This window comes from Cryptomeria japonica, chromosome 5 (assembly GCF_030272615.1).
Source record: "Cryptomeria japonica chromosome 5, Sugi_1.0, whole genome shotgun sequence".
Taxonomy (NCBI): Eukaryota; Viridiplantae; Streptophyta; class Pinopsida; order Cupressales; family Cupressaceae; genus Cryptomeria; species Cryptomeria japonica.
In genome coordinates this window covers 650637210-650709298 of record NC_081409.1, presented here as the reverse complement: position 1 = coordinate 650709298, position 72089 = coordinate 650637210, and positions in this window count along the sequence as shown.

Here is a 72089-nt window from a genome sequence, read left to right as displayed (position 1 = left end):
TCAATCTTTGCATTATTTGTGACCATGTCATAAGCACTCTTGATGCACAGACTTGACACTGAATTGAGTCTGTTTGCATGAGTTGCCTTATATCCTAATATCATGCTGATAAATCTTACATTGGTATCTTTACATCATTTAATCTTAAGGAACTTTTATCAGATGTGGCACCAGTTAGGTTCATAACTAGGTCATTGGAAACCTTCTTGGTTTTGTCTAGCCTTTTACCGGTGGTCGGTAACCCTGTGATAGCTTTCACAGCTTTCTTGGTGATTTTGTGAATTGCATCTAACCAGAAAAATTCACCATGTACCCTGCTTAGGACTATCCTAATCACATCCTTGGGGAATTCAGGAATGCTAAGGATCTCTGTAAATCCTAGGGTTTCAATGATCTTATGTTCATCTTTTACATTGTTGGATTCATCACATATGATAGATTTAAACATGGTTTTAATCTCTTCATCTCCTAGTTCCTCAATGTTGCAATGAATGTAAATTCTGGGGTCTTCAGCATAAACAACTCCTTTAGGAATTTGAGAAAAAGCACCTAAAGTATCATCTTTCTTTGCTACCTCGAGAACTAATTGAAATACGGGCCTAGGTCTTTTTACAAATTCAACAATAGTAGGGTTTGCTATATATTCAAGTGCAGAGGTGGATGCCATGATAAAATACCTTTTACTACCTTTGGGATGGATGATTGCTTGAAGTGTTCTTGCCTCTTGCTCGAAATGCCTTAGCTTGGAATCTTCGTGCTCTTCATAGGTTTGAAATCTCAGTGAAATGAAATGGAGCCAAAACCTCAAATTTATAGTGTCTTTTTGCCATCTACCACATTAAATGCATGCCAGTTAAGTATTCACTTAGCATTATCTGCCGATAATAAAGTAATTTCCAACTTCTTATCTCTAACCGAGGGAATAATAGCACATGTGTCATTAGATCGCCAAACCCTCAAGGAAACTTTCTTCAATTCAATGAAGAACCTCCTACCGGTGGGGCATCACTCTGTCTTGCCGGTGAAGTATTGACTAGTTCTACTGGTGGAGGAGTATTCCCAATATTTAGATCAGCTTTTCTAATCCATTGTTTTGAGAATTCTTGCTTAACCTCTTCAACTTTTTCTTTACCTTTCAAGCTAGAACTTTTGTTGTCTACTAGTGATCCTTTACTTCTACAAAATTTTGCAATATGCCAAATCTTGTTACATGCATAACAAGTTACATTATTCTTCTGAATAGCTTTCCCATAACCTATGCCAGTTTGTGTTCCGCATTGATTAGATAAATGTCCAAATCTTTCACAAACATAACATCTCACATTCATTCTGCAATTCTCAGAATTGTGACCAACTTTGTTGCATTTAGAACATTGATTGGTGGGTGTGTTGATATTCTAATAATTTCTAGATCTACATTCATTTGCTCTATGACCATACTTATTACAGTTAAAGCATTTTCCATTGAATTTATAAGCATTAAGTTGCCTTACCGGTTTGTTGTGATCTTGTGTGTTAGCAGTACCGGAGCTTTCACCAACTTCAAAGCCAATTCCAGAAGTGTCACCTTTAGGGTTTTGATTCTTCAGCAAGGTGCCAAGTTCCTTTGAGCTTTTCTTGAATTTTTCTTTATGTTGATTTGCAGTTTCTAGTTCTCTTTCTGTCTCATCGTTTCATTTGAGTCATTCTGAGTGTGCATCAGATTTGTTTTTAATAGATCATTTTCATAGCTAAGTCTTATGTTCTCATTTGCTGCATCACTTAGTCTTCTGGTCAATTCTTCTTCATTCTTCTTCCTATCTTCAATCTCTTTACAAAATCTCATAGTCATATCCTGCATCTCATTCTTTGTAGTTATGTTCTCTAGTTTCAGCTTACTTAACATATCATTAAGTGATTCCTTCTCATCATTCTCATTTTGCATCTTTTCACAAAGTTCTCTTCTTTTATTTCTTACAATAGAAAGATTCTCTTGAAGTGTCTGAATGATATCCTGAGCTGCTTTTAGATCATCTTCTAGTTTGATATTTTTCAATTTTTCTGCATCATAGTCTGAGAGAGCTGCTTCAAGTTGCTTCATCAGATTTTCCATCTTTACCGGTGTCAAGATCTTCCTCAAGCTATTAGGCTTCTGAAAATAGAGGACCAAGCTCCGATACCAATTGTTAGGAAACTCACAGATACTAAGAGGGGGGGGTGAATCAGTATCTAACCAGTAATTAGAATTTCTCAACTTAAAACATGCAGAACATATTGTAACGGTGTACCGATATTCAAGAAATAATGCAATAAATAGAAATGAAAGAGACCACATGAAAATCACACCATAACACAATGATTTAATGAGGAAACCCGGTGTGGGAAAAACCTCGATGGGATTTCTGACCCACAATATTCACTTACTGGCTAATAAGAGAATATTACTTACAATAGGGGCCTGCACATGCAGGAAGGCCAACTTCCTAGAGCTCACTGCTCAAATGGGAAGTCTCACTGACTTACAATGTGGATTATACAAATCCAATAACTTGTACTATTTTACAATAGCATCTTCAATGCCAGATTCAATACCAGTTCCTGCTCTGTTCTTTACATATACCCCTTAACCTATATTTCACATAATAGGTCTGCTTAATCTTTTCTCCTTACTTTTTCACTTACATCACTTCCTTACAAAATGTCTACAATGATCTCTTTTATATATAAGAGTCATTTTACAATGATATCAAGTCAGCTTACAATGTTTTTCAAATAATAAACAAAATATGATATATCAAAAATCCTATCGGCCTCTGTGCCGATATGCTTCCCTTCTCTATGTCGGTGTCTTGAGTGCCAGTGTAGAGTGTGTTATGCTGATGCTGGTGTAATGCCTTGTTGGTGCCATAGGATTGTAAGGTTGCCATCAATGACAAAACCTTCAATCACATGCAATGTCTCATTGGAGTGTGCATATGCCAACAATCATATGCTTCTAAGGGGTCATATGTTATGCAGGGGTCATGTGGGGTCCTAATGGGACATGTGATACAATACCATATGACCCCTTATGACACCAAACAACCCCTTAGAACACCATATGACTCATTAGGACACCATACAACCCCTAGACATCATATGGTCCTAAGGGGTCATGTGGTGTGCTAAGTGGTCATATGGTGTCGTGATCGGTCATGTGGGGTCCTAATGGTGTCACACGCATGTTAAAACACCATATTACCCCTTAAGACAACATATGACCTGAGCTTAGGACATCATATGGTCCTAAGGGTTCATGTGGTGTCGTTAAGGGTTATGTAGGGTCCTAACACATGTGTGGCCCCAATAGGACCCCACATGACCCCTTAGGACATCATATGGTTCTAAGGGGTCATATGTTGTGCTAAGGGGTCATATGGGGTCCTAATGGGACGTGATATGATACCATATTACCCCTTATGACACCATATGACTCCTTAGAACACCATATGACCCATTAGGACACCATACGACCCCTTAGACATCATATGATCCTAAGGGGTCATGTGGTGTGCTAAGGGGTCATATGGTGTCGTTAGGGGTCATGTGGGGTCCTAATGGTGTCACACATATTTTACAACACCATATGACCCCTTAAGACACCATATGACTCAAGATTAGGACATCATATGGTCCTAAGGGGTCATGTGGTGACGTTAAGGGTTATGTGGGGTCCTAACACATGCGTAGCCCCATTAGGACCACTAATGACATCATATGACTCCTTGGGACATCATATTCTCCTAAGGGGTCATATAGTGTCATTACAACACCATATGACCCCTTAGGACACCATATGACCTGGAAGGACATCATATGCTCCTAAGGGGTCATATGGTGTGCTAAGGGGTCATATGGTGTTGTTAGGGGTCATGTGGGGTCCTAATGGTGCCACACATGTGTTACAACACCACATGACCCCTTAGGACACCATATTACCACTTAGGACATTATATGCTCCTAAGGGGTCACATGATGTCGTTAGGGGTCATGTGGGGTCCTAATTGGGCCACACATGTGTTACAACACCATATGACCCCTTAGGACATAATATGCTCCTAAGGGGTCATATAGTGTGCTAAGGAGTCATATGGTGTTGTTAGGGGTCATGTGGGGTCCTAAGGAGGACACATGTACTAGAACACCATATGACCCCTTGGGACACCATTTGAACACTTACGATATCCTATGGGCCTAAGGGGTCATATGGTGTCGTCGGGGGTCATGTGGGGTCCTAATGGGGCCACGTGTTAGAACATCATATGACCCCTTAGGACATCATATGGTCTTAAGGGGTCATATGATGTTCAAATGGACCTTATATGGTGTCGTTAAGGGTCATGTGGGGTCCTAAGGGAAAGAGAGATTTAGAGAGCATGGGAATATATGCATGTATTTTACATACATATATGTATATACATACACATATTATATGCATATACATACACACACATATACACATAATATATACATATAGACATAGACATGTTATATAGATATGTATACACATATTATATATATACATATATATTTGTATATATAGGAATGTTTTTATGTCAAAATAACTCGTACAAGTTTTTTGTTGTAAGAAACGCGAATGGGCTTTTGTTTTTAAAAACCCATTTGCGCTTTTATTTTAAAAAACATTTTTGTGTTTTACCCCGTTTAGGCTCGTTAATAGCCTTGGATGACAAGGCTCAGGGTTGGGATTTTGATTTCCCTCCATTTCCCTCCTTTTTTACATGTTTTGTTTTATCAAATATATTTCTCAAATTTTTCATCATTAGGTTTACACCTCATCAACTAGGTATTTCTAAAATTGCCACCCATCTTCTAAGCTTTCTAACCATATAACTGTTTTAAAATTTGAACAACATTAATATATTATTCTTGATTTTCTTTTACCGCTGTCTCCATAGTTTTGAGAGACATATGTGTACCATTTTTTTAATATCTTTTGATCTACTTATCCAAAAAAATTAAAATATATATTATTGTAGTGCACTTGATTCTTTACACTTTAAAAAATAAAATTACATTTTCAATTATTTTGGTGCAAGTATTACTTCTCACACGAACAGGTACCTAATTTTCAGGATGTGCCAATTTTGAAAAATTATTAAAATAATACTCAATAGAAAATTACAAAAAAATTCATAACTTCTAGTGCTCACTCTTAAGTATCTTTCTACCAAAGGATTTATCAAAATACTAAATCTAACTATCTTTTTTTATGTGCATGCCAGACACTATGTTATGTTTTTTTTTTTAAATTAGGATTTTTTTTTCGTGTGTGAAGTATTTGACCCCCTTAATCTTATCCAATTTTGAAAAAAATTAGTAGTTTGGAAACTAGATTCACAGTACTACAATCTTTGTTCTTTGAGTATCTTCATATTTTGAGTGGATGAATCTCAAATTGCTCCTGCAAGTTTAGATTTAGCTGATTTTAGAAAAAAAGGTGTCCACTTGTACCCCCTTGTTGCACACCATCTTGGTGCACATACCCATGAGAGAGTACAGTGTGTGATGTGCGAAATATGGATAGGAGAGTAGTTGGAGCAGAGTTAGAGAGTAGAACAGTGTTGCAATAATCCTTTATCGGATCTGCTACAGTACTGTGACCAGTGTTAGCACAAAGATTCTTTACCGGATCTTCTATGAGTTATTATTTTGAGATTTGAGCTTACATTGGAAGTGATTCTATTCATTTAGAGATGTAACTTTCTTCAGTTCATCCTTTTCTATTGCAGTGAGCATTCTGGTTGTAAGCCATTTTTATAATCTTGCAGTGAGCAGTTAATTCAACATATATAGCTTGTATCAACTATATTTTACCTGGTATATCCCCCTTCGTGATTTAGACATAACTTGGATCCTTTACCTCACCAATTTGGCAAGATTCCTGATCATCAAAGGGGACCATCATTTTTAGAATGCATTTCAGCCAAAAAGCAAAGACACGAGGTAATCAATAATTTAATTGTAGATAAATTATAGTTTAATATAGTTATTTTGATGTTAATTTGATAATTATAAACTATTATTGACATAAGGAATCTAACTTATTGTTTGAATTGTTGTTGTGCAACCATCTACATAGCCACATAGTTTTTCATAGAGGCTCGATTTTGATGATCCACAACTATAGGATTTGGTAGAGTCATATAGTGTTCATTTTGATTATTGAATGACTTCAATACATGTAGCTATTCAACATTTTTATTATATATCGATCTTTAGATGGCATATGCCACTTTTTTTTGTAAAACTTGTATTGTGTTGGCACATATACAATTTTTTTGCATTTTATCAAGTTGGCATGTATACCACATTTTTGTGAAAAATTTATTCTACATTTAGATATAAATAAAAGGTGATATTCAATCTAATTTGTTTGTTGTGTGCATATCTACCTATTTTAAAACTTAAAATTTGAATGTTTATTCAGTTAAGAATGGTTGAGTTATGAATAATTTATCATATTATGGATTAATGATATTGCTTCAATAGAACTTATGAATTACAATTGGTATTCATCTAAATTTTAAGTGTTAAATTTATTTTCCTTGGGCAACTTCACCAAATTTTATGAACATTTTTTATTGTTATTGATCATAACATGGATGTTTAGAAATGATGGATGACAAGTAATCAACATTAAACTTAATTTCATGTTCTACCTCCTTTTTGTTTGGACATATTTAAACATATAAATACACCATCGTTAAGATCTTCTAAGATTCACTTTATGTAGATGTAAAATGTATGGTTAATTATGACTAAACAAATTACTTACTAAGCCTATGATCATAGTCAAGTTTGTAGAAGTAATAAGACACCTAAGAGAGAGATAACATAGCTATGATTACATCAAGGCTTAATATAGACTTGTTAGTCTTTGTCTCTCCATTTATCCCCATTTTCATTTCAATTCATTAGGACTAACTTAGTCTTTGTGTATTTGTTCATCATCATTTTCATTTGGATTCATTAATAAATTCATTAGGACTGGCTTAGGTTTACTACGAATGACCTTGGCTCACTAAGGTTGTCCTAATTTCATTATAGAGTTGTTAGGTACAATAGATTTATCAGAAAGTGTCAAAAAGTTGAAAAAGTTACAAACGTTCAGAGAGAGATATCGAGAGATAGAGAGGGAGAGATGGGGAGAGGGAGATAGGGAGATAGGGAGATAAAGAGATAGAGATTAAATGAGATTTTTTATTTTGCTTGCTCATTATGGTTGGTGAACCCAACTTCTTGCAAACTTAATTCTTATTTATTGTCTTAGATCTAATTTTGTATGCATTTTAAAATTCAAAATTTTCTCTCATAGTTGTTATTTTTAATTGAATTACATAAATTTAGAGGTTAAATTCATAAAAACTCTAATTTATTATTCTAAAATTAACTTGTAGGTTGCATAATTTTCATGTGTATTTTTAGATCTGATTATTATGACATGTTATGTTATGATTTAAAGGCATTTATTGATCAAAATCACAAATCAAATTTCTTAATTAATTGGTTAATCAATCATTATTACAACAAATTGCATTGCTTAATCATAATTTTCAGTTTTTGCATTAAAATTTCCCTCCTTTGCGAATGAATTTTGTTACCATTAGTCCTACATACAATATTCCCATTGGAAGAAGTTGTAGAATCAAGTTTTCCCAAGGTTTAAACACTAAAGATATGGAGCCTCAATTAGATCACTTGTTCCATGAGAATGTTGGTGCTTTCTTTAATCCAACAAATCTCATCATTTATCTCCATTCTCCTCATAAATCACATGATGTGGATGAATCACTAACTAGAGTTACTATTGACCAATTAGAGAAGATTGACAATGAAATTGAAAATATTCAACAATGGATGAATCAACAATATCTAAAAAAGTGAGGCAATTCATTTTCTTGAAGGATTGAAAAGAATGGTGCAAAGTGGTAAAATTGGTGTTGATTTGTTGCATGGCCTTTCTCATATTGTTGACACTAATATCATGCCAATCAAAAGTTATGCCAAATCCCTTGGTTACTCTCAACCCACTAGTCAAGGCAATCATTCCATCTCAATTAAAAGTTGTGCCAAAGTCCTTGGTTACTCTCAACCCACTAGTCAAGTCAATCATTCTATTCCTATCCCTACATCCTTTCCTAGTGTGCCTACATTTACATATTCTATCATGGCTACTTGCACACAAAATGTTAATCCTACACATGTTAGTCATGGGGGAAATCTCATTACTCAATATTCTTGCATACCTCCTTTTGTAACCCAATCATCTCACATACCTACATACCACAACGTTCCACCTCCTTATTCTCAACCTCCACCTACATATACAAATATTAATCCTCCATCACAATCCACCGTGTCCAATTTTAATCCATCCACCAAAGTAGCCATTTATAACTTTGCCCAAATTGCTACATCCCTACAACAACAATTGGCTTCCATTACTCAATCCAAGTTCAATGTTCCCACATTTGATGTAGCGAGCCTATTGTCTAATGACATTGTCTATGCAGTTCTCTCTAAATAGATGGAAGTTCCTTAATTGGAATCATATAATGGAAAAGGTGACCCTTGACTCATGTGAAGACATTTCAAACCTTGTATAGTGATTTTGCTCATGAATAAAGACTTATGGCTAAATTGTTTACTAAAATTACTTTTTGCAGTGATTGTGCTAAAATTATTTTGACTGATTTGATTCATTATAAGCAAGGATTTAAAGAAAAATTGACTAATTTTATTGGTAGATATAAAAAATTGCATTCTCAAATTGCTTATCAAGTGCCTGATCATGATGTTCAAATAATTTTTATTGTTAATTTACATAGACATTGTTGATAAGCTTTTATTTTGAGTTTACTTCTTTTACGCAATTGTGTGCAGTGCTTCATAATTATCATCTTCAAGTGATACTATTTGAATCATCTCCTTCAATGACTTCATTTGATAAGAATGAGGGTGATCAACAATTGTTTGTGAAGTTTAAACTGAACAAAGGTTACATCAAGATAAGTGACAATATCAACACTCAAGGGGAAACCATGACATTAGGTGTAGCCCCTTTATCCAAATACTTTAGAAAAGAATTAACTCCTCTTTTTGTTAGATAGCTCAGATAACCAGAGAACAACTGAGAGGGTGGGGGGGGGGGGGGGGGGGTTTAAATCAGTTGTCACCAGATTATAGAACTTTAAGCATTTAAATCCTTATTACTGGAACACATAAACTTAATACCAAAATAGATAAACCAAATACCGGAATGACTAATAAATCATTTAAACATAAACATACATCACATAACAGTTACCATCCATCCATAACACATGACACCAATATTTATACGTGGAAAACCTGGTAAAGAGAAAAACCACGATGGGAAGCCTACCCACAGTCAGATAATACTTTTGTAGTAAGTATGTGATTACAATATGAGGGCCTATATATGCAGGAAGGCCAACATCCTAGAGCACACTTTTCATCACAAAAATGACCCTCATTGACTACATAAACACCAAACTGCAATCTAGAAAGAAGAGTGAACTACAAGTATAGCATCTCCTATGCTTGAGTATAGTTTTGGTTAAGCTCAATACTAGAGGCCTTAAATCTCTCTTACAAACCCAATTGAATCACCTATGATTGAGAAAACCTTCTCCATATGATTACAACATTATTCTCACACAGATCATCCCATAACCTTGACCTATCAACCCATGATCTACAAAGAGATCTTACATCATATTTATACCAACCCTGGACCTAAACAATTAGGTTGGCCACCTAAAGGATAATAAAATAAATTCATAACATAAACCCATAATCCAATGATCAATAAAGTCATCTTAGGCCAAAAAAATTGTAAACCAATCATTAAATTGATTTGGTAACACATCAGAAACATCCTCCAACACGTTACAAAAATCCGTCCATAACCTAGATAATACCAAACCCAAAATAGGTTGCCATAAACCAAATCCAACACCACCGATGAACTGGAACATGAACAAGATAACCAACAACATCCTGAAAGCCATATAGAAGCCACACCAAGACCACTTATCATGTGTATCAAAAGATCTTCAACAAAGCAACCCTTACCGGTGACCAAAAGGCTTACTAGAACAAATGATAGCTCCTAAGTCATCAAATCCCAAACCAACTGATCGTGAGACACATCTAAATAGCATGAATGACAAATCCAAACCAATTCCATAAACCAAAGCATATAGGATCCTATCGGATCAATATCATAATCAACAACTCTACCAGAACCAATCAGAAACTAGTAAACAACCAAAACAACCGATGTTGCCATCAATGACAAAACATCAATGCAACACATAATAAATTCCAAATTGCCAACAATCTCCCCCTTTGGCATTTTTGACAACACTAGATGTGAAAAACATCCAAATGCCAAGAAATGCCAAACAAGTCCCTCCCAATGGAAGAAAACCAACAATCTCCCACAAAATGATATAGCAATGAAGTTCTGAATCAAACTCACTTTTGACTGATATTTTGTTAAGCTCTATTTTTCATTTTTCACATATATATCTCTCCTTTTGACATCAATGCCAAAGATCTAACATAAAACATCAAAGAAAAATCATAAATCCTTTGAATCATATAGCTGACTACTCCCCCTGAGTAGTAGCACCACCACATCAATCCAAAATGAGTAATAACTCTGATAATGCATACTAGACTAATGCCAATTAGCATCACTCAGTTTTCTACCAGAGGGACAAAAACCCCCAATTTGTCTCTGAAGTACTCAAATGATTCTTTAGGCAAAGGTTTAGTGAAAATGTCCATAATCTATTCTTTAGTGTTCACATAAACCAGTCTGACTTCGTTTGCTTCCACCTTCTCCTTCAAAAGTTATACTTGATAGATATGTGCTTTGTCTTAGAATGAAATATCAGATTCTTTGATATATCAATAGCACAAGAGTTATCACAGTGAATAACTACCGGTTCATTACAATTCACCTTTATATCCTTCAATATTTTATGTATCCATAGAACTTGTGTACAGTTAGTAGTAGCAGCAACATACTCAGCTTCAGCAGTAGATAAATAAGTGCATGACTCCTTCTTGCTGATCCATGAAACAAGTTTCTTTCTAAGAAAGAAAGCTCCACCAGATGTACTCTTCCAGTCATCAACATCTCCAGCACAATCTACATTTGTATATGCACATAATGTAAAGTCATCATTTTAAGGATACTGCAAACCATATTCAGTTGTTCCCTACAAATACTTGAAAAATCCTTTTCACCACACTTTCATGATTTTCTCTAGGATCACTCTGATATCTTGATACAGTACAATCTGCATTCATTATATCTGGTCTAGTCTGAGTCAAATATAACAAACCACCAATCATAGATTTGTACCTAGTAGGATTTACGGATGTAGATGCATGTTTCTTTGTCAATTTCTCACTTTTAACCATAGGAGTAGTAACTCGTTTATAATTTGGCTAAATGTTTGTTCATGCAGGAGGAGATCATATAGTTGGGCTTTGTAATCTCACAAGGTGAGTTGAAAATGGACCAGGAGAAGGTGAGTGCAATATTGTCTTGGCCTACACCTAAAACTATGAATGATGTCTGGAGTTTCCATGGTTTAGCAACTTTTTATAGGAATTTTATAAGGGGATTTAGTCATGTTTGTGCACCAATGCTTGACACCATAAAGGGAGGACAAAATTGTAGGTTCAGTTGGACTAAGAAGGTAGATGACTCATTTGAGAACTTGAAGAAGAAGGTTACAGAACAACCAGTCCTTGCCCTACTAGGCTTCAATAAGATATTCCAGGTAGAATGTGATGCAAGCCACATGGCTATTGGAGTAATACTCAGTAGGGAAGCAAGGCCAATTATTTTTTATAGTGAAAAGATAAATGATGCCAAGAGGAGATACTCATCCTATGACTTGGAGATGTATGCTTTGGTTCAGTCATTAAAGAAGTGGAGGCATTATTTATTGTCTAAGGAGTTCATAGTTTTTACTGATAATCAGGCTCTAAGCTTCATAAACAATCAAGAGAAGTTAAACTACTAGCACATGAAGTGGGTAGAAACCCTACAAGATTTCACCTTCAACCTCAAGCATAAAAAATGGGTCAAGAACAAAGTTGCAGATGCTTTGAGCAGGGGGTTTTTAACTATCAATCAAATCAAGATGGAAAGTGTTGGCATTGACTCCTTGAAGAGCATGTATGATACTGATGAATACTTTGGAGAGATCTACAAGGTATGTGAATCTTTTGGTGACTGGTATCATGTGGAATTTTTTGAGTTTTTGATCCAAGAGGGATTGCTATTTAAAGGTGGACAGTTATGCATTCCTAAGTGTTCAATGAGATTGAATATCATTATGGAGAAGCATTGTGGAGAAATGGTAGGTCATTTTGGTCTTGACAAGACCCTTGATCTTGTGAAAAGACATTACTACTAGCCTAAGTTGTAACTTTTGAGTGCAAAAATGCAACTTTTGAGTGCAAAAGTGCAACTTTTCAAAATGCAGTTCATGTAAGCCTCTCAACGGCTCCAAACTATTCCAAATTCAGTTGGAAACCATTGGAGAGGTCTATAAGTATTGTGGACATGATTCCCAAGGGGGGTGATGTTGTGATTTTAATTTTAAAGCAATAAGACACCAACAAGTTTGGGTTTTTCCCAATAAATTTGAGTTTGCTAAAGTTGTATGATCTTGTACGGAGTGAATTTAGTCACACAATTAATGTATTATATGGAGAAATGAACTATTTTTTATTTGGTGGTTGTCTGAGGCTTTGATTAATTTTGTGTAGTGAGAACCCTCCATTTTTCTGACTGTAACCTAGAAAGTAAGGGTTTGGCAAGGGTTTTAGCCAAAAATGGCCATATCTTGCATTCTAGTCAACTAGGAGTTTCTTCCTTTGGTGGAGTGTAGGATTAGCTTATGTATTTTATGATTTTCATGGGTTTATGTAGGGGAGACTTTGTTGTGAGGAGAAAGAAGCAAAACTAGGTAGGCATCTCTATGTGACTACCTTAAGCAAATTTAGGACAGTCATCATAAAATTGGATAGCGGTGGGTTCCAGGAATGAAACCCTAGAATTAGAGGTTATTCACCATTCCCCACATTCTCATAAAGTTTTTTTGTAGTTGGGATACCAGTAATGGGGGTTGCTTTGTAAATTAGGCCTAATCACCCTAATTAGGTCTTTAGGCTTCTAAGGGGCTCAAACCCTTAGATTGCAGATATTGCCAACCCATTTTGGGAATGAGTGTAACTCCCAAAAGGGTATCTGGAATGGTGAGTAGTTTTTTAGAGTGTGTGGAATATTTTGGAGTTGAAGTCAATTCTCTCGCTAAATTGGGCTACTAGCCTAGGGGGTAGGTTTCCAAAGGAGGTATAAGGATTTGAAGATAAAACCCTAAACCAATGCTTGGAACAATCCTTAATAGTCATGAATGGACCAATTCCAAATCCCCAACAGGAGTCACAGGTGAGGCATGTTAGAGAAGTTGAAGCCATTTACTCATCTTGAGTAGGTGTTAGGCTTGAGTAGTGGAGAGTAGTTCAAAACCTTAAGGTGTGGAGTCCTTCCTTGTAGGGTCATTTTTTTGTCATTTGAAGGGTCATACCCTAACCTTTTGGACTTATCCTTAGGTGTAAGAAGGCCTCTGCATCAAGCGGTATCAGAGCATAGGAGTATACTTTGGACTGGAGAAGAAGACAAGATGTCAGAAGAAGAGGGATCCCAAGATGTCCCATCAAGGATGACCAATGCTGAGTTGAATGTCCTGGTGAAGAAGTAGATGGTAGAGAGCAGAGCAGTCAAGGCTGAGAATCAGGTCTTGAGAAATGAGATGGACCAGTTGAAGGACAAAGTGGAGAGGGGAGAAAGAGTCTTTAGAAGTGTTGAAGAAGGGGATGAAGAGGAAATCCCTAGGTAGGAAGAACTGGAGGTTCCTACAAACCAGAGACCCCTGATGAGAGTCCTCAAGTCCATTGAAAGAAGAACAATGGATGTGAAATTGGATCTGCCAATGTTTGTCGGTAAGATGGAACTGGATATAGTGATGGAGTGGATAGACTCCTTAGACAATTTATTTGAGAGTGAAGACATACCAGAGCACCAAAGGTTTGCACTAACTTGGTGGACTTTCATCCAAGATGAGAGGGTGAAAGAGGGAAAGAGAAAAGTGGCTACTTGGATGAAGATGATGGAAAAAACCAAAGAGGGGGAAGAAACTAAAGAGAAGACAAGAACAAAATAGCAGAGGCAAAGGGAGACACCAAAGAGGGGGAAGAAGTTCTTTAAGAGGCAAAGGAAATTGTTTTGGATACCAAGGTGAGTCTAATCAAGAGGGTACTAGAGGAGAGAGCAGTTACAACCAACGAAGAGGCTACAATCGAAGAGGGAACTTTAGGGGTAGAAGACCATTCTCTAGAGGAAGATCCCAAGGTAGAGGACCTCCTAGATTCTACCACTATAACCAAGAAGGGCACATGGCCAATAGATGTTTGGAGAAGGCTGCAAGCTCCATGGGAGAAAGGAGGAGCAATTTGGTGCAGGAATCAGATTGCCAAAGTGTGGCAAGTGCAAACACCTATCAAAGTGTTAATGCTCCTGATAGTTATGACTACCCTGAAAGAGGAGAGGATCTGATGATGAGGAGAGAAGTAACCACCATGAAGGTACATAACAAGGTGCCCCCACAAAGAAAGTCTCTTTTCAAGACTACCTGCAAGGCAGGAGGAAAGGTATGCAAGGTCTTGATAGATTTTGGGTCTACTGAAAATTTTGTGTCCCTTGAAATGGTAGAGAAGCTTAAGTTGAGAAGGTTGCCACATCCTTACCCCTATAAGGTCTCATGTCTCACCAAAGGTCAGAAAGTAGTGGTAGAAGAGCAGGCATGAGTGGAGTTTCAGATTGGATCATACAAGGATAGATTCCTATTTGATATAGCCAAGATGGATGCATGTCACCTCCTATTTGGGAGACCATGGCAGTTTGATTTGAAGGCTTACCGTGATGGGTTTAGAAACACCTATTCAATTACTAAGGATGGTAAGTTGATAGAGATTTTACCCCTAATGGAGAGTGAGATAGAACATAAGGGAAAGGTGTTGGCATATGATGAACCGGTATGATGATATGATCATGGATGTTGTCATTGATGTCAATAAGTGCAAGTGAACTGGTATGAGGATTGGAAGAAGTTGGAGAACCGATATGAAGAGATGAAGTGAACTGGTGTCAAGGATTCACTAAGTGTGACTACCGGTTGGTAGTCTCAGCTCTAGGGTTTCTAGTTTGGCAATCTAGTTTGTGTGATGCAATCAGTGACATTGTGTGATGAGTTAGCAAAGAGATAAGGATGAGATCGAGATGCCACATTAGTTTTGTGCACATGAAGGATTTCCTTGAGGATCTTGCATGTGAATTAAATGTCTACCTTGGGAAGGAAGATTTTTCTTAGCAATATGTGAAGAAAGCGTGATGGGTTACCGATTGCCATATGCGGTAGAGAATGGACGATGCAGAATGACTTGTGATTTGTTTGAGATTGTTACTGACCTAATTGTTGTCTATAAGGTCAATGATGTTTATTAATGTAAGTTGTTAGCAAATGTTGTATTTGTATCCCAGTGATGAGATACTTTCCAGACCATTGAGTAGAAAACTGCCAAGTGTGATTGCAGAGTAGAGGAGTTGAAAAGGATCTGGATTAGCATGTAGTGTTGTTATCAGATCAGAGCTTTACCTATTGTCTTCTAACCATTTCAATAGTAGGAAATTCCCTTTTTCAGGTAGCTTTAACAGGCTTATTGTAAAACCTCTAACCAGGTGACTCAAGTTCATTGAGTTCTTCAAATCCTCTAGCAAGGTAACCTTTAATAGGGTTTCAACCTTTAACAGGGTATATAACCATCCCTTAATTGGGTGATCTTTAATAGGATCTGTTCCTAGCATAACCTTATTGTAAAGTGTTTAACCAGACTAGGCTCCTAACAGAGCGAGCTTCAAAAGAGTTCAAAAACAAGCTTGTGGGTATCCATCCCCACCGTGGTTTTTCCCATTTGGGTTTCCATGTGAAAAATCAGTGTGTTATGAGTTGTGCAGTTTTCATGTGATGATTGTGCAGTCCCTATTCAAGTGATTATGCATGCAAAGCTAATGGTTATGGTATTACTGATACAACACATGCATATGTGTATTGGTGAAGTAGTTATCAAGTGTTGAATGATATTTGAAGTATTCATTTTTACTGGTTTTAGCTGTCTGAAGTCTTATTGTGTTTAACTGGTATTGCCATGGTTAAGTTCAGTGATGAAGACAACCGGTTAGCAATGTTTTAACTTGATAAGTTGTGGAGAAGTTTTTGTATGTACTGATTCATCCCCTCTTAGTACCAGTTAGGGTATTTTTTTTCATCATTATTCATCAAAAGGATGCCAAAGTGTTGTTGATAGAAGGGAAGCAGTTCATGAAGGAGATGGCAAAGAAGGATGCAGTTTGTTAAGCCCTCATTCCCAAGTCCAAGGTGACAAATAAGGAGTAGTTTGCATATAGGAAAGAAGAAGGACAAAGGCATATAGACCCTACAGTTAGATAGTTACTTGACAAGTACAAAGGCATCATCTCAAATGGAATGCCAAGATCCCTACCACTGGTAAGAGACATAAGTCATTGCATAGATATGATCCCTGGATCTGCCTTACCAAATAAAGCAACATACAAAATTATTCCAGATAAGAATGCAGAGATGGCAAGACAAATTGAAGAGTTGTTTGAATTAGGGCTAATTGGAAAAAGCTTAAGCCCATGTGCATTACCGATTGTCCTTGCACCCAAGAAAGAAGGCACTTGGAGGCTATGCATAGACTCAAGGGCCATCAACAAGATAACTATAAGGTATAGGTTCCCAATCCCTAGGATAGAGGATTTACTTAATTGCTTGGGGAGTGCTAAATATTTCACCAAAATGGATCTAAAAAGTGGATACCATCAGAATAGAATAAGGCCAGGGGATGAATAGAAAATAGCTTTTAAAACCAATGAGGAATTGTGTGAGTGGAAGGTCATGTCATTTGGGTTGTCCAATGCCCCTAGTACCTTTATGAGGTTGATGAATGAGGTCTTGGTGGAGTTCATAGGTAGGTTTGTGATAGTATACCTTAATGATATCTTGATCTTTAGCCACTCAAAGGAAGAGCACCTCAAACATATAGATATGGTCCTCAAAAGATTACATGAAGAGAAGCTAATGATAAATTTGGATAAGTGCTTGTTCATGGAGGAGGAGATCATCTACTTGGGCTTTGTAATCTCACAAGGTGATTTGAAATGGACCAGGAGAAGGTGAGTGCCATATTGTCTTGGCCTACACCTAAAACTATGAATGATGTCTGAAGTTTCCATGGTTTAGCAACTTTTTATAGGAAGTTTATAAGGGGATTTAGTCATGTTTGTGCACCAATGCTTGACACCATAAAGGGACGAAAAAAGTGTAGGTTCAGTTGGACCAAGGAGGCAAATGACTCATTTGAGACCTTAAAGAAGAAGGTTGCAGAACAACCAGTCCTCGCCCTACCACACTTCAACAAGATATTCTTGGTAAAATATGATGCAAGCCACATGGCTATTGGAGCAGTGCTCAGTCAGGAAGGAAGGCCAATTGCCTTTTTTAGTGAAAAGCTAAATGATGCAAAGAGGAGATACTCATCCTATGACTTGGAGATGTATGCTTTGGTTCAGTCATTGAAGAAGTGGAGGCACTATTTATTGCCTAAGGATTTCATAGTTTTTACTAATAATCAAGCTCTAAGCTTCATAAACAGTCAAGAGAAGTTAAATCATCGGCACATGAAGTGGGTAGAAACCCTACAAGATTTCACTTTCAACCTTAAGCACAAAAAAGGGGTCAAGAATAAAGTTGCAAATGCTTTGAGAAGGAGTGTTTTAACTATCAATCAAATCAAGATGGAAAGTGTTGGCATTGACTCCTTGAAGAACATGTATGATGCTGATGAAGAGATATCTACAAGGCATTTGAATCTTTTGGTGACTAGTATCATGTGGAATTTTCTGAGTTTTTGATCCAAGAGGGATTGCTATTTAAAGGTGGACAGTTATGCATTCCTAAGTGTTCAATGAGACTGAATATCATTAGGAAGAAACATTGTGGAGCAATGGTAGGTTATTTTGGTCTTGACAAGACCCTTGACCTTGTGAAAAGACATTACTACTAGCCTAAGTTGTAGGCAGATGTAAGGAAGTTTGTGGAGACATGTGTAATCTGTCAAAAAGCTAAGGGAAAATCCACCAATGCAGGCTCGTACCAACCCTTACCCATTCCTTCTAGGCCATGGGAGAGCATAAGCATGGACTTTGTGCTAGGTTAGCCTAGGACAAGGAGGGGATTTGATAGTGTCTTTGTAGTGGTGGACAGATTTAGTAAAATGACTCATTTCTTGCCATGTAAAACCTCTTGTGATGCCTCATATGTTGTAGACTTGTTTTTCAAAGAAATAATCTGGATACATGGGTTGCCACTAAATATAGTTTCAGACCGGGATGTGAATTTCATAGGTCATTTTTGAAGGACCCTTTGGAACAAGTTGGGAACTAACCCATCTTTCTCATTATCCTACCATCCTCAAACGGATGGGCAAACTAAAGTTGTTAATAAGTCCTTGGGGAACCCATTAAGATGTTTAACAAGACAACATGGAGAGAAATGGGACAATATACTATCATAGGAAGAATTCTCATACAATGACACCATAAATAAAAGCATTGGGAAGTCTCCTTTCCAAATTGTGTATGGCATCCACCCAAGGGGTGTATTGGAGTTGAGGGATTTTCTCAAGGAAGAGCCTATTAGTGTAGATGGTGAAGCTTTTGCATCAGCCATCAAGGAGGTCCATGACCAAGTGAAGTCTCATCTCCAACAATCTACAGTGAAGTACAAGGCTTATGCTGATAAGAAAATGAAGGATGTGCAATTTAGTGTTGGAGACTTGGTATGGGTACATTTGAAGAAATAGAGACTCCCAAAAGGTAAGCACACCAAGCTCATGCAGAGGAAGATTGGACCATGTCAAATTTTGAAGAAATGTGGATAGAATGCCTATGAAGTCCAACTTCCTCTTGATCTTGGATTGTCACCCATTTTCAATGTGTGTTATCTTACACTTTTCAAAGGTGATAGCAATGAAGTGGAGGAACCAATGCTGGTTGCAACAGACAATGATATTCCAAGGCATGAATCACTAAAGTTGAGCAAGATTCTAGACACTAGAATCATAAAGAGGACAAGGAACAAGGAGTACATCGAGTATTTAGTGGTTTGGCAAGACAAACCAGACTCTGAGGAAGTTTGGATGATAGATAAACAAATTTCCAACCATGGTGCAGACCTCCAAACTCTGATCTCAAGTGGGCTTGAGATCTCTTCTCATGGGGAGTATGGTGTAGAAGAACCTCTTCAACAAGAAAATCATGGGTCTGAGGATGAAGACTAGGATCATAGTGTTTGTCTTAGTGTCTTTTGTTTATGCAAGTTTCATATATTCAATAAAGACCCCACCATGTAAACCCATGTCACTAATTAGGCAATTTGATAAGCCAATCGAGATAATGTGGTCAATAGGGGTAGTAGAATGTTTGGTTTTGTGTTTGATAGGTATTTAGGATTTTTTAGGGGTGTTTGGTTGATCGAAGTGTGTGGATCCCAACCTTAGAGAGTTTGACAACTTTTTATGCAAAAATGCAACTTTTGAAAGTGCAACTTTTCAAAATGCGGTTGATGTAAGCCTCTCAATGGCTCCAACCTCTCCCAAATTAGGTTGGAAACCATTGGAGAGGTCTATAAGACTTATGGACATGATTCCCAAGGGGGGTGATGTTGTGATTTGAAGTTGAAAGCAATAAGACACATACAAGCTTAGGTTTTTACCAGAAATTCTGAGTTTGCTGAAGTTGTATGATCTTGTATGGTGTGAATTGAGTCACACCATTCATGGAGTAGATGGATAAATAAACTAGTTTTTATTTGGTGGTGGTTTGAGGCTTTGATTGTTTATATGTAGTGAGTACCCTCCATTTTTCTGACTTTAACCCAGAAAGTAAGGGTTTGGCTAGGAATTTAGCCAAAAATGGCCATATCTTGCATTCTAGTCAACTACGAGTTTCTTCCTTTGATGGAGTGTAGGATTGGCCTATGAATTTTAGGATTTTCATGGTTTTTTGTAGGGAAGCCTTGGTTGTGAGGAGAAAGAAGCAAAACTAGGTAGGCATCTCTATGTGACTACCTTAAGCAAATTTAGGATAGTCATCATAAAATATGATAGCGGTGGGTTCCAGGTGTGAAAACTTGGAATTAGAGGTTATTCAACATTACCTAAATTCTCATAAAATTGGTTTTGCAGTTGGGATACCAGTAATGGGCATTGCTTTGTAAATTAGGCCTAATTGCTCTAATTAGGTCTCTAGGCTTCTAAGGGTTTCAAACCCTTAGGTTGCAAATCTTTCCAACCCATTTTGGGGATGAGTGTAGCTCCTAAAAGGGTTTTTTTAATGTTGAGTAGTTTGTTAGAGTCTGTGGAATATTTTGGAGTTGAGGTCAATTCTCTCGCTAAATTGGGGTACTAGCCTAGGGGGTATGTTTCCAAAGGAGGTATAAGGATTTGAAGATAAAACCCTAAACCAATGCTTGGAATAGTCCTTAGTGGTCATAAATGGACCAATTCAAAAGCCCCTAAGAGCAGGAGTCACGAGTGAGGTATGTTAGAGAAGTTGAAGCCATTTACCTATCTTGAGTAGGTGTTAGGCTTGAGTAGTGGAGAGTATTTCAAAACCTTAAGGTGTAGAGTCCTTCCTTGTAGGGTCATTTTTTTGTCATTTGAAGGGTCAGATCCTAACCTTTTGGACTTGTCCTTAGGTGTAAGAAGGCCTCTGCATCATTCCATCAAGCCTAGGAATTTTTCTCCAGAATATAGCAGCAGATGAACTAGATGAACTTGAACTGCTAGATGTCATAGGATCTTCCTCAAGCAGTTAAGCTTTTGTAGAGAGGACCAAGCTCTAATACCAATTTTTAGATAGCTCAGATAACTAGAGGACAACTGAGAGGGGGGGTGAATCAATTGTCACCGGATTATAGAACTTTAAGCATTTAAATCCTTATTAATGAAACACATAAACTTAATATCAAAATACATAAACCAAATACTGAAATGACAGATAAATAATTTAAACATAAACATAAATCAAAAAATACTTACCATCCATCCATAACACATGACACCAAGATTTGTACGTGGAAAACCCAGTAAAGGGAAAAACCATGGTGGGAAGCCTACCCACAGTCAGATAAAACTTATGCAGTAAGTATGCGATTACAATATGAGGGGCCTACACATGTAGGAAGGCGAAAAACCTAGAGTGCACTGCTCATCACACAAAGGAGCCTCACTGACTACATAAATATCAGACTACAATCTGAAAAGAAGAGTAAACTGCAATTATAACATCTCCTATGCCTGAGTACAATTTTGGTTAAGCTCAATACCGAAGGCCTTAAAACTCTCTTACAAACCCAATTTGATCACCTATGATCGACCAAACCTTTTGCATATGATTACAACATTATTTACACAGAGATCATCCCATAAACTTGAGCTATCAACCCATGATCTACAAAGAGATCTTACATCATATTTATACCAACCCGGGACCTAAACAATTAAGTCGGCCACCTAAAAAATAATACAATAAATTCATAGCATAAACCCATAATCGAATGATCAACCAAGTCAGCTTAGGATGAACTCAATGTAAAACAATGATTAAATCCAATCGATAATGCATCGGTAACATCCTCCATCACGTTACAGAAACCAGTCCATAACCTAGATAACACTGAACCCAAAATAGGTCACCATAAACCAAATCCAACACCACTGATGGACTGGAACATGAACAAGATAACCAACATCATCATGAAAGCCATCTAGAAGCCGCATGAACACTACTTATCACATGCATCAAAAGATCTTCAATAAAGCTCTATCGGTAAAACCCTTACCGGTGACCAAAAGGCTTACTAGAACAAATGATAGCTCCCAAGTCATAAAATCCTGAAACAACTGATCATGAGACACATCTAAATAGAATGAATGACATATCCAAACCAATTCCACAAACCAGAACATATTGGATCCTACTAGATCAATATCATAATCAACCATACTGGAACCAATCAGAAACCGATAAACAACCAAAACAACCGGTGTTGCCATCAATGACAAAACATCAATGCAACACATAATCAATTCCAAACTGCCAACACTTTTTGGGTCTTTTTATAGTATAATGTCGAGGTTGATAAATGCTAATGTGTTGAAAATTCCTCCCATCAAGCCAATTGAAACTTCTAAACCATTTCCACTCTATCATGATCCGAAAGCCTTTTGTCAATATCACCATCAACCTAGCCATGATACCAAGAAGCTATATATTGAGGAACAAAATTCAAGGTTTCATTGCTAATAATACTCAATTCGTAGCTTGTGTGAATGACAAAGGAAACAAATCCATAGCTCCTCGTAATCAAAACCTCCAAATATTTACCAATTCTTTGCCTTCTCACTCTACTAATGTTGTTGTGTTTGAGTCTCTTGCCTTTTCTCCCAATGACCTTGGTATGTAATCTAACAATATTGTGAATCTTGTTGATAAACCTACACGTCCTAAAGACCTATGCATTACTTTTGATCCTAGTTAGATTATTGTTGCACCTGTTGGCCCATTATATATCACTACAAAGATCAAAGATAAATTCTAACGAGGGGTGCTCATTGATCAAGTGTGTATGGTGAATGTGATTACTGAAGAATATCTTTATATTTTACAATTGCATCAAGTTACTTATGATAAATCTAATGTGCTCAAGGTGTATGATGTTTTCTCTTGCCCTACTATTAGTTCTATTACACTCCTTTAATGTGGGGGCATACACTCCACTGAATGCTACACTTTATGTACACACTATGACATGTATTTGATACTCAGGCTACTTTATAAACCGAGTCTTTTTTCTTTGTAATTTGGTATTTTTCTTTTTCATGACTTAGGGTAAGAAAATCTTACTAGGCTAGTGTAGTCATGTTCTCTCTATTTCCCCTTCCTTATATTGACCCTTTTATCTCAATATTAGAGTAGTGAGACCCTAAAGCCCCTGGAGGCTTAGTGTATCTTGTCTCTTTAATATCTTGGTGAAAGTTTTTTAATGCAACTTTATCTTTTATGATGAGTATGCTTAGTCTCATATCCCCACTAAAGTGGTGTCTAAATGTAGTGTCCTAAATTATACTCACTTATGATTGTCCTCACCTAGGCCTCAATTTGGCATTCCATCTTTTGATACATGATTTTTAGGACCAAGGTGTGGTACACCTTGGTTGTAAATTAAGACCAGGGTGACCCATGCCCTAGTCCTAAATTACAACTAAGGCAACCCATGCCTTGGTCCTAAATCAAGACCAGGGCATACCATGCCTTGGTACTCTTAATCAAGTCCTAATATGGGGCCTCACAATGGTCATCACAAAGAGGGAATTTGGATCCCATGTCAGCTTGTTTCCAAAATTCAATATAATTTTCGGGTAGAAAAATATAAAAGGAGGTCTACCCCTCCTATTTGAATCCTAACAATTTCTATGATCTTAATTCCACTCTAGGAAATTCAAGTGAGAAAGCAATCAATCATTCATCAAGCATTGGAGCAAAAGTGAAGTCAAGTTCAAGTATTGAAGATGGCATCCATGATCAATGTTTTATGAAGACATTCTACATGAAACCCTAAAACCTTTGTTAAGGTCAAACAAAACTTCATTAAGGTATACATTATTGTTTCAAGCATTTTCAACCTTTTCCTCAAAAGAAAATTATTTCATTACAGTCTTTCATTACATTTGTCAATTCAATTTCATGGTTAATTCTAAAACTAAGGTTTGACCTAAGGAAAATCCTTATTCCCAACATCTTTCTCTATCTTTCTGTGTGCAATAAATAGGTGCAAGAGTTGTACTCAATGAATCTGGCGGTGTCGATAGTGATAGACAGGTTCATCTTTCCACGAAGGAAAATTTGAAGGACAAGGGTAGATTTGTGCTACTTGGTCCAAAAAAATCAGGCCGCACTTTTGAGAACAGGTTCTAAACATTTTCTCTTAACCAAATCTCAATTGGTGGCTCCGCAAAACGTTTGTAGCTTACTGTTTTTGTTAGATTACTTCAATTATTCATGGTTTTGTCCTAATTTCACAATTACATTAAAAATTCAGCTAAAAAAGAGGATAATCAACCCTAAGTAGTTGAATTAAATCAAAATCTTAAACCTTTCCCCATTGGGATTGAGCCTAGATCTATTGGGTTCAACACTCTTTCAATGTAATGGTGTTAATTGGGTTATTTAGTGAATTTACTTAGTGGAAACCCTGATCCTTTATTTTCCCTGCATTACAAATCTTAAGCCAATAATTCTCATTATGTCTCTAAATTTTATTTTTTTTATCATTTCAACAATTAATTGGCATCTTCCACTTTGATTTAAACTCTCAAAATAGTTTGTTGTGCCCAAAAATTTTGGGCAAAAATGGAGCAAATTTTTTTTGTTTTTTAAACAACCTAATCAAACTAATTAGGCTAAAATAAAAATGAAATAATAAGTCTTGTCTTCACTATGTTTGAACTCCAAAAATTTTAAAAGAGCTTTTCTACTAAATTTAATCTAATTAACTTAATCAAGTATGCGAAAATAAATTAGATGCGGAAAATAACTCTCCAAAGGAATCATTAATATATCTTTAATTAATAAATTAATTTGAACAATAATCTACAACTAAATTGACATGAGATATTAATACCCTACAATAATCCTTTAAATGCTCCAAGAATTAATTAAATTAATTATAGCATTTAGACTATTCAAATTTATTAACCAATTGAACAATAAATATAATGTCTCGAATTTGACTAAAGGGTTAAGAAAATTTATAATAAAATTTGCCCTATAAACTTTAATTAATGTTGGCCAAATAAATAGACCCCTAAGGTCTAATTATTAATTAAGCATTTATTAATATTTATTAATAAAAAAATAAAACCAAATAGATTTCAACCTAAACCTCTTATATATATATTTTTATATACCTATATGTTTAAATATAGCATATGTATAATATATATACATATAATTAGAAAAACTAAACTTAATTTATACTTGTACATTCGTATATATATATATATATATATATATATATATGAAGTCATATACTTAATGATTTAAAATTTAATTAATGATTAAATATAATCATATAGATACCAATTAAGCATGGGGATACCCTATTCAAATTTCGAATAGGGTTTCCCCCCACCTTTTTTTTTAACTTAACCCATTTAAAATTATCACATGAAAACCTAAACCTAAAATCAATAAAACTAAATCTAAAGAGCCATATCTCTTTTAAAACTACTCATGAATACCCTAACCCAAAATCTGGGTTAGGGTTTCGTGTTATGCGACTGGGGAAGAGCAAAAATGGCAGAGGGCGTTAGAGGAAGGTCACGAGAGGGTTCTACTTACAATGACGACGTTTTTTATTGGCAATGGCAGCATTTTTTGGAGGGGTCGTAGAAGGTAGCAGGGCCACTCGCAGCAGCGTCGCTGCGCCTCTGTGGGTTGCAGCCCACAGAGGGCCTACGCCGCCCGGGGCCCGCGGGAGCCTCGACTCCAGGGTACCCTCGGGTAGGGGGTTGGGGTTTCAAAAAAAAAATTGTGTTATTTTATTTATAAAAAAAAAATGTCTCCTTTCTTTTATGTAGTTCAAAAATGGAAAAAAAAAGCATATGAGTGAGATAAATAACTTAAGAAGTACATTTCTCCATTTAAAATAGACATAAATCTATTAGTCATGTATTAGATTTATTTTTGTTGTATTCCCCCCCCTTTTTTTTATACAGTAATAAAATAAATTAATGAATGATAGAAAGCAAAATAGAACAGAAATACAATAGTTATCTTTTTCTTTCATTTCTTTAATAGGTTTAAAGCAAAAAAGAATACAATAGGTTTTCCCTTTGATGCATTTTTGATACAAGGTGTTTAAAACTAAATAGTTTTGTTTTCTTTTATCTATCTAAATCTCTAGATTTCTCTTCTATGTCTAAATCTATATTTTTTCTAATCACATAAAAGCAGATTATAGTGAGTTAGATTAAAAGTATATCTTTCTCTTCTTCTTTTTTAATGCCATATAGTTAACTATAGGAAAAGATTAATTTATCTACCTTAACTTTCTGCATTTTTTTTTGAATAAATAAATGACAGAAATAAATAAATTACAGCAGCAAAAGTATTATTCTTCTAATATCTATTTAAGCATATTCTGCATTAGGACCTAAATAACTAGGACTAAATGTTATTTCTAGCTTACTAACATTTATGCTTTATTTGAAATAAATTTACTTATCTAAATTTCCTGCATTATTTAAAAGGAAAAAAAGACAGATTCAAATAAATGATAGTATCATTAACATAGTTTCATTTAAAACTATATCACCTAGTTAAATACAACATAAAGAGATAGAATGCCTTTCTTTATTTAAAAAAAAAAAAGCAATAGATTTTAACTCAAACTAAAGAAAGCTTAACCCATAAATATATATTTCATTTTGCAATAACAACTTAACAAAAGAATGCATTTCTTAAAAGAATACTTGGATACAATATGTCAACTTTACAAATGGGTGAAATACCCAACTAGCCTCTCATTCCTAATAAATGAGGACTTAAATAAATAAATACATTTCCCTTTTTAAAAAGTAATAATAATACAACAGAAAACTCTTCTCTTTCATTTCTACAACTAAGATACCACAATAGGAATAATTCCAAAGCTTTTCCTTCAATCCCTTCCGAAAGCAACCTGCAATACAAACTCTTAAGGTTGTGACCATGGAGAGCTCGCCTCCCAACCTAGGCTTACTAGAAGCAACCCCCGAGCTTGGAGAACCAAGACCTAGATGGATTGCACTCAAACAATACACAAACAAGCAAGGAAAACTCAAAACAAACACATTCCATCCCAAGGCTAAACATCATCACATATTGTGATTTTTTTATATGGGTGGAAGTGGACTAAGTACTTTGAGGAGAACTGCAAGATAGTAGATCACAAGCCATCTCATGGCAACCAAGAACACATCACAAGTCCATCTTGACCCAACATCCTTATGACCCCCAAGGCATACATGTCATAATATCTCCCCTTATGACCCCCAAATGCATAAACAAAACTATGCAAGAAGGGTCACATAAACAAACCCTTGAGATCACTCTCTTAAAGAGAGCCTCTCACTCTAAGGTTGTCAAACAATCTTCCACCCCCAAGACCATTCTACCCTCCCAAGGGTAAGATGGCCTTGGATACTCCCAAAACACAAGTAAATGCATACCAAAATAAGAGAAAGATCACATATATATATTTTCACAAATAAAACAAAAGGGAAGAAAACAACTACATTCAAGCAATCTTTCAAAAACAAAGTTTCAACATACAAGTAAGAGATTGAACCAACCTTGAATCTGCCAAGGGTTTACAAGGGATAGTTTGGAGAAGAGCAACCCAAATCCACACTTCTTTTCTTCAACACTTAGCCAAAAATTCTATCCTAAACTTGTTTTCAAAACTGCAAGATCTAGTCTCCAAAGATGGAGAGTGGGTGATTAACTTCCTAAGTCTCAATCCCTTGCCTAAGAAGGTTTCTCTCTCTTTCCAAACCTCTTGGGTAGAGTGAGAGCTCAAATTGGTTGGTCTTCCCAAAGTCTTACACACTCCCTAACCAAGACACCTCAAAAAGGGGAATGGAATGGGGAAAAGGAATGACACATACCAAAAAGGTTATCTAACCAAGGATGGCTCTCCTAAAGATGAAATTCGGCCATCTTGGGAAATTCACTTTTTGGGGAGGTTAAACAAGTCCTAAGGAGTGGACACATGGCCAAATTTGGCCTTCATCCATAGGTACACCATATGGCCCACTAAAAATGCTCCAAAACTGACTCTAGGAGGTGGTTTAACCCTTTGAAAGTCCACCCAAAGTTTACCTACGGGTCAACTCTGAGTTGACCCTCCTAATGGCTCACTATCCTAGGTTTACTTGGGATCTTCAAAGAAAATTTGGAAATATAAAATTGGTAAAATGAATTCCTCAAAAAGAGGCATGACAATACCAACTCAACATACAATACATGTGTCAAGTGACACTACAAAAAGAATTCCACATCGCAAATACACACATGGCAATTGTCCCTATTGAAATTTATAAATTAAACAAATTAATAAATACAATTTAACACACATGCAAACATTTATGTTTACGAATAAAATATGATACATATGGGGTGTTGTCTCTCCAAATAGACAACCTCTGGTTTTATGAACGTACATAGGTCTAGGCTTGATTCTCCATAATGTTTTCATGGTCACATGGATGATTTTCCTACGCATCTTAATTACACATTAGTAATTTCCAAATAGCCTCATATAATATTAAACACATAAATAAGAATACAAATCAATCATCTGCATACAATTGACATCATACAAATCAATTTACCATATAACAAAGCAATCCACATAAGCAATTTATCATAATCCTCATAAATTTAATCCATTCATAAAATATGCATCATAATAAAGTCCTAGAAATCAAATAAATGGCATACACCATCTCAATGTTATCCTATCCTAGAATCATATAAAATTCTATATCCATAATGCATTGAAATGAAGCATCAATATATCAATGTTATCCCATCCTAGGGTCATATAAAGTTCTATATCCATAATGCATAAAAATAAAGCATCCATAATAGTTCCAACATGAAAATCACTAAAATGCTAGGATGGGTTGGGGTAGGGCCTCACATAGTTTTTCCATATTCTATTAGCCATTCTTCTACAAGTGTGTTTAGGACTTTTATTGGACATTGGCTTCAAAATATTTTCATCAACATCAATTATATACTTTAGTTTTATACTATAATTCTAGGATGTGTTAGTATTGACGTTTGTTCTCAGTTTGCATTAAGTACATTTGGTTGATCATTGATTTGCATTTGTTTGTTTACATTAGGTTTATTTGGTTCATGTAATTGATTTGGTGTAGATGGTGTACCTTCTCCCATTTTTCTCGCTTCACATAGTCTTCTCATGCACTCCCTCTATCTTTCCTTTGCTACCTTTTGTGATTCGCTTGTTCCTCACTTATTCATTCCCATCTTTAATATCAATCATCACAAATAACATCATATGTGTTAGTAATTATTGTACAGATTAAAAAAACAAATCATATCACAAAAAATATGAAATTCATTGAATTTAACAATCAAAGGTATTAAATAAAGTAAAGAACATTGAAAAATCAAATTAGTTATACATTTGAATTATTTGATGTCATATAAAACAAAATAAACTCTTACATTGAGAATGTGATAGCTAAATAGAAATAGTTGAGTGGGACCTTCACAAATGTTTTTTGTGCTTTTTTGGCCATTGTCAATTTACTTTAACTCAACATCATGTGCACTGGTTACTTTTCCCTAACCCGTTCATATTTATGGCCCCTAAAATGTCTGGGTGTCTGAATGGAATTGCAACATCTATAATATTGAAAATTGTATAGGTTTTTTGACACTATAGACCCAAACAAGATACTAGCACCTTTTTAGGGATAACAAGGTGAATGGGTTAAGGAAACTTAACTTTTTCATGTTTTTGGTCCTAAACATTTTCCTCCACCAAAGTGTTATTAAACAATGAGGGTAGGAGGGGTGGTGGAGAGAGAAAGAGAGGATGGAAGTGGGAGAGAGGGGAAGAGAGATAGGGAAAGGGAGAGGAGAGGGAGAGAGGTTGAGAGAGATAGAGAGAGAGGAGGAGAGTGAGAGAGACTGGGGAAGAGAGGTGGGGGAAGGTAGAGAACAAGATAAGAGGAGGAGAGAGAGGAGGGGAAGGGAGAGGAGGTAGAGTAAAGTTGAGATAGAGAGGGGGGAAGGGAGAGGAGGGAGGGAGAGAGAGAGAGGGGGGGAGAGGTGGGGAGAAAGAGAAAGAGGAGGGCAGTGGTAGAGAGAGGGGTTGAGAAATAGAGAGAGAGAGAGAGAGAAAGGGGGGAGAGGAGGGGAGAGAGGTTGAGAGAGAGGAAGGGAAGGGAGAGGAGGAAGAGAGAGAGAGAGAGAGAGAGAGAGGGGGGGGTGAGAGGGGGTGAGGGAAAGGAGGGGAGAGAGGTAAGAGAGGCAGACAAAGAGATATATATGGAGATGGAGAGACAAGTAAATATAAAGATAGAGACATAGATAGAGATAAAGACAAAGAGACATACAAAGATAGAGACAAAACGGGGAAAGGAGAGGAGGGGGAGAGAGGGGGAAGGGAGGTGGAGAGAGAGGGTGGGGAATAGAGGTGGGGGAAGGGTGAGGAGGGGGATAAAGGTTGAGAGAGAGAGGTTGAGAAAGAGAAAGATATGGGGGGATTGGAGAGGCAGGGGAGAGAGGTTGGAGAGAGATAGAGAGACATAGATAGAGACTGAGAGAGAGGGGGGTTGGAAAATAAAAAGAGAGAGAGGGGAAGGGAGAAGATGGGAGAGAGGTTATAAAAGAGAAAGGGACACAAGAATGAAGGGAGAGGAGGGGAGAGAGGTTGAGAAAGAGAATGAGAAAGAGAGAGGGGGAAGGGAGAGGATGGGGGAGAGTTTGGAGAGAGAGGGGAGAAGTGAGTTAAGGGGGAGAGAGAGAGGTTGAGAAAGAGAAAGAGAGAGGGGAGAAGGTAGAGGAGGGGGAGAGAGGTTGAGAGAAAGAAAGGGAAAGAGAGAGGGGGGAGGGAGAGGATGGGGGAGATTTTGGAGAGGGGGGACAAGGGAGATAAGGGGGAGAGAGAGAGAGAGAGAGAGAGAGAGAGAGAGAGAGAGAGAGAGAGAGAGAGAGAGAGAGAGAGAGAGAGAGGACGGGGAGAGAGGTTGAGAGGTTGAGAGAGAGAGAGAGAGAGAGATTGAGAGATTTAAACTCCACATATCACATACAAGTTACTTTCCCTTAACCCATTTGTGTTGCTAGCCCCTAAAATGGTCACATGACCAAATGGGTTTGTAAAGTCTATATTGTTAAAAACCTATATGGGATTTTTAATCTAAAAACCACATATGGATTTTAGGCACTATAGACCCAAACTAAATGCAAGCACCTCTTTAGGGACAAAAATGCAAACAAGTTAAGAAAACTTAATCCATTCTTGTTATTGGTCCTAAATTTTAGTGCTAGCATTTTGGCCTCCACCTAAGTGTTAGGATGCCAAGCAAATTTGACCTTCATAGAAGATTTTTTGAATAAATTTTTCAATGAAAAGTTGTGAGGAATACAGGTTTCATTAGGCACATATAATTAGATATATTGTTGGAAATTTGAGTTGTGCTATGCTGTCATTGATATCAACTTGTCTTGTGTTGTTATTGATGTCACTATATGTTATAGATGGTCAAGAAGTGAGTGTTTTGGTATTATTGAGTGGTTTGGTGAAGATGTCAAGGTGTTTCCAAGAGGATGGTGTAGTAGACCTTTCAATAACCAAGAAAAATAATTTAAACTCCCTGTGGAATAATGTTTTTCATTCCTCTGGTTTGTGAAGATTATGTGTTATGAGTGTGGATATAAGATTTATGTTCTTGTATATATTAGACTATCAATTTTGCAGGTCCTCTATTGCTGAGATGGTAGAATTGATTGTTGATGTTTCTGATATTGAGGTTGTCTATCAGAACTATCCCAAAAATTTCTTGGTGGGTTCTAGATATGCGGCTTCAAGTGTTGCAATTTGGAGGACATATTTATGTGGTTTGTGCAGTTCTTCAATTCAGTCTTCAAGTGATGATTTGACTAGAAAGTGGAGTTATGATGTTCTAAGTTCAATGTTGTCAATTGGCTTCATTTTCAATTTACTATAGTGGTCTATCCTACTTGGATCATATTCTTTTAGTCCAGGTTTGCTTTGGAGAATGAGTTTTATTAGTTTTTTGGGTCTCACCATGGCATGTCCATGTTTTGTAATTCGCATTGGAGGTTTGTTTTGGGTTAACTAGTTGGCATGCTTTAATGTTTATCTACACGTTTTATTTGATGTCGACCTTCAAAGATGTATTAAAATATGTGGTTCATGGAAATAATTTGGAAAGAATGTGTTGTGATGTTTTTGGGTCCTTGCTATCTCCTAGTGTGGACCAAAATGATTTTTTTAGGTCCAAGTGGCCACATTTATTGAATATTATTTATTTTGTCTGTGGCTGACCTAGTTAAGGGTTTTAATGATATTTTTGTATATAAAGAAGTGAAAATGTGTGAGTGATGGTACGAGATGTGTCTAAATTGACAAGCAGTGGATGTGAATGATTTGCAAGTACATTTGATGTTAGAGATGTGTGAAAGTCAGTTGTGAAGAGCTTTTATTATGATATCTTTAATGTGACATTGTTTTGAGATCGTATTTGAAGTCACACATGTTTACATGATATTGGTAGCTTGACACAATGGTTCAAGGATAATTTCATGGTTAGGAGATTTTTTTTTTTCAATTCAACTATTTCTTTCTATATCGAAGGACAATGAGTCTCTTGGTAGCTTTCTATATCTTTCCCTGAGATAGTGTGTTTCAGTTCTGCGAGTCATTTGTATCTAGCCCTAAGATTGTGCACATTAGTTTTGCAAGTTTTCTTAGGAGTAGTAGGTTCTAGAGGCAACATTGTAATAAATTATATTTGTATTTTGTGTGATTCTTACCATGGTTTTTTCTTGCTCAGTTCTTTCCATGTAAATCTAGTGTTCATGTGTTTGTTGTGTTTTGTGCTTTGTGCTTTCATAGTTTATTACTCCTATGATTAGATGGTTGAGGTTTAAATTTTGAAGCTTAGAAATTATTTTTTAGGTCTAGATTAATTCACCCCCACTCTTAGTCCTATTGTATGTTCAACAATTGGTATCAAAGCAAGGTTTCTCTTAGAAGCATAACCACTTGAAGAAGATTTGGGATGGCAATGTTGGCAACGATAATGAAGGAAAACTGAGAGGGGGGGCTGAATCAGTTTTCATTGGATTATCAAACTTAACCTCAAATGCAAATCTAATAAACTGCAGTAACAACAAAGATAAGAAAATTGATAGCATAACACACAACACTAATATTTTGACATGGAAAACCTGGTTAAGCAAAAAAAACATGATGGGAACCTACCCACAATAAGATCATACTCTGTAGCAGTATGTATAAATATTACAATGGGGAATGCACATGCATTCAGACTCACTGCCCAGATCTCACTGCTCAAGATATAATAACTCGAAAGGCTAAAACCCTCAAGTAAGGTTCACTACCTTACAAGGAAGTCTCATTGACTTACAAAATATTTGGACAACAATCTGGAATGAAATAAATTAAAAGAATAGCATCTGAAAATGCCCGATGACAATTCTGATTAAGCATATTTGTCTTCTCTACAACACTTGAATCTTTGCTCAATCACAATGCCAAAGGATATATTCACTTGTTCGTATCTTTACCATTCTCTGATAATGTAGACACTACATCAACACTCAAATTACATGACTAAATCATCTATATATACCGATCATCAACCTTGGCAACAAGGTCAGCTAAACCCTCATCTCACAATTATAAAATTATATCACGCAATACAAAGATTGACCATCGAACCAATATAATGATATACATGACATAACATGGACCTAAACCAAATCTCCAAACACGTATTACCACCTTAAATCTCACCAAGATCAATGGCAACACGCTACAACACCAAGAATACCGTATAACATGAAGAATAACATCAGATCAACCAAAGCACCAAGAATGCGCTAAAAAATCAACATGGACCACAAAAACAAATAGAACACAATCAGAAAACACCAACGAGCACATTAGAACCATCCGCAATAGTTGCACCAACACCACTTATCAAATCTTCATCGATCAACACCTGAAACTCAAAAACACTCAAAAAATAGCAACTTGGATTAGAAAGATATCTTGTGAAGCACCAAATCACGAACCAACTAAAATGTAGATACACATGAACACCCAAAACATTTTTCCAAAATTGCAGCATGAGATCTAATCACACCGGAATATACCAGAGGAAATACCAAACTCTGCAAAGTACTGATCAGAAAAATGAAACTGTAAACCGGATCATATGATATGATCAATTAAGCTTCTGGATCACTAAAACCAATACATAAAGATATAATGATACTATAAATACTCCATATACCAAACCATGATCCCAATAAACCAATCTGCAACCACCAGAGCAATAAATCGTATGAATATGTTGACATCAAGGACGATAACATATCCTAGCAGCAACAATGTCCAAGAGGCACATGATTACACCTTCAAGGCTCTAAAATTTGATAACACAAATTATGCTTATTAGAGAGAAAGGATGGAATATCGTTTAGTAACTATGCCAATTGTAATATGGGAAAGCATAAAGAAGGGTTATGTTGGTCCTTAAAATGGTCCTACAACCGGATTTAATCAAAGCACATGAGAATAATAAAAATGCTATTTTTGTAATTATCACTTGTTTGAATGATGTAGTATTTAGGAAAGTTACATGTGCAAAGTCGGCTAAAGAAATTTGGGAAAAGTTGAAGAGTGTATTTGAAGGTGATGAAAAGACAAAGCAAGTCAATATTACAAATCTAAAGTACAATTTTGAGAATGTAATAAAGTCTGATGATCAAAACTTTGAACGATATATTTATTGAGTGAATGAAATTGTAAAGGCTCCTAGAAGTATTGATGCCACACTATAAAAAAGTGAAGTTGGATGGAAGATAATGGAAACATTGCCTAAAAGCTATAAACTTAAGAAGTATGCAATTGAGGAAAGTCATGACATGAATGAGTACATTATGGATCAACTCCTTGGTTCACACTTTTCCTTTGAGATTGTTGAATTGGATAAAATCAAAAAGGAAAGGAAGGAAGCAACATTAAAAGTTACAAAGAAGCCAAAAGAAAATGAAGACATGGATGAGATTGAAGAAAAATTTGTGAGAAGATCGAAGAAAGGAACTAGGAAGTACAAAGGTAAGTTACCCCTAAAAATTTTTAAATATGGAAGAATTGGTCATTATGCTTCTAGATGTATTTATAAAGAATATTATGGTGGAAGACCTAATGATGATAACAAAGGAAAGGAAAACTACATAGGGAATAACAAAGATATGAGAAGAGATGACATGGATAAGAAAAACAACATTTTTTATTCAACAAATGCCTAATCCTTTGAAGAAGAAGATGACAATAACTCAAATGACGAATCTTTGTTCTTGTGCTATAGAATAAAAAGAATGATGAGTGGTCTAGAAGTTTTGAAGATGTAAACAACAAAGAGAAACCAATAAGCGTGAAGACTACACTACATGAAAAAGTGGAACCAATAGTGTGGATCATTGACTCCGGATGTTCAAGCCATATGATTGGTGATAGAGATTAATTAACCTCAATAGATATGATGATAGATTGGTTAATTTTGTAGTATAAGGAGCTACGCCTATTTATGGAAAATGAGGCATCTCTATTAATGGTAAGCATAAAATAGATGATTTTTATTATGTTAAATGTCTAAGACATAATCTTTTGAGTGTGAGTCAGATGTGTAGAAAAGATTATATTTCATGGGTCTGGATGTGAAATCATAAAAAAAAAATCTAGAAGATTAGTTGTAGAAAGTACAAGGAGTAATGACAATGTTTACTATGTAAGTGATAACAATGGAGGCGGTTGTTTGTTGGCAAAAAGTGTTGAATGTTGGTTTGGAACAAAGTAAAACTTTGATAATATGGTAAAGATTAGCTCTGATCATGTTGTCAGAGATTTACCAAAGATTATCAAACTTGTTGATACTATGTGCAAGGAATGTCAGCTGGGAAAATAAACAAAGAGGAAATTCATAAACAAGGAATATGCTCCTTCATAGTGTTTGGAGTTGATTCATAGAGATCTATGTGGACCGGCAAGGAGAAATGTATTTTAAGTTACTTATTGATGAATACGCTAGAATGACATGGGTTACTTTTTTAAGAGAAAGTTTGAAGCATTAGAAAGATTTAAAGTATTCAAGTAAATGATTGTGATTAAATAGATGGTAGAATAAAATGTCTAAGATATAATAGAGGATGAGTGTTTACATCAAATGAGTTCAATAATTTTTGTGAATAACATGGTATTAGGAGGTATTTTCTCTACTCAGAGGACTCATCAATGGAATGGTTTAGTTAAAAAGAAAAATAGGATTGTTGTTGAGATGGTTAGAACTATGTTAAAGGATGCTAACCGGCCTAATCTATATTGGAAAGAAGTTGTGCATATTGTTGTTTATCTTCTTAACAAATTACAAATTAGAGTGAACCACACAAAGACACCTTATGAACTTTGAAATGGAAGACCTCCTATAGTTAAGTAATTCAAAAAAATTGGAATCTAGTGCTACATAAAGAGAGATGAAGATGATCAGAGGCAAGTTTGATGCAAGAGCAGATGAAGGAATCTTTTTGGTATTTTATAAATAGAAAGGATTACCAGTGTTATAATAAGAAGTTGTAAAAGACTGTGCAAAGTGCAAATGTGAAAGTTCCTAAAGAATGAAATTAGATTGAGATTGCATCTGAACTTGACATTGAGATAGAAATTATGTCAATTACTGTAGAAAATAAAGTTGATCTATAGGAGGGAGAGACTAACACAAAAGAAGGACATGAACTAGCTCCTAAATTACTAGAAATGTATGTACGAAAGGACCACTTAGAAGATCATATCATTAGAGATAAATGTTAGACACAATGTACCACTAAGGAGGGCTTAATCAATGGTATTCAATCTTTTCCCTTTAACTATCCCATGTGTGTATGTTGGTAATCAGATCTAAAAGAAAGTAGACTTACTGGTTAGAGGAGAGACCAACATAAATGAAATCACACATGAAAGGGATATCTCATAACACCACCATATACGAGGAAAACCCAAGATGGGAAAAACCTCAGTGAGAAATGTTGTTGGAGTCTACTGCTCCAATCTAGTCTCACAATGAAACTTTGTTTAGGGCAACAACCCAAGGAGAACCTACCCCTAATTTAGGGCACCAACCCAAGGAGCACCGACCCAAGGAGCTATAACCCCTGCACCGAGCTCCAACTCAGTGGTCTACTATGAGTATATTCAAATACAAAAGTAATAGTCTTATTACAAATGAATTTTGTAACTCTTCTGCATATCTCTCTAGTGAATCTTCTATCCAGTTCACTGTCGATTCTCTTCTCAACCTCCCATTGCTGCAACCTTACTCTTTGTTGTACCTACACCGATTCAGTATCTTCTTCTTCTTTGCCAGTTCCACCAGTACTACACTCTCACGGTTCTTTGCTTGCCTTCTCTAAAATCCTCTGCAACTCTTATGTGTCGCTTGGGTCACTATCGGTTCTCTCTTCTTTCAGACTCAATGGATGACTATCGGTTCCTCACTATTGCTGGTTGAACCCTTCAATCCAATTCTCCCTCTCACTCAGTCTCTTCTCTCATACTTGTTGAGAACTGGACTAATTTCTTCTTACATGCAACTCAACACTCTCTCATTCAACAACAACCTTCATCGATTTTGGCTTCCATATTTATAAACTAGTTTTCTCGCCAAAAGCCAATTCAAATTTTAGGCAGTTAGGGTTTCCTCATCCACCTCGAGGCAAACCAAATCCAATCAGATCTCATCCAATCTCATCACCTAGATTGATCAACTGTAACTCATCAATCAATCCCCCATTGTCATGCCTTCCTGATCACGCCTTCTATTTTTGGCAATCTGCTTTTAACCTGTTAGCGTATTTATTTATTGATCACCAAGAATGGTTTTACGGTATTCTTCATCTACCTTGATCTACTCAAATAGTTTGTATTGGAACTCAATTATGCATCTAACCTCGAGTGGCAAACCTGTTGCACATCTCGTGAATCTTGCAGGCGACATAAATATCGACCTATCACCATCTACCTCACCAACACATCACACCGACCTGTGCATGCTTGCCACTTCACCTCCACATGGCCTCTTTTTTGGCATCCACCTTTGCTAGGTCATTTGTGTTGGTCACCAACCAACACACAATACCAGATTCACCTACCAGTTCACAAGGCTTGTCGGTTATACCCTAACCGGTCTGCAATCAACCTTGCACCATGCTTCTCTTCTAGTAGAACACTCAATCGGTCAACACATTTACTAACCTACCTTATGCACATCTTTATCAGATGGGATTCTTCTGCATTTGCACTTTGTCCGCATTATCGGTGGACATAATTACCGATAAACACCTTGATGACACCATGTCATCAACCTTCAATAAAATCCATCTTCAATGCAACAATGTCCTTTGTCTGCAGTTGTTCCAACTTTTCCTTCTTCATCCTCAACCTAGACATCATCTCAATTGGTTTGTCAAAGTGATAAACCCATCACTTCTTCAACTGTTCCTTTTATGTCCTAGTGGCACAACATGACAACCCTTTCTGATCCGGTGCACATCTCTGATTTCATGCACCTAAGGCATCTTTTTGTTTCATCAGTGGATTCTGGTGTGAGCCTTCAAACACTTTCCTTTAACTCATATGTCGTATCTCACAAAACTATGATGCATACTTTGCATAATAGGAGATAATCTCCACTTACCGATGGTAGTGGATCTTTGTCATTTGCATCTTGCAATGCACTCATGTGGCTTCCTTGTTTGTGCAACATATCTACAAACAGACATGTGATCCAGTTGGGGCACACTCACTGTTAGTCATCTCTTCACTGTTAGGATTCCCAAAGATACTAAGAGGGGGGGGTGAATCAGTATCTAACCGATTAGATAATTTTCTCAACTTAAAACATGAAAATCATATTAAAACTGTGTACTGGTAAACCAGAAATAATGCAACAAATAAGAACAACAACCACAACATGAAAAGCACACCATAACACAATGTGTTAATGAGGAAACCCAGTGTGGGAAAAACCTTGGTGAGATTTGTGACCCACAATATTCACTTACTGGCCAATAAGATAGTATTACTGCTTACAATAGGGGCCTGCACATTCAGGAAGGCCAAGTGCCTAGAGCTCATTGCTCAATTAGAAAAGAAGTCACAATGACTTACAAAAATGGATTATACTAATCCAATGTCTTGTACTGCTTTAGATCAACATCTACTATGCTAGATTCAGTACTAGTTTAAGCTTTGCAATATACATAAACCCTTATCCAATAATTCGCATATTAGGTCTGCTACCTTCTTTTCATACTTCGCATATCTATTATCTATATCCTAAATGATCTATAATGATCTCATACATGTATGAGCCATTTTACAATCCGCCATGTCAGGTTACAAAATATTTTACAATTAATTACAAAATATATTTATACAAAATTCTTGTCGGCCAGGGTGCCGATGATCAATCTTTTTGGTGTCGTTGAACTGTATGCCAGTGTAGAGTCTATCAGTGACAGTACCTATGTCTATCTGCCGGCATCACATGATTGAAAGGTTTCCATCAATGACAATACCTTCAATCACCTACAGTTTCTCATTGGAGTGTGCATTTGCCAACAATCTCCCCCTTTGGCATTGATGGCAACACTCATGAGAAAAATCAAAAGTGTCCAAAAAGAGTTTGCCAAAATTGTCTAACCAAAACTGTGTGCCCAAAAATGTATGCTCCCCCTGAGCTGATGATGTCTTGTTCTGATCATTTTTCTCATCACACTACTCCCCCTTTGACATCAATGGCAAAGGTTGTCATTCGTTGTCAGTGGAGTGTGGTTCCTCCCTAGATTTTTGTCACTGGTGGGTTACAGTATGAAATATATTTGCCAAAACCATATTTAAACTGTCGTTGAATCTTTTGTTGTCCTGTAATACCTCTTGTGTTCTCTTAAATGTACCTGTGAGTATGTGCATTTTCTCTTCCGATGTCTTCAATCTGGGAACCAGAGCCCTAGAAATTTCTTTTCTCAAAGAAATGAGGTAATCTAGTTGAGGACTGAGTTTACATTTTAAGCTCTTTGCCTTATCCTTTATTCTTTCTTTATCCTTTTCTAACTTCTCAATTTTCTCTTCAAGATCTGCAATTTTCTTTTTTATTTCCAAAAATGAATCTAATGTGCCTATCAGATTGTCAACAATATTGTTAATCTCAGTTTGTGTTTTGCTGATCTTTGAATCTATGTCCTATGTCAAGATGTCAGTTTTGCAAATATCCCTATACATTTTCTTAAAATCCAAAATTGTTTCTCCTAGTGCCGGTAATAAGGTTTATGTTTGTTCCTTATTCTTCTTCACTATTTCCTCAAAGAATTTCTCTTTCTCCTTAATCATCCTTTCTTTGAATGTGTCTTCATTTATTTGATCAACTGTCAAAATGTTTCCGGTGATGAATTTAGACAATGTGTCTAGTTGACCTAAAGAATCTTTGTTATCCACAATGCACTTGGGTGCTACCAATTTGAGAATAGGAATTGTGTCATTGATAGCCTTATAGGCTTGTGTATTACACTATGATTTTCTTTATTGAGTCCAGTAAGACCTCTGTCACATTTGTAGGTTGGAATTCTGCTATTGAAGTACCAGATGTCTGCCCAACTATTTTCACAATATCCATGCTGCCGGTTGTAGTGATAACCTTGCTTGTTTCAACCTCTGGTAGGTCAGTTTGTGTTTACATTTCTATTAGCAAAGGTTTATGCTTTTTATTTTTAGCTGGTGGCACTATCTCAGTCTGAACCTGTGTCTCAACCTGTTTCTATTCTGGTTTCTCCATCTATGTTTCAGAAGGTTTCTCTGAGCTCTCAACTATCAGTTTCTCAAATGCAGTCTCTATATGTACTTCTGGTTTCTTAGTTTGTACCTCTGCACTGTCCATTTCCGGTTCTCCTAATTGTTTTTTAGTTTTATCTACGGGTTCTTCTAATGTTTTACCAGTGGTGTCTTCTGTCGGTTGCTCTATTTGAGTAGGTTTTTATGTGCTTATGTTTACAGTATTATTTACCTTAACCTCAACATTTGCAGCTGATGGCTCAATAGCCACATCTTTCCTTATATCCTTAGTGGTTTCTCTGTCAACCACAACATTTACCTCTTGTGTGTCTATATTCATAGTGTACAAAATTTCAGATCTCGAATTTGTATCCTCTAGAGGAGTCTTCATACTCTCAGTAGCCGGTTGATTTTCTATAGTTTCTACCGATGGAGTATCCGAAGGAGGTGGGGGAAAGTTATCAGTTATCTTTAGGCTTGGAGGTCCACCTACCTTACCTTTCCCCTTATCCTTGTCCTTTTAGTATACCCTAATGGTTTTAGGTCTTAGTAGCTCTTCTTGTTTCTCTTTTTCAACAAAGAATATGTCCCATTGGTCTGCAGTTTCTTCTGTTACTTCATTCACTCTCCCTGCCATCAGTGCTACATGTCGGTGAGCAGTTGAAAATACTGTCTGGTTAGCTTCACTAATTAATTTGTCTATCTCATCAGGTGAGTTTATTGGATGCACTACAAGTAATTTTTCAATTTTTATCTTCTTGTCCAGCTCAACAATGGCTACCCTTCTAGCTTCAAGTCTTCTGTACAAATCATTGGGTATTTCATCAACAATTTCCATCAAAAATTTCTTGTATATATCCAAGTGTAAGATTACACTATTTTCTATGCTTTCTTTGTCATCAGTGGAAAGTGTGTTGTATAGTTTGCTAATGTTTTTCAACTTTCCATCTTCTATTATTTCACTAAGGAGTTTATCTAGTGGAGCAATATCTTGTTTTACCTTCTTCTTCTTCTTAGGGGTCAACTACTTAACTAGAGGCCTCACTACCTATTGCTTTTGTCTTGTTTTTCTAGGAGTGGGTGAGGGTACCAGTGAGGGTTTTCTTTTCCTTTCTACCCTTTTGAATACCACTGGCATATCACTCTCAGAAGAAGTTGCAACTGGTGAAAGATGAGTTTCTGGTTGAAGTCCTTCCAACTCACTTTCTTTGATACCAGTTTGCTTCAATGCATCTTCCTTAAGTGCTTTTGCTTGTCTAGTGCCTTTCCTTACTATTTGTTCAACTTTCTTAACTCTTTTCCTAGACTGAATACCACTTTCTATTGTTTCAACACTATCAAAGACTTTCTCAGATGGCTCTTTAGGTGCTTCAAGGAGGGATTTTGCATAAGTTTCAATGATGTTATCATCTGTTTCATATCCCATTTCAGTTATCCAGATTGTCCTAAGGACAACTGCCTCCATCCAGATTTCATCCTTTTTAATTGCAAAGCATATTTCCCTCTCATATTTATCTACAATTTCCTATGATAGTCTTATTCTTGTCTTCATTCGAGCCTTCAGTGCTTGAAAATGTTCGTTTATGTTTTTCTCTCTGTTTTCTCCCATATTGTTTAATAGATCCAATAGTTGCTTTCCTACCGATATATCAAAGCCAAAATATTTTCTACCAATATCAGGGACTTGTTTAGTAATGTACAACATTAAACATACAAGCAAATTTCCAAATCTAAAGGTTCCTTTCTTATCTCCTTTGATCTTTTTCAGATTGTCTATCAATTCATCTTTGAGCCATTCACACACATCTATTCTAGCATTATCATTGACCATGTCATATGCACTTTTAATACACAAGCTAGATACTGAGTTCAACCTATTGACATGTGTAGCTTTGTAGCCTAAGATCATACTGATAAATCTGACATTGATGTCCTTCACATCATTTACCCTTATAGACCTTTTGTCAAATGTTGCACCGATTAGATCCATCACTATGTCATTTGAATCCAACTAGAAGAATTCACTATGGACTCTGTTTAGGACTATTCTTATCATATCTTCAGGAAAATCAGGAATGCTAAGAATATCCAAAAACCTAGGGTTTCTACTACCTTGTGTTCCGGTTTGATATTTCCATTTTCATCACAAATCATAGTTCTATACATTTTCTTAATTTCATCATCTCCTAATTCCTCTATATGATAGTGTATGTATATTCTAGGATCTTCAGCATATACTACTCCTTTAGGAATTTGAGAGAATGCACCTATGTTATCATCTTTCTTAGCTATTTCGAGAACAAGTTTGAAAATGGGTCTAGGGTGCTTGATAACCTCGATTAAAGTAGGGTTTGCTATAAATTCAGGAATAGAGGAGGATGCCATGTTTATAAATACCTCAATCTGCCTTAGGGATGAGTGCTTGGATGAACTGCTTCTCTTCTTCACTAAGAGTGCCTTCACTCGGGAATTTTTGCACTCTCAAAGATTTGAATGCTCGATGAATAAAAAGGAGCCAAAACACTTGCTTTATAATGTTCTTTTCTCCAACTACCACATTTAATGCTTGTCGGTTAAGTCACAACTTAACTCATCTACCAGTAAAGAAGTAATTCAACTTCTCACCATCAACCGAGGGTATAATAGCATATTTTTTAGTTTGTTGCTAAACCCCCAAAAGATTTTCCTTCAGTTAGATGAAGAGTCTCATGTTGAAGGAGTGTTACTCTATTCTACCGGTGGAGGAGTATTCCCATCAACATTCTGATCTAACTTTCTGATCCATTGTTTTGAGAATTCTTGCTTTACCTCTTCAACCTTTTCTTTATCTTTTAAACTAGGACCTTTGTTATTTGCTGGTGGGGTCTTGCTTCTACAAAATTTTGCAATATGTCCAATCTTGTTACAAGTATAACAAGTCACATTGTTTTTCTGAATAGCTTTCCCATATCCTATGTTAGTATATGTCCTGCATTGATTAGATAGGTGTCCAAATCTTCCATAAACATAACATCTTACATTCATTTTGTAATTTTCTAAATTATGACAAACTTTGTTGCATTTAGAACATTGACCGGTGGGTGTATTAGTGTTCTGATAATTTCTAGATCTACACTGATTTTCTCAATGACCATACTTGTTATAGTTAAAGCATTTCCCATTAAATTTGTAAGCATTAGGCTATCTTACTAGTTTGCTATGATCATGATTGTTTGCAGTACCAGAGATTTCACCAACTTCAAAGCCAAGGCCATTTGTATCACCATTAGGTTTTTGATTTTTCAGCATGTCAACAAGTTCTTCTGAACTTTTCTTGAATTTCTCCTTGTGTTGATTTTCAGCAGTTAGTTCATTCTCTAAGATTCCTTTTTGTCTTATGAGTTCAGTTCTATCATTCTGTGTATGCATCAAGTTTGTCTTCAACATATCATTTTCATCACCAAGTCTTGTGTTTTCATTTCCAGCATCATTTAGTCTTCTAGCCAAATCATCTTTATTCTTCTTTCTATCTTTAATTTCTTTACAAAATCTCATAGTCATATCTTGCATCTCATTCTTCATTGTACAGTTATCTTGTCTCAGTTGGTTCACCAGATCATTAAGACTTTCCTTTTCATCTTCCTCATTCTACATCTTCTCACAAAGTTCTCTTCTTTTATTCCTTTCTATGGTGAAATTTTCTTGAAGTCCTCGAATAATATCCTAAGCAGGCTTCAGATCATCCTCAAGTTTGATATTCTTTACTTTTTCTGCATCATAGTCTAAAAGAGTTGTTTCCAATTACTTTCTCAAATTTTCCATCTCTATCAGTATCAAGATCTTCCTCAAGTTGTTAGGCTTTTGGAAATACAGGACCAGGCTCTGATACCAATTGTTAGGATTCCCTAAGATACTATGAGGGGGGGGGTGAATCAGTATCTGACCGGTTAGATAATTTTCTCAACTTAAAACATGAAAAGCATATTAAAACTATGTACTGGTAAACCAGAAATAATGCAGCAAATAAGAACAACAACCAAAACATGAAAAGCACACCATAACATAATTGTTTAACAAGGAAACCCAGTGTGGGAAAAACCTCAGTGGGATTTGTGGCCCACAATATTCACTTACTGGCCAATAAGATAATATTACTTCTTACAATAGGGGCCTGCACATGCAGAAAGGCCAAGTGCCTAGAGCTCACTGCTCAATTACAAAAGAAGTCACACTGACTTAGAAAAATGAATTATACTAATCTAATGTCGTGTACTGCTTCAGATCAACATCTACTGTGCTAGATTCAGTACCGGTGGATTTTGGTGTGAGCCTTCAAACACTTTCCTTTAACTCGTATGTCTTATCTCATAGAACTATGATGCACACTTTGCATAATAGGAGATAATCTCCACTTACTGATGGTAGTGGATCCTTGTCATTTGCATCTTGCAATGCACTCATGTGGCTTCCCTATTCGTGCAACATATCTACAAATAGACACATGTGATCCAGTTGGGTCACACTCACTTTTAGTCATCTCTTCACTGTTAGGATTCCCAAAGATATTGAGAGGGGGGGTGAATCAGTATCTAACCGGTTAGATAATTTTCTCAACTTAAAACATGAAAAGCATATTAAAATTGTGTACCAGTAAACCAGAAATAATGCAACAAATAAGAACAACAACCACAACATGAAAAGCACACCATAACATAATGTTTTAACAAGGAAACCCGGTGTGGGAAAAACCTCAGTGAGATTTGTGACCCACAATATTCACTTACTGGCCAATAAGAGAATATTACTGCTTACAATAGGGGACTGCACATGCAGGAAGGCCAAGTGCCTAGAGCTCATTGCTCAATTAGAAAAGAAGTCACAGTGACTTACAAAAATGGATTATACTAATCCAATGTCTTGTACTACTTCACATCAACATCTACTATGCTAGATTCAGTACCGGTTTAAGCTCTGCAATATACATAAACCCGTATCCAATAATTTGCATATTAGGTCTGCTACCTTCTTTTCATACTTCTCATATCTATTATCTATATCCTAAATGATCTATAATGATCTCATACATATATGAGTCATATTAAAATCCGCCATGTCGGCTTACAAAATATTTTACAATTAATTACAAAATATATTTATACAAAATTCTTGTCAGCCAGGGTGCCGGTGATCAATCTTTTTGGTGTTGGTGAACTGTATGTCGGTGTAGAGTATGTCGATGCTGGTGCCTATGTCTGCCTACCAGTATCAAATGATTGTAAGGTTGCCATCAATGACAATACCTTCAATCACCTACAATTTCTCACTGGAGTGTGCATTTGCCAACATTCACATGGTGACTGCATCTTTATCCGGTAGGAATCTTGATGATCTACATCCACACAGTGTACCTATGGCTTGTGTTGGAAAATGTGCCTCAAATTCACTTGACAATAGTCCATACTAATCGGGTTAAGTCATGCCAATGAAACAGTATGAAGGATTTTGTGAGCTCTATCGGCATGTCTCTTGCCGATGTATTCTCACCTATCGGCTATCGGGTTGACATTCTGAATGTCATGCTGATGTCCCGATGAAGCCAGCTCTACCAGTCTCAGTTCAGGTCTTACCGGTCTCGGTTTGGATCACCTATCAGCTATCAGGTTGACATTTTGAATGTCATGCCGATGTCCTGATGAAGCTAGCTCTACCAGTCCCGGTTCGGGTCTTACCGGTCTCAGTTATTTGTGTTCCGATGACCCGATGAAGTCATCTTACCGGACTGGCAATGCAGACCAAGATAACGGTTTTGGACTTGGTCCGGTGAGCTGATGAGTCCTTGCTCTTGGTATCGGCATGGTAGCTGTGTTACTATTCTGATGTCTTTATGAAGACCACTCTTAGCCATCGGAGATCAGAGTTGCTGTTGGCAAGCTATACCGATGATCCGATGGAGTCGCCTTAGGCGATTGAGTATCATCAGACCATTGAGTTTACCTTTCGAATGTTATGTCGATGGATGATGGAGTGGAGACCGACTACGGGAGTGAGGTTGAACCGAGATCCAAAAAGGTCAATTCTCGAATACTATGTATGAGATTGTCGGTGTAAATGAATACAAACTGATGCGGTTGTCTACTGCATGTGGGATAATTGTTTTTCATGATTGCAAACTGACACAAGCAGATGGTTAGACTTTGAGTTGTTGGGGTCATTACTCTGATGAACCGCCAAGCCATTTGGTATTAAAACTGATGGAAATCCAAAGGTTGGAGAGAGAGGAGTAGAGGACGAAATCTTGAGAGCTAGGGGTGTGTTCTGCGAAGAGTCTGATCCAGTTGTTTGTATGTCTGGAATGACTATGTAACAAAGTGAAGGAAATCTATAGATGAGACTCTATTGTATTGTTTTAACATATTGTTAATAAAGTCGATCATTTGCTGGTGGTGGGTTTTTCTCCGGAAAGGGTTTTCCCACGTTAACTTTGTGTGTTACCTCTCTGTGTTGTTTTTGTGCATGTTTTTACTCGTACCATATTCAGTAAATGTTGAATTTTTGTCTACACTAGCCTATTTCTCCTCTGTGAATTGACATTAAGGAAGAGAATTTTGCACTTGCTTTCCTTACAAGTGGTATCAGAGCCTGTCCCATTTTGTTATCCTTGTTGGGTTGGGTTGGTTTTTTGTGTCAATTCTGTCTCAGTGGGAGTCTTGCATAGTGTCTACTTGTTTTACAGATTGAAATGGCGAGTACTTCAGGATGCATAGACATGGAGAAGTTTAATGGTTCCAGTTTTGAAATTTGGAAACTCAAGATGCAAGACTTGTTGGTCGACAGAGATCTCTAGGGTGTTGTAGTTGCAATTTCTAAGCCTTCAGACATGAAGCAAGAAGATTGGGATTTAGCCGACCGGAAGGCAAGGGGTCTAATCAGGCTATGTCTGGTTGACTTTGTTTTGTTAAACGTCCATGAGGAGAAGTCTACACATCTTCTCTAGGAGAAGTTGGGTGATATTTATCAAGGAAAACCCTTGGTGAATAAACTTTTCTTGAGGAAGAAATTGTACTCTCTGAAGATGGACGCAGGGACAGCATTGGCAGACCATTTGAATGCATTCAACATGGTTCTTGCACAGTTAACTTTTGTTGGTGTGTCCATTCAGGAGGAAGAATGTTGCATGTTGTTGCTATGTTCATTGCGTGACTCTTGGGAACACTTAGTGATGGCTATTGGCAGTACCACGACCCAGTTCAAGATGGATACTGTGGTTAATACTCTTTTGTCAGAAGAAATGAGAAAGAGGTCTTCTGAGATGACAAAGGATGCACTCTCTGTTAGAGGCAGATTGAAGGACAAAGACAAGAAGAAAGGAAAGAAGTCCAAGTCTCAAGAGAGTTTTAAATCTCCAGGCAAGAAGTCAAAGGTGAAGTGTTGGAACTGTGGGGAGAAAGGGCATATCTGAAAGGACTCCAAGAAGGAGAAGAAGAAGAAGAAATTTTCTGACACTGAGTCTTCTCAGAGTGATGTTGATGCTTTTGTTGCAGCCCTGGCAATGCCTACCATAGACGACACCTGGTTAGTAGATTCTAGCGCATCTTTCCATATGGCATCCCACAAGGAATGGTTCTCGAAGTATGAACCATATGTTGGTGGAAAGGCATATCTGGCTAGTGATTCTACATTGGAGATTGTAGGGAGAGGCAGAATCAAAATTCAGTTTCCAGATGGTAGAGTGAAGGGGATCAATGGGGCTCTTCATATACCAGGTCTGGCAAGAAACCTTCTTTCTGTAAGTAAACTTAATGATGCTAGAGTTCAAGTTACTTTTGTGTCTGGTGGTTGCAAAATGACTAGGGGTTCCATTGTATTGGCAAAGGTTGATTGCATTGGTACACTGTACAAGTTAAATGTTGAACCTATAAGTTGTAATGTAACTTCTGAAAAGTCTGATAAGACAACTATAAGAATGCACAATGTATACTCATTGGAAGCTAAACTTCCTGCTGAGAAAACAATGCTCTGGCATAATAGGTTAGGCCACATAGGTGAAAAAGGTTTAAAAGCCTTGAAGAATAAGAATCTGGTTGAAGGTCTTGATGATTGCAGTTTTGAGTTTGATTTATGCGAGCACTGCATTTATGGAAAACATAACTGTGTTCAATTTTATTCTAGTTCTCACAAATCTTCTGCTATTCTGGATTATGTTCACTCTGACGTGTTTGGTCCAATGGATGTACCTTCTTTGTCTAAGTCTAAATACTATGTATCCTTTTTAGATGATTATTCAAGAAGGGCATTTGTATACTTTCTTAAAAGTAAAACAAAAGTGTTCAGTTGGTTTAAGGAGTTTAAGAACCTTGTTGAGAGTCAAACGGGGAGAAGGATTAAATGTTTAAGAACAGACAATGGTGGTGAATTTTGTAGTGCAGATTTTGACAAGTACTGTGTTGATCATGGAAATAAAAGACATAAGACTGTACCTTACACTCCACAGCAAAATGGAGTCACTGAAAGGTTGAATTGGTCTCTAATGGAGAAAGCTAGGAGCATGTTGAGTGGAGCTGGGCTAAAACAAACATTCTGGGCTGAAGCAATTGCTACAGCATGTTACCTACTGAATCATTCTCCTACTTCAGCATTGGTTGACAAAACACCTATGAAAGCGTGGTTTGGTAAGAAACCTTCTTTAAGGCACCTACGTGTTTTTGGTGTAGAGGCATATGCTCATGTGCTTGATGTGAATAGATCTAAGTTGGATAACAAAGCGGTAAAATGTATCTTCATTGGCCATGGATTTGGTGTGAAAGGATATAAACTTTGGAATCCAGTGACTAGTAAGGTTTTATTCAGTAGAAGTGTGATTTTTCATGAACTGAAGCCTATGTCATTAGATCACAAAATATAAGAGAAAGGAGAACTTGAGGTTGAAGTACCTCCAATCAAAGAAGAATCTCCAGAGATACCTGAAGATGAGGAGAGTTCAAGAAGTTCAAGTAGTTCTGAAGAAGAACATGATAATGAGCCTCCTAGTGAACCTCAAGAAGCCTCAACACCAGAGTTGAGAAGATCTACTCAAGAGAGACAGCAACCTAAAAGGTATACACCTAATAAGTACAGTCACTCTATGTTGAATGTAAATTGTGCTTATGTGTTACTTGCAGATACTGATGAGCCTAAGACTGCAAAAGAAGCAATTGAAATGCCTAATTCAGATTGCTGGTTCGAAGCCATGAATGATGAAATGTCATCATTGGATAAAAATGGAACCTGGGATTTGGTGCCATTGCCTAAAGACAGAAAGCCTATAGGCTATAAGTGGGTATTCAAAAAGAAGTATGGTCCAGATGGCAATGTTGACAAGTATAAGGCAAGATTGGTTGCAAAGGGGTATTCACAAAAGGAAGGTATTGACTATGGGGAAATCTTTTCTCTTGTAGCTAAGCTGACATCTATTAGATTTCTCTTGTCACTTGCAGCAGCATATGATTGGGAGATTGAGTAGATGGATGTGAAGACAACATTTCTTCATGATGATCTTGAAGAAGAAATTTATATGTCCCAGCCTGAGCACTTTGTGGAAAAAGGTAAAGAACATTAGGTATGCAAACTCAAGAAGTCTCTGTATGGTTTGAAACAGTCCCCCAAAATGTGGTATCAGAAGTATGATACATTTGTTCTATCCTTGGGATTTGTGAGATCCAAAGATGATCATTGTGTTTACTACAAAATTGATAGTGATAGGATTCTTATCACAGCTTTGTATGTAGATGACATGTTGTTCATAGGAAACACAAAAAATATGATCTCAGATTTAAAATCTCGGCTTTTTATGAAATTTGAAATGAAGGATTTAGGACCAGAAAATTACATTCTGGGAATGGAGATCAAAAGAGATAGGTCTAAGAGGAAAATTTGGCTTAGCCAGAGAAAATACATAACCAATGTTCTTGACAGGTTTCATATGTCTGACTATAAATCACAGGTTGTTCCCATCTTGCAGGGAACTAAGTTGTCTATGCTGGACAGTCTGAAGTCTCCAAAAGAGATTGAAGACATGAAAGATGTAGCGTATGCAAGTTCTATAGGTAGTCCGATGTATGCTATGGTCTGTACAAGACTAGACATTGCCCAACTAGTGGGAGTAGTTAGCAGGTTTATGTTGAATCCAAGGAGATCACACTGGGATGCTATAAAGAGAGTGTTTAGATACCTAAAGGGTACTTCAGATTTTGCATTATGTTATCATGGTAATCTGAAGGATTCAAAAAGAACTCTTAGCATTTGTGGTTACTTGGATTCTGATTGGGTAGGGTATATTGACAGCAAGAGATCTACCAGTGGATATGCTTTTGTCCTGAATGGTGGAGCAGTTAGTTGGATGAGCAAGCAACAAGCTGTAGTCGCTTTGTCCACTACAGAGGCAGAATACATGGCAGCCACACATGCTTGTAAAGAAGTAGTTTGGCTTAGACATTTGAGTTCTGACATTGGTTTTGATGCAGGGAAGATTGAAATCTGGAGTGACTGTCAGAGTGCCATTTGTTTGGCAAAGAATCCTACTTTCCATGCCAAGTTGAAGCATGTTGATGTTTAGTATCATTTCATGCGTGACATGGTGGAAGATGGAAAAGTTTATCTTAACAAGGTAGACACTCTAGAAAATGTTGCAGATGCCTTGACGAAACCAGTGAGCACACACAAGTTCAGGTGGTGTTCAAATTCTATGGGTCTTCGCACCCATGTCTGTCAGTAACGTCTAAAATGGTATCTCAGTCCAATGAATTCCTTGTCAAGTGGGAGTTTATTGGAAAATGTGCCTCAAATTCACTTGACAATAGTCCATACTAATCGGCTTAAGTCATGCCGATGAAACAGTATGAAGGATTTTGTGAGCTCTATCGGCATGTCTCTTGCCGATGTATTCTCACCTATCGGCTATCGGGTTGACATTCTGAATGTCATGCTGATGTCCTGATGAAGCCAGCTCTACTGGTCTCGATTCAAGTCTTACCAGTCTCGGTTTGGATCACCTATTGGCTATCGGGTTGACATTCTAAATGTCATGTCGATGTCCTGATGAAGCCATCTCTACCGGTCCTGGTTCGGGTCTTACCGGTCTCAGTTATTTGTGTTTCGATGACCCGACGAAGTCATCTTACCATACTGGCAATACAGACCAGGATAACGGTTTTGGACTTGGTCCGATGAGCTGATGAGTCCGTGCTCTTGGTATCGGCATAGTAGCTGTGTTATTGTTCTAATGTCCCAATGAAGACCACTCTTAGCCATCGAAGATCAGAGTTGCTGTTGGCAAGCTATACCGATGATCCGATGGAGTCACCTTAGGTGATCGGGTATCATCAGACCATCAGGTTTACCTTCTGGATGTTATGTCGATGGATGATGGAGTGGAGACCGACTGCAGGAGCGAGGTCAAACCAAGATCCAAAAAGGTCAATTCTCAGATACTATGTATGAGACTGTCGGTGTAAATGAATACAAACTGATGCGGTTGTCTACTGCATGTGGGATAATTGTTTTTCATGATTGCAGACTGACACAGGCAGACAGTTAGACTTCGAGCCGTTGGGGTCGTTACTCTGATGGACCATCGAGCCGTTTGGTATTAAAACTGATGGAAATCCAAAGGTTGGAGAGAGAGGAGTAGAGGACGAAATCTTGAGAGCTAGGGGTGTGTTTTGCGAAGAGTCCAATCCAGTTGTTTGTATGTCTGGAATGACTATGTAACAAAGTGAAGGAAATCTGCAGATGAGACTCTATTGTATTGTTTTAACATACTGTTAATAAAGTCGATCATTTGCTGGTGGTGGGTTTTTCTCTGAAAAGGGTTTTCCCACATTAACTTTGTGTGTTACCTCTCTGTGTTGTTTTTGTGCATGTTTTTACTCGTACCATATTCAGTAAATGTTGAAGTTTTGTCTATACTAGCCTGTTTCTCCTCTGTGAATTGACATTAAGGAAGCGAATTCCACACTTTCTTTCCTTACAGCTTGTACATCCTTCTCCTTCAATGTTCATGTGATTTAGGTAACATTTTGCCTCTTCATCACAATCAACAACCCAACATCTTGCTCATCCTTGCTTGTACATTAGTCATAAGCTTGGCGGTTGGCAACTACTCACTATTAGCACAGAACTTACCAGTTGACATCCTCTCTTTACCAGTGATAGACTGTATTGGTAACCTGTCCATTTCATCCACACAAGTCAAACACTAACTTGTGTACCGGTGACAGCAAAGGTCAACATTCTCTCCTTTACCTTACCGGTGTTCTGAAACATAAGGTTGACATCAAAGACATCTCGTCATGTATCCATCCATGACAGTGCTGCACATACATCTCTTATACCTGTAGCCATCCTATACTGGTTGACATGAATGACAACACAATGCCAACAATAAAAGTAAAGGTGTTTATACAAGAAGATGGCTTGTAGAATCTAGTGAACAAGCTAATTACTATTTCCTATCTAATGTTAAACCAAATACCTATATGGAAGCCAACAAATATGAGAGTTGGATAAAAGAAATGGAAGAAGAGTTGAGTCATATAGGAAAGAATCAAACATGGAAACTAGTATCTAGACCACCTAACAAAAATGTGATAGAAACCAAGTGGGTGTTCTGAAACAAGCTAAATGAAGATAGAAAAGTCACTCAAAATAAGGGAAGATTGGTCTATAAAGGTTATTTACAAGTTGAAGGCATAGATTTTGAGGAGACATTTTCTCTAATAGCAAGGATGGAAGCAATAAGGATGTTTCTTGTATTTACAACACAAGAACTTTAAGGTATATCAGATGGATGTCAAGTTAGCTTTCTTGAATGGGGAACTTAAGGAAGAAGTATACATTGAACAATTAGATGGGTTCAAACTATTAGATGGTATGTATATGGTTTGTAGGCTGAATAAGGCATTGTATAGACTCAAGAAAGATACTAGAGCTTGGTATGTGATGTTGGATAGGTATTTGTTGCAGAAAAACTTCAGAAAAGGTACTTAAACTAGTAATCTTTACTTTAAAATTGAAGGTGACAAACTATTGATTGTTGTGTATGTCGATGATATTATATTTGGAGGAAATGATAATGTATATATGAAGTTTATGGAAGAGATGAAAAAGAAATTTGAGATGTTTATGATAGGTGAGTTGTCATTTTTTCTTGGTCTATAAGTTACTCAATCAGAAAAGGGCATTTTTATTTATCATACCAAGTATATCAAGGAGTTGTTAAATAAGTTTGGGAGGGAGAAATCTAATCCAATTGCCACCCCCAGGGCTACCGGTTGTAAGTTAAGAAAGGATGATGGATCTCTAGATGTTGATAAGAAAAAGTATAGATCTATGATTGGAGGATTATTGTATTTGACTACTTCAAGACTGAATATTATGTAGGTTGTTTGTTTGGTGGCTAGATATGAGGCTAGTCTTAAGCAATCACATGATCAAGCAGTGAAGTGAATATTTTGGTATTTTAAAGGGACTCTGAAATATGGGTTATGGTATAAGAAGTATGATGATTTCATATTGAAAACATATACAAATGTTGATTCGACTGGATGTGTAGATGACAAAAGAAGTACAAGTGGTGACACATTCTTCTTGGGAGACAGACTGGTCTCTTGGACGAGTAAGAAACAAGATTCGGTGTCATTATCTACTACAAAGGCACAATACATTATAGCAACATCCATGACACTCAGGTCATGTAGATGAAACAAACTCTAAAAGATATCAAGGTAGTGTATGATGAAGCAATTCATATTTTGTGTAATAATACAAATGCCATTAAAATTTCAAATAATCTGATAATGTATTCAAGGACTAAACATATTGCAATCTGGTATCATTTTTCAAGACAGAAGGTTGAAAAGAAGGAAATCAAATTGGAGTATGTGCCTACTAAAGAACAAATTATAGATATATTTACTAAGGTGTTGGCGAAGGGTACCTTTCATTATCTCTGGTACAAGTTGGGGCACTTTTCCCCTCCCTTTTTAAACTAGATGGATTCAGGTGGTGCATATGTCCAAGAAGAGTTCTAGAGTTCATCTTTTGCTCCTGGATTGATGTAGTGGTTGCTCTCAAGGGGAGCAGTGAGTATTGCAGTTATCATAACTTATCAATAAGGAAGAGAGAATGTTTTGCATGATTCCCTTTATCTTTGATGTTAAAGGAGGAGAGAGATACAAATTGGAACAAATAATGGGAGAGAGAAGTTGTATGTACTCTTCACTATTGGTGGTGTTGCCATCAATGACAAAGGGGGAAAATGATGAAAATTTGAGATGTTGTTCTATGTTGTCATTCATTCCAACCTACCTTCTGTTATCATTGATGTTAATATATATTATAGGTACTTAGGATGTCAGTGTTCTGGTATTGTTGAGTGGTCTGGTGAAGAAATTGAGTCATTTCCAGAAGGATGGTGTAGTGGAAGTTTCAATATGCAAGAAAGAGTATTTAATGTCCCTATGGAATAATTTTTTGCATTTCTTCGGTTAGTGAATACTATGTGTTGTGACTTTGGATATAAGGTTTATATTCTATATGTATTGCACTATCAATTTTGCAGGTCCTCTTTTGATCAGATGGTAGAGTTGATCATTTTTGTTTTTGAAGAAAGTGAAGTTGTAAGGAAGATAATGGCAATATTTCCCAAAGCTATAAACCTAAGAAGTATGTTATCGAGAAATATTGTGACATGAATAAGTACATTGCAGATCAACTCCTTGGTTCATTCTCTGCCTTTGAAATTGCTAAATTGGATGACATCAAAAAAAAGGAGGGAAGTAGCATTAAAAGTTACAAAGAAGCTCTTGAAGAAGAACTAGAAGAAAATGAAGACATGGATGAGATTAAATTAAAATTTGTGAGAATATTGAAGAGAGGAACTAGGAAGTACAAAGGTAAGTTACCCCTAAAATATTTTGATTATGAAAGAATTGATTATTATGCTTTTATATGTGTGTATAAAGAAGATTATGGTGGAAGATTTAATGATGATAACAAAGGAAAGGATAACTCTAAAGTGAATAATAGAGATATGAAAAGAGATGATATAGATACGAAAAATAAGTTTTTGTCCAACGCAGGCCTACTCATCTAAAGAAGAAGATGACAATGACTCAAATGAATAATGTTTGTTCCTGGCTATAGAAGAAAAGAATGTTGGGTGGTCCTAAAGCCTAGAAGATGTAAAGAAAAGTGACAAACTAGTAAATATGAAGATTGCACTACATGAAAAAGTGGAACCAAAAGTGTGGATCGTTGACTCTATATGTTGAAACCATATGATCAGTGATAGATATAAGTTTATTAACCTTGAAAAATATGATGGTGGATCAACTAAGTTTGTAGAAGAAGAAGTTGCACATATTTGTGGAAAATGAAGCATCTCTATTGATGGTAAGCATAAAATTAATGATGTTTATTATGTTAAAGGTCTGAGACATAATCAGTTGAGTGTGAGTGAGGGGTGAGCCCACAATACTGGGTTAAACTTTTTGTTACATCTTGATTTTTGCTCAAATCAAATTTTTTGTAGAAAATATAATTATTTAAGACTTGAGAGGTCCCATTTGAAGTAATTAATTGAAAAGAGTTAGATAAAATCCTCTTAGATCAAAATACCTTGTATAGAAGCTCTTGACTCTTAAATCATAGTTACAACAGAGTCTCATTTGCACCTATCAAAATGTTAATAAAAAACACACTTTTACATTAGATTTTGGGGAGATAAAATTAATTCATTTAAAAGTTTTTTTTATGTATTCCTTATTATAAGCTTTCCAAATAGTATAATTTTCAATATATTTAATTTCATTAATATATTTATGTTTATTTCTTATGAATGTAGGTTTTCTATTGAACATTAAGGATTGTGTTTCACACAATGGTAAAATTGAAAAATAGAGAAAAAAATTGTAAAAAATATATTTTCCCTAGGTATTGATATCCTCATTTAAAAACAAAAAGAAGTTAATTCAAATGCATACAAAAAACGTTATGCATTATAGAATACAACTCTATCCAAATTACAATTACTCTGACTTCAAAGAGTACTTATATATATATATATATATTGTTAGCAACAATCAAGAAGGAAAAATGAGAGGGGGGGTGAATCAATTTTCACTGGATTAAACAATTTAAGCACAAACTCAGATCTAAACAACTGCAACAAGAATAAAGATAAACATAATAACACCAACACACAACACACCAAGATTTTGATGTGGAAAGCTTGGTTAAGGGAAAAACCACAATCCGAACCTACCCACAATAAGATGATACTCTACATTAGTATGTGTAAATATTACAATGGGGAATGCACGTGCATTAATATACATTTCCTAGAGTTCACTCTTCAAATAAGATGACACAAAAGTCTTCAACCCTAAGGGAAGGCTCACTACCTTACAATAATATTCGGACTACAATCTGGATTACATGAACTGCAAATATAGCATCTCCTTATGCCTGATGACAATTTCGGTTAAGCACATTTGTCTACCATGCAATAATCTTTTCTCAAAACATCACACCAAAGGATAAATTCACTTATGCACCACATACACCACTTTGTAATAATGCAGACACAACACCAATATCTAAATTACATGACTATACCACCTATTTATACGATTCGTCAACCTTGACTACAAGATCGGCTAAAACCCTCAACTCTCAATTACAAAATTACATCACATGATACATATGTGAACCATCGGACCAATATAATGACATATATGACATATCATGGACCTAAAACAAATCTCCAAATATGCACCACCACCAGAAATCTCGCCAAGATCAACCGCAACATGCTACACCTCCAAGAATATCGCATAAAACAAAGAATATTACCGGATCAAGAAAATCACCAAGAACGTGCATAAGAATTAATATGGACCACCAAAACAAATAAGACATGATCAGGAAACACCAAAAAGCACACTAGAACCATCTGCAATAGTTACACCAACACCATTTATGCAAATCTTCATCGATCAACATACTAACTCACAAGAACACTCAACAACAACAATTCAGACTAGAAAGATAGCTTGCAAAACACCAAATCATGAACCATCTAAACTAAAGATACACATGAACATCCAAAACATTCTCCCAAATCTGCAACCAAACATATGATCATACCGGAGCTCACTGGAGCAAATGCCAAACTTTTCCAACCACTGAACATAAAGACTGAATTATAAACTATTGGGAATTAGGAGGAATTGATTATGTGTTGCATTGATGTTTTTCATTGATGTCAACACTAGCTTCTTTGGTTGTCTACAAGATTCTGGTAGAGTGGTTGGACTTTGATGATGATCAGAAGATTTGTCTCTGATATATTCTAATTGGTGGAATTGGTTTGGTTCGGTCATTCATGTTATTAAGATGCATGTCACATTCAGTTGGTTCAAGATTTGGTGATCCAGAAACTATCATATGTTCTAGTAAGCCTTTTGGTTACCGGTAAGGGTTCTACCGACAGAGCTTCGTTGAAGATCTTTTGATGGATTCGATAAGTGGTGTTGGTGCGGCTTCTAAAAAGCTTTCAAGATGCTAATGTTTATCGTTTTCCATGTTCTAGTTGATCAGTGGTATTTCATTTGGCTTATGGCAACCTATTTTAGGTCCAGTCTTATTCTACTAGGTTATGGACCGGTTTGTGTAACATGTTGGTGGATGCTCCCAATACATTACCGGTTGGATTTATTGTTTGGTTAATGTTGTTTCAATCTTAGGCAGACTTGGGTTATAATTGGTTTACGGGTTTGCTAATGGATTTATTGTATTATCTTTTAGGTGGTTGACCTAATTGTTTAGGTCCCGGGTTGTGTTGACGTTTTTTTTATGCACATTCAAACACAGAATAAAATATCGAAGTATCTTATCCTTCCTTAAACAAAGTTCCCGACTACTGAAGATCTCGTCGAAGGATCAGTCAGAGTAACTCCAAGGTTCTATTATGTAGGATCTCTACGTGTGGATAAGCTCTTTGTGGTATGATGTGATTTGCTGGAATCACAAGGGGACTTACACTCAATGACCTAAACATCTGATTTGCTAGAATCACAAGTTCTATTAACTAACTGGAAGACAAAAAAATGACAAAAGATGTAGGGTTAAGGAAGTCTACTCTACTACCTAGAATGCGAGAATATGGATGAACGACTAGGTGGAGTCCTACTGTGTTGGGTCTCACCATCAAGTTGAACAATTCAACACCAACTCAATACGATCTTCTGAGGGATGCTTCAAATATATTCAAACCGGACACCATCAAATATTGATTATCATTCAAGTTAATGCATGAACAATAGACGTGTAATGACTTGAGATTAAGCTCATTTTATGCCAGTTGACCACGCAAGGTACACTTACAATCAGTAAAAGGCTAGTGGTATGGATTAGACGGATTCCACACAAGTGCATTCAACAACTTCTTTCATTCAATTTAATTATCTATCATCTAAAATGAATATTCAACAAGAGACCATGCATATTGCAATGAAACGACATATTTCACCATATCTTCAATGAAAAAGAAGTCTTTACAATTGAGGCAACAATGTCTTGTCTTCTCTTCCTAGTCTACTCTAATTGCTATTCTATTTGCTATTCAACTACCTATTCACAGACTATCAACTATTTTCTCACTATTGTCTATTAGCTAACCATTCTCCTTTACAAATGAGGAGCCAGGGCTTATATAGTGCCCTCAATATAATTCAATGGCTCATATCAACTTAAGATCAATGGTTGAGATTTTACAATGAAAACCCTAATTAGGGTTTTTTTACAACTCAATTCTAGCCAATGAAATAATTGCATTATTTTGACACATGTCTTCTCTGGAATATTTGACCAATGGATAACTAGGGTAGGTACATCGAAGTTTGTGCCATCTCCAATGAGTCAGGTACATTGAATCTGGACATGCTGAGGTGGACCAATCCGACTGGAGGAGTGATGACTGGGATGCCACCTTGTCTGACACTTGCAACTTGGTAGATATTCAATTTGATGATGCTGAGAAGCTAACTTTAGTTAACTCTTCTGGAACTGTCTGCTTCTTCAATGAACCCTTTCTTTAACCTCCTTTGTCTTTGATGTGCCGGATGGATGGTGTACCTTTCCTTCACATGCTGGACTGGAAGAGGTCATCCCTGATGATGCTGGACCGGAGAAGGTCATCCTTGTTGATGCTGGACTGGAGAAGGTCGTCCTTGTTGATGCTGGATAGGAGAAGGTTGTCCTTGTTGATGCTGGACTGGAGAAGGTCGTCCTTGTCTTGGCTTGATCTTCTTTCATCTACAAAAACAAATCAAAAGATGATTAAGGACATGATAAATTCATTTCAACATAGTATTTCAAACCTTAAATCATCAACAAAAGATATTAAAATTAAGTTAGTTCAAGACTCTTTCTAGGGACAGGCCCTATAAGAATTTTGCCCTGGACCCTTTGGAAGGGTTAGGAGTGAAATTTGCATTCCTGGCCAATTTAGACCTCTTTTCAACATTACCTCACAACTAGCACTTTGCCTGGCCCAAACAAGGTGAAGAATAGGCTTCCCTAAGGATTTCGCCCTGGACCCTTTGGAAGGGTCAGGAGCAATTTTCTTGATTAGGCCTAAATTACCCCATTTTTTTCACTCCAAAATCCTCCAGAAGGTGAGCATATGCTTATTTTAGTCCAACAAAGTCTAGGGATCCATCCTTTTAGCTTCTCACATGGGCAAATTAGGTGATAGTGAGAATTTTGCTCTGGACCCTTTGGAAGGGTCAGGAGCGAAATTCCTTCTTTAGGCTTTATTTTACACTTCCTTTACTTCAATTCACCCTAAAAGGCAAGAATATCTCACTCCAGCCTCAGCCATGCCATAGGAATAAAAATCTTGTCTTGACATAAAGAGGAAATAGTGACTTTGATGAATTTTGCTCTGGACCCTTTGGAAGGGTCAAGAGAAAAATTCACTTTTTTCTTGCCTATTCACACTAAATTTCACTTTCTTCACTTCACTTCATCTGGAATCCCCCATATTGAACCCACTTCTCAACTTGGCAACATTGGTTCAATCTTCACAAGGCCCAAAAAGGAAAATTCGCTCAAAAAAACTAGCTAGGGATAGGACCTATCTAGAATTTCGCTCTGGACCCTTTGGAAGGGTCAGGAGAGAAATTCCAATTTTAGCTCAAAATTTGCATCTTTGGTGGATAAAAATCTTTCCAAGGAATTCCAAATAGCTTCTCTCACCCTAGTCTAGGCCTGACTTAGCACAAAATTTGGAGAAAAGGATGGTTTTAGTGTTTTTCGCTCTGGACCCTTTGGAAGGGTCAGGACCGATTTTCAAGTTTTGACCATGTTCCTCCATCCTTTCAACTTCAATTAACCTCCAAGACTAAGGACACATTGACTCACTCCTATCTAGGCCATAAAAATCAAAATTTTAACTTGTCTTGCAAAGAAAGTAGGTGATCCTAGGATTTTCGCTCTGGACCCTTTGGAAGGGTCAGGAGTGAAATCCTTGGTTTGGGATAATTTCCATCATTTTTCAACATAAATTAACTTCAAAAGGAAATAACATGTCTCCTCACACCCATCCAAGCCATGAAAACCTAACGTTTGAGTAGACTTGCAAGGAAAATAGGTGGTTTTAAGATTTTCACTCTCGACCCTTTGGAAGGGTCAGGAGCGAAAATCACTTTTTGGCTCAATTCCTTGAAGTTTGATAATCATTGCTAAGTCAAAGTCATTCCTAAGGACCTCTCCCATCAAAACTCACCCTAGTCAGCACTTGGCTTGGCACAAAATTGGGAAAAAAGATGATTTAGAGAAAATTCGCTCTGGACCCTTTGGAAGGGTCGGGAGCGAATTTCTTATTTTAGGCTTATTCCTCCATCATTTCAAGTTGCATTCACCTCAAAAGGCTAGAAAACACTTCTCCTCTCACGTCCAGCCCAAGTTTGACTTGATTTTGCAAGGGAAAATAGGTGTTTGAAGAATTTTCGCCCTGGACCCTTTGGAAGGGTCAGGAGCGATTTTCATCATTTGGCTCAATTCCTTCAAACTTGATAATTATTGACCATTCAAGGAAATTCCTAAAGACACCTCTAATCTTGACCCACACTAGACTTGGCATAAATTTGAGGGAAAAGATAGGTTTTGAGAAAATTCGCTCTGGACCCTTTGGAAGGGTCAAGAGCGATTTTCAAGTTTTCTAGCATGTTCATCCATCATTTCATCTTGAATTCACCTCACAAGGCAAGGAAACACCTCTCTTCTCTCATCCAACCCAAGTTTTATTTGATTATGCAAGGAGAAAAGGTGATTAAAGAATTTTCGCCCTGGACCCCTTGGAAGGGTCAGGAACGAATTTCTTCCTCTAGCCCAAAATAATCATTTTTTGGAGACAACAATCAACTCAAGGGCAATCTCAAGGGCATTTTTCACCTTGGTCTAGGCATGGTTTGGCACAAATTTGAAAGGAATATGTAGATTTAGGATTTTCACTCTGGACCCTTTGGAAGGGCCAAGAGCGAAAATATCATTCTTGAACAAAAATCATCATTCTTTCAACTTGAAACTTCATTGCAAGGTAGAATCTCACCTTTCTTTGCCCTAGGAACAAGGTTTTAAGCTCAAGGAAGGTAAAAAGTATAGGTTTGTAAGGAATTTCACCCTGGACCCTTTGGAAGGGTCAGGAGCGAAATTTCCTTCCTTGGCTAAAACACTCATTCCTCAACTTTTTCAAACGTCCTTAAGGATTTCAATATGCCCATTCTCTCTTTCAACATGCCTTGGACATCAAAATCTAGCAAAATAAGGAAAGAAATGAGGTCTAGGAGGATTTTCGCTCTGGACCCTTTGGAAGGGTCAGGAGCGAAAATCTCATTCTTAGCCTGATTCTCCATTTCTTCAACTCCAATCCACTCTAGAAGACACCTAGACATCATTCTTCACCCAAGGGATGTGGTCTTAAGCCAAAACAAGGTCAAAAGAATAGGCTTGCAAGGAATTTTGCTCTGGACCCTTTGGAAGGGTCAGGAGCGAAATTCACCTTCTTGGCTAGAATCCTTCATTTTTTCAAAGCTCTCACACATTTCCAAAGTCCAAACACATCCATCCTTCCTTTCAAGACGCTTTGCAAATCAAAATTTGGTCAAACTAGGGAGGAAATGAGCTTTAGGAAGATTTTCACTCTGGACCCTTTGGAAGGGTCAGGAGCGAAAATCTCATTCTAGGCTTGATCACTCACTTTTCCAATTTCAAACCATCTCAAGAAGAAAAATTAGATCATTTTCCACCTAAGGGACAAGGTTTCAAGCTCAAACAAGGTAGCAAATGAAGTTTATGATGAATTTCACTCTGGACCCTTTGGAAGGGTCAAGAGCGAAATTCTCTTTTAGGCTAAAATCTTGCTCTTCAAAATCATCCAACTCCATCTCAAGGCAAGAACATACCAATTCATTCCCCAACATGCCATAGAAACCAACACTTACTCAAAATTTGAAAGGAAAAGAGAGCTACAAAGATTTTCGCTTTGGACCCTTTGGAAGGGTCAGGAGCGAAAATCACTTTTTGGGTTGGATCCTTGACTTTTCCTATTTTCATCCTCTTTGGGAGGCAAACATAGATCCTTCCTCATGCATCTCCACCTTGGTCTTGACTCTTGCTAAAGGAAAAATGAGTGTTTTCAAGAATTTCTCTTTGGACCCTCTGGAAGGGTCAGGAGCGAAATTCATCTTTTGGGCTAAAATCCTTCATCTTTCAATCTTGATAGAACATTCAAAAATACCTTCAAACATGCCTTAGGAACTATAAATTTGGCCTTGATAAGTGAGAATTTGATGTCTTCAAGGATTTTTGCTTTGGACCCTTTGGAAGGGTCAGGAGCGAAATCCCTATTCTTGGCCAAGATCCTAACTTCATTTTCACATTTCTTCATTCAAACAAGCATTTTTACCTTCATTCAAGCCTAGGAATGCATTAGTTCTAGGTTTTGGTCAAAGTAGAATGTCTTATGGAGAATTTTGCTCTAGACCCTTTGGAAGGGTTAGGAGCGAAATTCGCTTTGGACCCTTTGGAAGGGTCAGGAGCGAAATCTGACATTTTGGACTCTCTGTTAGGATCATTTTATGGAATATAACATTTAAGTATAAGTGACATTTATACTTTAAGTTATATTCCATATATACTGTCAGGATGTTTGAGAGTGATTTCGGACCTCCAGGAGTTATATTGCAAAATCTAGTTTTTGGAGGATTCTTCAATTTTCCAGACTTAATCAAATTTTAGGATCAGGACATTCCAAACTTAGCCAAATTTCAGGATCAGGACATTCCAGACTTAGCCAAATTTCAGGATCAGGACATTCCAGACTTCATCACTCACCAACTTGAACTAGCTCAGAGCTTCAAGAATGATACTCATTCACCAAGCAAACACAATTAGCAACAAGATCAAAACCAGGCCCTAAGGAAGACTTTCAAAGAAACCCTAATTCTAGGGCCCCAAAGACTCAACCTAGCTCAAGTAGAGCCTGCTATCTAGGTGATCCCCCAGGCGACACTCGAAAAGCAAAGGCTAACAGACAAAACTCTAAAACCTAGAAAGAAAAGCCCCACAAAGTGAAAAAGTAGGGGTCCCCATTTGCAATGGGGCGATGTGTGAATACGTCACAACATTTAGCACCACCTTGAATAAATGTTCCTGAACATTTCAAAGATGAAGACTCAATTGACACTTAGAAGCTCCGGAAGATTCAACCCAACTTATCAAGAGACTAGAAAATGCACTCAAAGTAGAAGAAGAATCCCTAACTAGATCAAAATGCTTAGTCTTTGATTACGCATGCATGTGCAAGTGTATTCATTCCTCTCGATAAGACAATTATGACCTTTGGGTTCTCCTGTGATCAGCTATGTAGTATATCTGAACTTCAAAAGCATCCTGGATAGAGCCTCGGTGCCAGTCAGATGTCTATAGTCCCAACGAGGTTATCACCGCAAGCTCATGAACATTGCTCCATTGCCAACCGGGCGTCCATAGCCCCGATGGAGTTATCTGTATATTCCCGTTAGCCAATTTCGGTATTTCATTTCATTTCATTTTTTTCTTCTTGATTTTTTTTCTTTCATTTCTCATTTTTTCTTTTTGATATTGCTTTTTTCATTTTGTCAATTCCTTTGGCTCGTAAGCAGTGAAGCTTACTACGGTTTGAGGATTGCGGTGGTGCTGAAGCTAGATTTTAGATTTTTCACCAATCACAGCTTTGCCTAAAAACCATAATGACTCAGAGTCTATTAATGTGTGAAGATATAGTAATCAACATATGTCGGCATCAAGATACAGAAAATGATTCCCTTCCAAGTCAAATACAGGTCTTGATCAGATGATAAAGCTGGAGAGGAACAACCTTAGATTCTGAGCACTTCATGAATAAATATCTAAGAAATGAGTCTAACATAAGATCCAATATATTGCCAGTATGTGAGCAACAACACAGACACCTTTCTCACAAGATGGAGGCTCCCACTCAAGAAACCTAAACTAAAGCAAATGACCGAAAGACTGACCCAAGGCAAACTAAGCTAAAGCGCACACCAAAAGCAAACTATCTAAAGAAAGCAAACAACTAAACTATCTGAGCCACTCAGGATCATGAGTCAAATGACTCAAGGTAAATTAAGAACAGGGCCCAAAAACTACTAAGCTAAGACACACAAAAGAAAAACCTACTCTAAAAGCTATATACAAGACTCCTAGATTCGACACGACTCAAAGAAGTGAAATATGTACATGACTCCACATGATTTCTCAGGTTGTGTAATAGGAGCATGGCAAACGTGATGGTTCTCAACCGAGCAAACTCATCCTTAAACACAGAAAAGCAAGCTCTCACCATGGATCTCTCATATTTAGGGAAGTTTTCACTTAAAATGATCAACTAGGGTAATTCGTTAGGACCATGATCAATCCACATGCAAGTGTTTTTCCCAAAAACCCCATAATCAAAATCATAATAACTTTCAAGGTTGGGATTAAGGAAAGAGACAACCTAGCATATTTCAGGCTCAGACGGAATTGCATTGTCGGGAGCGAGGTCACTAGCTACTTCAGGAGGTCGCCATTGATGATGAACTATTCCATGAGCATTCATAGTGTGTTGATTTTGATTAGGAAATTCCTCTTGTAACAAGCTCAATGCCCCTTTGAATAACTCAAGATTCTCTGTTTTCACTGAGATATCTTGCATAAGCTAGGCATCTTCATGAAATTTTGTTAGCATATCTTCAAAAACCAAGCACTCCCTGATGGATTGAGCCTCAAACATTTCCTCTAGTTGATCAAAGATAATCTTAGGCGATGTCTCGTCTTCAAGCATAGTCTCGGGAGGTCGGAGTTGATGATGGATCATATCACTCACATCAACTTGCCTATCTTGAAAATTTTGGGCAATGATTCCACTTGTGTTTCCTCTACAAGATCTTTCAATGCTTCCTCAAATAGCATAATGGTGATGAAATCTTCAAGCGCCCCTTTGAATTGTTCTTCATACTTGGGCTCACTTATGATGATTTGTATCTCTTTGTTCAACATCTCAACTTGATTGTCTTATTCAATGAGGCCATTTGAAACCTCCTGCAATTCAATCTCAAGGATCTCCTTTTGTAGCATAAACGAGAATTCTTCAAGGAATGAGTCATCTTCTCCTTTAATTGCTTGTTCAACTCCTGGATCTTCCTTTATTACTGTTTGAGTATTTTCAACTGATTATTCAACTTTTGTTTCATGGTATTCCTTTTCAGGTGCATGGCATGGAGAGCTATCCACTGTAATACATAGTTCCTCAGGTGCATTTGTATCATCAACATACAACTGATCCTTCTCACAATCAGATGCTGGAATGATGTCTTGTTCATAGGTCCTCCTGAATTCAGCTGCGAGATGTGCACCCCAAGGTCTATTCATGATGCACTCTTCCTCAGACAAAGTTGGCATTCCAAACTGGTTTCTGACTTGATTGATAGTCATTTCACATACTGAGCAAGTAAATTCAGAGTGAGGTGAGTTGTGAATTCTACACCACAATGGTAGTAATGTGTTCTTTAAACGCATTTCACCATTCAAAATTAGTTGACTCTTGATCATCCACAAGAAGCTTAGAAGAGGATCCTTTCTTTCTGGGACATTGAAGCTGCCTTCTTCTGTTTCTGGCCTGGGGACATCCCAAAAGAAGATTTTTCCCTGCGTTGCTGATTCCATCCTTGATAAGTACTTCAAGCAATGTATTTCATCATGTTCATCTGTCTCGTGAACTCGACACTGCCCTGGCCTTGCAAATTCGGACAATCTACATGGATAAAGTTGTGTATCCAATTTCCACCAAAGTTGAGGAAAATCAACTTGTTGCTCCTTGTGAAACTGTTGCCGCTCCATTGAGAAATCTTTTACTATTGATTTTTTGATTATTTTGATTTTCACTTTTTCACTTTTTTTTTTGGATTTTCTATTTTTCACTTTTTTTGGATTTTCTGGAATAAGGGAGATCTTGAATATCTCAGATTCAACTTGAACGTTCAATTGGTTCCAGCTTGCTTCCTTGTTTTCGCAAGTCCAACTGATGACCCAACGATCACCTTCCTTCTTTGTATCACTTTCGTCGAGTGTTTGAGAAAAGGCTTTCCACTGATCTTCCTTGGATTCAAGAGTTCACATTTGCTATCAGGCACTCCTAATTCAATTCTATCGAGCATGGAGGAGGGTAAAAAGCTCTGGATATTTTTTCTAAATATGACTTGATAAGTTCCACTGATCGCAGCTTGAAAATGATCACCCCTCCCTCTAGTGCCAATTCTGTTGAGCATGGGAGGAGGGTGAAAAAAAGTCTTTAAGATTACTCCTATAAACATGAGTTGATATAATCTGAAGTCTAGTTGTTTAGGCATTCATCGCGATCAGGCCCTCCTTCTAGCGCCAATTTTGTTGAGCGCGAGAGGAGGGACAAAAGTCCTAGATAACTCCTTGTGAATTAGGATCTTGATTTCATCTACTTGGCATGATAATGCTCAGCCCTCCTTCTAGCGCCAATTCTGTTGACATGTTTTTTATGCACATGCAAACACAAAATAAAATACCGAAGTATCTTATCCTCTCTTGAACAAAGTTCCCGACTGCTTAAGATCTCGCCGAAGGATCAGTTCTGTTATGTAGGATCTCTACGTGTGGAAAGCTCTTTGTGGTATGATGTGATTTGTTGGAATCACAAGGGGACTTACACTCAATGACCTAAATGTCTGATTTGTTGGAATCACAAGTCCTATTAACTAACTGGAAGACAAACAAATGACAAAAGATGCAGGTTTCAGGAAGTCTACTCTACTACCTAGAATGCGAGAAGATGGATGAATGACTAGGTGGAGTCCTACTAGGCTGGGTCTCACCATCAAGTTGAACAATTCAACACCAACTTAGTGCGATCTTCTGGGGGATGCTTCAAATATATTCAAATCGGACACCATCAGATATTGTTCATGCATTAACTTGAATGATGATCAAAATAATAAATGCAACTATAACTTTTTTGACACGTACACTAGACACTATGTTATGTTTTGCTAAAAAAAAATAAGAACACTTTTGTGTGTGTGAAATATTTGATTCCCTTAATCTTATTCATTTTTGAAAACTTTAGTAGTTTGGAAATTAGATTTAGATTTATACAATTTTTGTTCTTTTGGTATCTTCAAATTTTGAGTGGAAGAATCTCAAATTGCTCCTCCAAGTTTAGGTTTAGCTGATTCTAGAAAAATGTGGCCACTTATACTCCCTTTGTTTTCACCATCTTGGTGCACTTACCCACATGTTAGTATACAAAATATTGCATATGATACTAATTGTTATCACCAAATAATGCACCCTTGCCAAGTTCAGCAAACTTAGCTTACTAGTGAAATATTGGATGACTTCTCAAAGTGTGGGATTGATAAACTAAAGTCAACCTCCAAAGGGGATTGGTTCCTTGCTACAATCACCTAAACTAAGCTAAACTACTAAATTTACTAATGAAAAGGAAAGAGATAGCTTGAAAAGGACCTATTGCTATTATGATGATGCACCAAAATGGTTTTCAAACCTATACATTCTATTTAACACGCACAATTGATCAATACACAAGCTAATCCTTACACAACTGAGGTTTAAATCCTTACACAACTGAGGTTTAACATACTAACACATCAACACTTCATAGGAAAGTTAAAAAAAATTAGTCCTAGAAGGAAAATTAGATGTTCCACAACTTATGACATAACTTATAACCTATTTAAGACATGCTTATCTTTGCATAATTTGTTGAAGGAATGAGACATACTTAAAAGGATTTGCATAAAGTCATAAAGAAATGCATCAAACATTCATGATTACATAGAAAAAGTAGGTTTAGAGAATGTGAATGCTTGTTTTATTAATCAAAAGATGCTTACAATAGTTGTACATATCTGAAAATTGAGTCTCTTTACATGATCATACCAAAAGAACCTGACTTTAGGTTACACTGTTGGCCAAATACAATAAGAAATCTCTATCAAATGAAGACTAAGACTGAGTTTTATGATATGCAACAACCTGCTACAATAATGTAAAGTTTGTTGAGAAAAAAGACAAGTGTTACATTGGTTTTACTGAATCAAATCTCTTAGGCATCTAGCCAAGTTTTCTCTATTTTTTAGCATTCAAAAGAGTTAGAAAATGATGGGAAAATGTAAAAAAATCTCCTAGCTTGACTCCCTCATAGATAAGGCTCCTCAAGCAACTCCTATTTGCCATCAACTGGCTCCAATTTGGAAATCCTCTCAATAACTTTGAAAAGTCTTCATATTACCCTATATTCTCTTCCCCAACTCATCCTATTGCTCAACAACTTCACTTTAGTGATCCTTGATTGCAACTCTCTCCTAAAACCTTGCATGATGTGCATAACTGTCCCAAGTCAAATGGAACTAAAAATGGCCATTAAAGACCCTTTAAACTACTTCAAGTTGAATTTTTATTGCCTGAAATTGCTACCCACATGTATGCATATCCATAGAGGACCTTCACACATCTCAAAATGACCCCTAAAAGTCATAAATTTGCTCTTCTAGTTTGAACTTTGAACTTTCCTTTTTGATTTGCAGGTTTGTCATCAATAATGAGAATGTTATCGACCTATATGACTGTGGACCATATACCATGTCATATTAATATGACTGCCCCTTACCATTTTATATGACCTATCATGTATACTCCTTACTATCCTTCTCTTACCTTACTTTAGAAATCACTTTCACCACATCTTCAACATGCCTGGAGTTCAGAATTTTTGGTAGAGTTTAAACAAATATTATAAGAGTAACAACAAACTTCATTAATAATTTTCACAGAAATTAAAAAATGGGTTTCTATGAAATTTTTCATGCATATTTCTATTATTCCATTGCCTCTCCTCAGCAAAATTGTAGGTACTCACATCATGAATCTCAAGATAAAGACAAAATGGTAGTAGGTGATAATGGCTAATTTTTTGAAAAAGGGGAATTGGGTTGATAAGAAATTTACTAGGTTTTTTCAACATAATTTTGTCTCATCTCTGTCCAAAATTAACGTGAACCCATTATTGATTGGCATTTCCTAACTTTGACTATCACAATCCCTTTCTCTTTTCATGTATGACTCTTTTGTAGCCTTCTTTAGGCCCCCAAAGGTCTATGTGCCCTATTATTGATGTGTAAGACCTTATCATGGCTATATCAGCACTGTCTTACTAAGAATCCTCTTCATTCTTGTCAATTGTGTATTGGCTGCCTTGTTTTCTATTGTGTCTTGGCTGCCTTCTTTTTATTGAATCATGCATTGGACTGCCATGCTCTTTGGACTGTTATGAATTTTGTTTCCTTCAGATATCATGATATAGCTTCCAATAAGCCTCTTTACCTTTTAATGATTATCATCTAATAACCTCGTCTTCTTGTGCATTGGAATACCGTACTGAACAAAGGGCCATTGTGCCTCTTATATCCATAGGACCTTCAAAATTATTCCACAAACACCTTCATGCCTTATTTTCTAAATTTTCATTAAGGATTGTGATCTTTTATCACTCTCACGTATTGTAGCAGGGCCTTTTCATTATTTCCCATGAAAAAACATGAATAAGGTATGATAGGTCTTCATGAACTCAATGTTGTCACTATATCTTGTCCTCTTTGTGTCTCATTGATTTCTCTCTTCTCTCTTCCATGGGATTGTTTATGCTTTGTAGACTATCATCCTTCTATGCTGGTCTATATTCTCAATCCATGCTTTAAACTGTCTTTTGTTATTATTTTTTTTGTGGTTGTAACTTGATTTTGCCTAACTGAAGTATGGTAAGCTAAAAACCATTTAAGGGCCCAAAAACTATTCCCATGTTATCCTTAATCACTATTATTGATAACTTGTTGCATTTAAATGCTTTGAAACATCTCCATAAAAGCCAATGAATGCTGTAAAATGGTAAGACTATGTCGCATACTTGGAAAACTCATGCCTAATTATTCAAGAAAACTAAAACCCTCACATTTTCCCTAAAAAATTGTGCTTTGTTTCCCAGGACCTTTTCAACGTTCTATACCATTTCTCATTTTGTTTTGCAATGTGTGATAGCATTTAATAGCTTGAGGATGAGAGACTCCTTCAACTCTATTGCAATCTGGGATGAAAACCTTGCAACGTGGGTCCGAAACAACCACCATTTTCTGCTCTCGTATCACACAACATTTATTTTCTCTATAATTTTGCAACCCTTCAAAAACCCTTTGCAACGTGCCTTGCTATTTGACAAAGTCTTCATCACATGGAGGTGTAATTTTTTTAATTTCTTCAATAAGTTGCCTCAAACCCTAAACTAAGGTGCAAAACAAACTAAAAATATATTTCCCTCCATCTATTACATGAGGTCTCCTTTATTAACCTTAAAGCTTCTTTTTTATGTTCTTGTAAAACATACTC